Genomic DNA, 64110 nt, shown 5'->3' with positions numbered 1-64110 from the left:
TCATCCAACTAGCTCGCAATGGACCAGGAGGTGTCATATTATGTTCCTTCTTAAACATGCAGTAAATCATGGTATGAAGATCCATCTTAAGATTGCAATCTTAGTGAGTTACCACGAAAGGATATTCCTGATGCATTATGAAGGTTAACCACCAATTATTCTACCTGAGGAGGCACATCAGTTACCTTTAACTAACAACAATGTAGAAAAAAATCCATGAGAATCTCATTTTTCAGCAAGTGGTTCTCTTAACCTGTATGGTAAGCACCATCTCATAATAATATCATCACATGTTTCCACCTATTACCGATGAAATCTCTTCTGAAAGTGATGTTGTAAACTATAAATAATGACATGCATGTCCTCCACAAGAATTTCTTCAAGTCTTCTAGAGCTCCATCTTCCCCACCATTAGTCAACACACTACACCATTGTGAACACATCAAGCAATGGTATAAACACTATACACAAAATGGAATGAGAAACGCATCTTAATAGTGAAAAGCCATAGAGAAATATGAAACATATGGGAAAAAATTTAGCACAAGAAAGTCACCATTAGCTCTAGCTACATGGGGAAAACATTCTCAGCACTGCTAGATGTCTAAATGTTGCTCTGAACCTAGCGACTTCCTTGCAAAAATTCATCATCTTTTTAAACCACAGAAAAGACACCTCCTTAACCTGTGAATTCCACAGTATTGATAATATTTTGTCATGACATCTTCACAAAAACCATATCCATTGCTGGAAGCTACACAGACTCTCCCTGTATCCACGGGCATTAGTACAGGTGGCTCTATTGTTTAAATCCGTTCATGTCAAACTATAGATCGATCTACTAAAGCCGACCCACAAAGCAGAAACCTTTTCCCCAACCACTAGTTATCACTCACTAAATCTAGTACCAGCATACTCTATGGCCAAATCAAGTTTTCGATGTGAAAGAAAATAAAAAAACAAATATCAATCCACTTCTTCTCGTGCAATCTCATCGAAGAATCCATTTATACCTCTAGTGTACTTCTAGAGATTGATGAAATTGATCTTTAGTTGTCCGAAAAACAGCATTTTAATGGAAAAAGGACATAAGTTTCTAATCTTCACCTTGACTCTTAGGTACTGCCGTTGTGAGAGGCCTTCCTTCCTCGTTCCCATCGACTTGGGCATTGTTCCGTGGGATTTTGGGCCGCAGAAATCCGTGTTCCCCAAGAGAAGGGTCCTCTGCAAAGAAAGTAGCGCTTTGAAGCACGGAAACGATACCGGAAAAAAATTGCGCATTCACCAACTAAATCAAACAAAAGAGAAATCAATTGCCAGATAATCTAGAGAGTACCAAGGATCGACGGTCTCGAAGGTTGATCCAGTAGTTCTCTTCTGGACTCCGCCATGGCTGCCGTTTCTGATCTTTCTTTTTGTAATTCTAGAATAAAAGCAACAGATATAAATATACAAATGTGTTCCATGACTTCTCAATTTGGGTTCACAAAAGGAACCGGTAAAAAATCTGTTATTCCACAGAATTAACACATCATCCACAGGATTCTGGCGCCATGTACACTTGATTCTAGCTTCATTGCATGCAAATCTGTTAAGGAATCAAACCTGAGATTCTGTTAAGGAATCATCCACAGAGTCGGGACTCACCGGAGTCGGGAGTCGGGAGGCGGCGCTCGGAGGAGGAGGCGCTCGGAGGAGGCCCTCGGAGAGGCGGAATGGACCCCAAAAAAACCCTCGCTATACTTTCAACTTATACCACCGCTCCATTTCGGGTCCAGGTCGAGCCGAGACCAGGTCCGGCTCACTAAACCCGAAATAAACCCAAAAAAAATAATAGATCGGGTCGGATCGGGTCCAGATTCAGTAAACCCAGATCCGACTTAAAAAATAGTTTGGATCCAATTTTAGGATCCGATCTGGACCCACGGGTCCTAAAATTCGAGTCGGGTCAGATCTATGCGGGTCGGGTCCGGTCGGGGTCGCGAGTCGACCCGACCCATTTGTAGCCTTATTAGGAGTCTGATCGGATCGGGTTTACTGGAGTTAATGGCCGGTTAGATTATAGGGATTGAGCGGAATCCCAGTTTTTTATAAGATGTTCCGACCTACTCAGCAACCGGGCTCCAGGCTGGTAAAAGCTGGTGAGGGTTTAGGTTATTAGCCTGCGAGCACACCAAGTTGCTCTCGTTATTTTACCTCTTCCTCTCTTCCAGAATTAATTCTAATCAATCCATAGCCATTCCAATACCCTGAATGGCCCTTCTTCCGCCGGCCTGTGAGGGTGCTCAAAGTGAGATTTGACTGTTAAATTTTGAGTTAATATCTATTTATGGTCTCCTCTGCAGACTATAGCAATTTAAGTATTGTCATGGTTTCGCCACCAGTATTAACAAGATCAACTTATGATGTTGGAAGTGATCCTTGATTTGATCAATCTGGCTTCACCTACGTTGTTTTGTTTGAGATGATACTTAGGTCATAAAAAATAGATATATAAATTTTCGATCAGAGTAACTAAATTTTTGAATTATTTTTTGATGAAATGAGCAAAAAAGGTGCAAAATCTACATAAATTAAGTAGCTTCAATAATCAAAAAAGAGTAATTAATTCGTTGGCACTTTTAACATTTTTTTCAATGCTGAGCTGTGATTTTCCCATGGTCAGCACCACGCATCTAAGAAGTAATTGATTTCTCTTTTTTTTTTTTTTTTCTGAAAAAAAGGGGAAGGGGGGAGGAAGGGACAAGCCCACCCCCGCGTAGCAGCCTCTAATGGGCCCTGCTCCGTCAGGAGAATGTTCGATGCGGGCAGAAATGGCCATGTATTAGACACCCCTACCGGTTTTACTCATATCCTCCCCACCCGTGGGCCCAGCTCAGCTATCCCCTCTGGGCTCTGGCTCGAGTCCCACGTGTGAGTACGTCACACGTGGTACCACCCTGGCTACTAGAGGTTCAAGAAGCGTTCATATGCCTCATGTCCAAGCACTGGCCGAAGCCACATTTTAATCAATGCCGCAGCGACTCGAACTTGAGATCATAAAGATAGAAATTTCGTTCAGTACCACTAGGCTACCACCTTGGTGGCAATTTTTTTTTTGGCAATTTTTTTTTTTCTTTTTGTCTAGATATTGTTGTCTTCTTTCGGTCGCGACGGATCGTTAGCCGCGAGCGCACCATCGCACTTTTATTTCACTCTCTACTTTTTTAGAATAATCCAACCCAAAGCCCTTCCACTACCCTGAATACCCTTCTCCCGCCGGCTGCGATGGCTCTCAAATGACCAAGATGTTGGGTTTAGCTGGCCAAGTTCTCGATGTGGTAGGAATAAGTTGGTGTGAAAAAGAGGAGGGAAACTTTACCAAAAAAAAAAAAAAAAAAAAAAGGAGGAAAAAGAGGAAACAAGAGAAAAGAAAAGGGAGAAAATTAAGTAATTAACAGCCTCTTCTCTCTATGTTTATGCATTAAGTGGGCTTCTTCGAGAAAAGAGACGGTGCTTCAAGATAGGGCACATGGTGCACCAATGGCCCTTCCCCTAATTATCTTAAAGTAAACTTCAATGATAGTGTGTCGGCGGATGATGTATCAGGAGGTGTTGGTTTTATGATTAGAGACTATCTGGGCAGATTAGTCGCAACAGGTGGGCGTCGCATGCCAGGTCTCACGGTTGTTGGGGCGGAGCTTCGGGCGGCCTACGAGGGGTTGTCTTATGCAATGCAGGTTCTTCGTGCTGAGCAACGTGCAACTTGAGGGAAATTCTTCCTTGGTGCTTGATTGGATTCGGACCGTGGACAAGTATGGGGACGGTCACCCACTCATCCTGGATATCAGGAAGTTGGTTCACGAGATGTGTAATTCTCAGATTGTACATATGTTCCGAGAGGCAAACAGGGCTGCAGACTGGGCTGCCTCTTTTGTAGCTAGGCATTCTGAAGAGTTTCTTTGGACGTCTGCAGCAGACATTTTTACTCTCTTGTATTCTTTACTTTCTTATGACTTGGCTGGATATACTCACGTTAGAGTAATTTAAAATACTGTTTTTCAAAAAAAAAAAAAGAAAAAAAAAAAAAAGAAAGGGCCTCTCTAAATAACGTACTCTAGCGACCTTGCTAGAGGGTCTTTGTCCGCTTCCAAAGGAGGGTGAACACGGAGAGGATTGGTAGGGAAGCTGGATAGGTGATATCACGTGCGCCCACGTGTTAGGGGTTTCGGAATTAAATTTTTGATTATGAAATTTTCTAGATGTCGTCTGATGTAGATAAGAAGTTAAAACCTTTTAAAGTTCAAGGATGAATGAAGATGGTAAGATCATTGTATTTAGTTGCACAATGATGATCTTATAGGACAATGAGCTTAATCATCCTATTTCTCAAATCATCCAGGCTCCAGCCTAATAATGAGATATCCAACGTTAGGGTCAGATATTCAAAATTATTTTAAGATTGTAATCTTTGACAAAAATTTGGATGCAAAAAATTTATGAAGCCGCTATTATGATGCAATGCTTTCTGAGCTGCCTATCAATGGCTACTACTTGCTCGAGCTCCCCTTCTATGGTCCTATATTTTAATTTAAAAACTCCTCGACAACATTCTTGGTATCGACATTATATTGTATTTTAATTATTGAAATACAAGATGTATGCAAGTTCTCCAGGAAAGAGCATTTGATAGATTACTGTGATCCCATTTGTCGAGATAATATGAGATTATTTATACTTGTAATTTTAGTTTATATAGTCCTTCATAATCACCGTAGGGTTCTTTTTTTTTTCTTTCTCTTTTTATTTTTTTGCTAGACCAAAAAGGGGAGGGGAGGAGGAAGGGACAAGCTCACCCCCGCATAGCAACCCCTATTGGGACCCCATCCCGCCAGGAGAATATTCGATGCGAGCAGAAATGACCGGCCGGTTTTACTCATATCCTTTCCATCCGTATGCCGGCTTGGTTATCCCTTTGGGCTCCGACACGAACCCTCCATATGAGTACGTCATATCTGGCACCGACGAAGGCTACCAGCCGACCAGTAGCGCTTCCAGACCCATGTCAATGCATGGAATATTCGGTCTCCAAATTTAATCGATGCCCGTGCATTTCAAACCTGCAACCATTTTGTTGGAAAGAAACGTTCCATTCCAACTAAGCGACCACCTTGGTAGCACCGTAGGGTTGGTTGAAACCAAAGAATAGTCCGGCAGTGAGCTACGGCAAGAATGTTTGCTTGACAAGTAGAGTTGGGCAACGGGCCGTGCCGGGCCGGCCCGGCCCAGGCCCCCCGGGCCCAAAGACTAAACGGGCCGTGCCTGGCACGGCCCGCTTACGAAGCGGGCCGTGCCTGGCACGGCCCGTCCCAGAACGGAACTGCAGCCCGGCCCGGCCCCAGGCCCCTCTATTGGTGGGCCGGGCCGGGCACGGCACGACACGGGCCGTGCCAGGCACGGCCCGTAACGGGCGCAACGGGCGGCCCGCAACGGCTCCGAATGGGCCGTGCCGGCACGGCCCGTAACGGCTCCAGACGGGCCGTCTGGAGAGGGGGAGGAAAATAGCCGTTTCCAACGGCTATTTTCGGGAAAAAGACGCTTTTACCCCTCCCAATAGTCCAATAACGGCTGAATTGAGGGGTATTTTGGGGAAAAAAATTTTGGGCTTCTATAAATAGCCCATTCCTCCCTCATTCTCACCACACCAAACCTCTCATTCTCTCCTTCTCTACTGCTATTATTTCTCTCTTCTAAAGTGCTCTTCTAGCAATTTAATTTTTAGTTTGTTCAAGTGCTACACAAGAGGAGGTTCCTGTTGAGAAGAGAAGGTCGCTTCTGTTGAGAGCACAAGAGGAAGCTCGGAATCTCGGCTCTGCCTCTGCCCTCCGACCCTCTACTCAATTCCTCCTTGCGGTTAGTTTTTATTTTTTGAATTAATCATAGATATGTCATCTTTTGAGGAAAGTCAGTTTGGCATTCCTGTTTCTGAGGGAGAAGAAACTAATCCCCAACCCCCTGTTCCTAGTTCCTCTAGAACTGGTGAACCGAGTGAAGGTCAAACCTCTTCTCGTAAGAGGACTAGTACTGTATGGAATGAATTTGATAGAGTTATGGTTGAGGGAGTCTGGAAAGCTAGATGTAAAAAATGTGCCAAACTTTATAGTTGTAGTAGTAGTGGGGGAACAGGGCATTTAAAAAGACATCAAGAGAGTCATAGGATGCATGATTCTCATGCTCAAACTCAAAGTAGCCTTAATATACAAGGGGGATTACTTGTAGGTAATTTTGCATATAATCATGAAAATCAAAGAAAAGCACTTGTAAAATGGATAGTTAAGGATGAATTACCTTTTAGTTTATGTGAATCTTTTAATTTTGAAGAATATGTTCAATTAAACCTACAACCTGCTTACAAAAGAACTAGTAGGCGTACATTTAGAAGAGTAGCTATGACCAATTTTTTAGCAATGAAACAAAATTTAATTGAAACACTTTCTACTTTAAATGTAAAAATTTCATTAACTTCTGATATTTGGTCAGCATCTGTAGGTAGTAATTGTTTTATTGCCATTACTGCTCATTATATTGATAATGATTGGCAATTAAATAAACGTATTCTTGCTTTTCGTGCTTTTGATTTTCCACATTCTGGGCAACAAATTTCAAATATAATTTATCAAACTGCATGTTCATATAATATTAATGAAAAAATTATGTCTATTACTTTTGATAATGCATCTAATAATAATTCTGCTGTTGTATTATTAAAAGACTCATTGCATCCCATATTAGATGGAAATTTACTGCATATTAGATGTGCATGTCATATCTTAAATCTTTCTGTTCAAGCTGGCATGGGCATGATTCAAGATGTGATTTCAAAAATTAGAAATGCAGTTTCTTTTATTCATGCTTCTAGATCAAGACTTCAAGAATTTAAGGAATTATGCATAAATCATGGTAAACGTTTTAAAAAATTTAAACTTGATGTAATTACTCGTTGGAACTCCACATATAGCATGATACATGATGCATACCCATATAAAAATTTATTAAGTGCATATATTAATGATCGTGGATTAGGATTTACATTGACTGAAACTGATTGGAATAAAGGAAAAATTTTGGAAGATTTTTTGCTTAGTTTTTATAATGCTACCAATGTTCTTTCTGGTATTTATTACCCTACTTCATGTTCATTTTTACAACAAGCATATATAATTAGTCAAAAATTTGCAGAACATAGATATGATGATGTTTTAATGCCTATTATTGAATTAATGGAATCTAAATGGAATGAGTATTGGGACAGGATATGTCCTATGCATAACTTAGCTGCTGTATTTGATCCTAGAGTTAAATTAAATGGCGTGCTAATTTTACTTGATGCATACTCTGAAAATATGAATCAAGATGCTGAATCTGCTAAAGATGAGGTAAGACAACTTCTTTATGATATTTATGCTATATATGATGAAAAAATTCGTGGATCTAGAACACAAAATACAAACCTCTATTCCTCCTTTTAGTAGTTCTCGTTCGTCATCTATTTTTTCATTCATTGCACAGAGAAGACACACACATGCTTCAAGTTCCTCTTCATCTTCTTCATCTTTAAGTAGTGAACTAGAATTTTATTTACGAAATGATCTTCATTCTGCATATGATGAAAATCAAATAGAGAATCTAGATGTATTATCTTGGTGGAAGAGTGTTAGAAATCAATATCCTGTTATGTCTGCAATTGCACGCGATATTTAGCTGTGCCGATGTCCACGGTAGCATCGGAATCCGCTTTTAGTGCAGGTCGGCGTGTTCTTGACGAAAAGAGAAGTAGGATGACGGGCGAAACGGTGGAGATGCTTCTCTGCTTCAAGGATTGGCTGGATGCTGAGGCAAGACTTCAAGATAAAGGTGGACATAATACAACATCCTCTGATGATGATGATACAAACACTACTGAAGACTGAAGACTGAAGACTGAAGACTGAAGAGTGAATACTGATTCACTGAATCACTGATGATTAGTAAGATTTCTTAATTTTTTATAATTGTACATTTTTATTGTATTCTGGAGGTCAGACCAAGGTCCAAACCTCGGCCCTTTCTTAGTTTTTTATTGTATTCTAGAGGTCAGACCAAGGTCCAAACCTCCCTTCATGTACCATTTTGATTTAAATTAATAAACTGGTAGGGGTCTATGCCAAACCCCCCACCATTAAGGTGGCTTTATATTCATAAATCAAGATTTCTTAGTGTTCAATATTTATTAATTTATTAAAAAAATTTATGAAGCATTAATTTTTATCGGGCCGAGCCGGGCCCAGGCCCGGACCGTGCCAGGCTCGCGTGCCAGCCCGGCCCAGGCCCTTATGGGCCGTGCCGTGCTGGCCCGCGGGCCGTGCCGTGCTTGGCCCGCGGGCCTAGACCGGGCCGTGCCGGCCCCGGCCCGAAGCGGGCCGTGCCTGGCACGGCCCGCTGGCCAGGACCCTCTAGCCCAGCACGGCCCGGCACTGTAGCTTGCGGGCCGTGCCAGGCACGGCCCGCTTCGTGCCGTGCCGTGGGCGGCCCGGCCCAGTGCCCATCTCTAGTCACAAGCGGACGTCGCATGTTTCGATTCACGCTTCTCGGCATGCTGCAAGGTCGACGTTCAAACACTCCACCGTTGGAGTTATGAGTTGCCGACAGCTACCAAAATCTTGTCTGCTTCGGAAGGAGAAACAAAAAAGATGACAGCTATCAAAGTCTCGCCTGGTAAAAATAACGAAAAAATAAAAAATAATTTTTATTTGGTTAAAATTTCCAAAATAAAAAATAGTATTTTTATAGAAATAAAATTTTTATATTTTATAAAAATATAGGCATAAAAAAGTTATTTTTTATTGATTAAAATCAGATTTTTTTTAAAATACTCTTAAATCGTTAAAAATTTATAAAAAACCTCTTTTTCTTTATTAATAGTATAATATATATTTTATGTAATTTTTTTCAAAAAATATAAGTGCTCAAACAAATATAAGTTATTTTAAAATATATCAACTTTTTTATGAACCAAATATACGAAAATTATTTTAATAAAAATAATATTATTAACAATTATTTTTTAAAAAATATTTTTTTTTCATCTAAACTGTCCTAAGAATGCAAATGGAATTATTGGCCGATGGTTTTCGAAAAGTTTAACACAATCGTCCAGATTTGCTTTTATCTCTTGGGAGCTTCCACCCCTGGCCACATTAAGGTGAACTTCGACGGAAGCCTGCCCTCTGGGGGCGAGAGTGCGGGAGTGGCATTTGTGATTAGAGACTATTGTTTCAGACTACTTGCTGCGGAAAGATGTCATTTCTTCGAGGATTCAATGTTTGGGACGAAGCTCAGGGCTGCATGGAAGGAGCTCGTATACGCGAGACATGTACTTGATGCCAGTTGCATCTAAGGCTGCAAATGGGTCGAGTCAACCCGAGATCCGACCCGGTCCGACCCGCGTAGATCCAATCCGATCCGAATTTTAGGACCTGCGGGTCCGGGTCGGGTTCTAAAATTGGATCCGAATTATTTTTTGGGTCGGATCTGGGTTTACCGAATGGGTCCGATTCGAAAAGAGAGAAAAGAAAAAAAAGCAAAAGAGAGTTTTTTTTTTATGTGGTTCGTGATACTATTGGTCCGTCACGATTCTCTCTCGATTTATTACACTTTTAACACCTCTGTGTCTCGTAGCTGGTTTTTTTTTTTTTTTTTTCATCTGTTTTTTGGTTTTTGTTTTTTTTAACTTTTGCAGGGAGGAAGTGAGGGAACACGGAACTGAATCTGGGTCATGTGCCAGCTTTCTAGAATGGAATTGGATTTTGGAGGAAGGTCTGGGATTTTATTTGTCCTCGTGAGAGGGGATCTGGGAGACGCCAAGTTCCGTCCAAGCAGTCATGTAGACAAAAAATTGTGTGATATGAAATTTAGCTTGTAGGCCGACTTAGTTAGAAAGTCATGGGTCAGTTCTGACTGGAGGTCAATTGCAAGTCTTTCAAGTCATGGGTCACCCAGCACCTTACAATTATGATATGACCAAATTAGATTTGCCCAAACTCTTTTCCAAAAGCACAAAAAAAAATAGACCCGATTCGAATCTGAACCCATCCCGACTCGGACCTGAACCCAACTCGGACCCGACCCGATCCGATCTTCAACCGGGTCGGGCCTCGATTCAAAGTTATGATCCGAACAAAAAATCAGGTCGGATCGAGGTCACCCAGGACCCGATCCGATCCGACTTATTTGCACCCCTAGCTGCATCATACTGGAGGAAGACTCAATAGTGTTGATTGAGTGCTTACGGGAGGAGGGGCAGAGGAAGGTTGAGCACCTGCTCCTAGGAGATATATGACGCATGTTGCAGAAGAACCAAGCTATAGATTGGATCGCCTCATTTGTTGTTCATCGCACTGGAGATATTTTGTGGACCCAGCAGCCTTTTATTCCTTCTGATTTATGTAGTCTTCTTGATAGTGATGCAGTTGGCTATACTCATGCTAGAACCGTATGAGCAACCGATGTACCAAAAAAAAAAGGTTTAACACAGTCGGCTTTCTTTTTATGTAAAAAATAAGGCACACTTTTTTCTTTTTTTTGGCAAAGGGGGGAGGGGGGTGAGGAGAATCTCATCGTGTAGCAATTCTCACTGGGCCTCCTTCTGCTGGAGAGTGTTCAGTGTAGGTAGAAGCTTTTTTACTCATATTCTTCCTATTTATAACCAAATAGTGATTCTACCGGGTAAATCAGGCAGAAAGTATTCGGTCTCCGTATTTAATCGATGTTCATGTATTTCGAACTTGAGATATTTTGATGGAATCAAAGCTCCGTTCTCTGCTACAATATCGGTGGCGACGAGGTGCACTTTTGAACCTTAATTTGTATCAGTTGATGGTCGATCACGTGCACCCCACAGGCATCATCCTATCCAGTGGAAAGGACAGCAGGAATACGCCGCCACGTGCATGCACAGCCTTTTTCTCCACCACGCACGAGTCGTGCTCTGGTGGAGGTCCCTCGGAGGAAGTGCCATCCAGATCCTTCCAGGCTTCTCCAGCGACGCCAGCTGGCTGTGGACTGTAATGCCACACTCGACTCCACCCGTAACCCCAACCCACCCTCTCTCTCTCTCTCTCTCTCTCTCTCTCTCTGAAGCTAAAGCGAACGGAAAGGCACTAGAACAGAGGGCGGTACATAGAGAAACGGAAGGGGAAGGGTGTCGTATCCACCGTTGGATCACCCACCGCACATTTGAGCCTCTCTCTCTCTCTCTCTCTCTCTCTCTCTCTGTGTGAAGCTAAAGCGAACGGAAAGGCACTAGAACAGAGGGCGGTACATAGAGAAACGGAAGGGGAAGGGTGTCGTATCCACCGTTGGATCACCCACCGCACATCTCTCAAAACGTGCACGCATCTCAAAAACAGTGACGATCCGACGATGGATTCGCGGGAAGGATGCAACCCATCCCACAGAGAAACGTTTGGGGGCGGATTACCATCGCGGTAATAAAAGCCAAGGCGGACGCTCTCGCAGAGCCATTGAATGGCAGCGGTTTAAAGGCCAAACGCGTGACCCCACACGGTGTCGCTCGGCGCGCAGCGCATTCCCCGTCCATACTCCATAATCCCATACCAAGACCTACCGCACCATGGTCCTATTTATACCATAAAAATATGGCTCCCACAATAATAAAAATATGGCTTCCATAGCAGACACTGCGATGGATAATAATGAAAATTAAATAATCATTTACGTGTTTGTCTGCAAGAGTAATTCGAAGCATCATTCAACAGGGGGGTAAAAAACAAAAAAAAGAGGAGTAGCTTATGTTTTTTATAATTTTCAAGGTCCGGGTACCATGGCCATATACGCGTGATGTTAAACCGATGCAACCACCGTAATAATTGAACCCCGGTTCGACACTTCCACCCGAACGTCTCTTTCATCTCGCTTCAGATGCCAGCCCACAGGTTATCGCTCTCCTACTCCAGTCTCTCGCCAAACCCCTCCTATAAATACCCACCCAAAACTCCCATTTCTCCTTGTCACCTCAAGTTCCTTCATACGCAGTCTTCACAACCTTAGCAAGCATCATGAAGCCCCTCTTCACCACCTTGGCCCTTTTACTGATCCTCTTGGCCTCTTCCTATCTTGAAGCCACCATAGCCGGCTCACGTAATAAACACACACTAATCTCAGATGTATTCCCTTTTTCTCTCTTAATTTTTTTCTTTAGTTGTACTGATGAGAGTGCTTTTTTTTCCTGGTGCTAGCCTTTTGCGATTCCAAGTGCAAGGTTAGGTGCTCCAAGGCGAGCTTTCAGGACCGCTGCCTCAAGTACTGTGGGGTGTGCTGCGAGGAGTGCCACTGCGTGCCTTCGGGGACTTATGGCAACAAGGATGAGTGCCCTTGTTATAGGGACAAGTACACTGGCTTTGGCAAGAGAAGGAGGCCAAAGTGCCCTTGAGCCTCGACCGAAGGCCTGAATATCCTTTATATATCTCCTAAATTTCGTCCACTCTCGGCAGTGGTCGCTAGTGGGTTATCAACTTATCATGTTATGGTGTGTGTCTGTAAAAGTTGATATGGAGTGGGATATATAAAGGAAGTGGACTTTTCAGTACCATCTATATTTCATAGTACAGATGTGAGAGTGGTGACGGGTGTTTGGAGAAAACCATATATACCTCTGTGTTTCTTATATTTGTTCTCTGTGATCGCATTGAAAGTTTTGTCATCTTTTTCCAACTTTAGATTTTGATGGGTTTCTATCATTTACAGCCGCAATGACCAAAACTACTCCTATCTATAGTGTGTCAATTTTGCTCTAAAACGGAGAAGTATCGCCAACAGTGCACATTCCAATTTTTTATTTCCTTCAGGAGTAATTAGCCTTTCTGTATTAAATGCCAATCCAAGTGCATGATGTTGAGTGCACGGACTGGTTCCGAGGATAACATAAATTTCTGCACATTAATTTCCTTTATATTGTATGCAAATTATGTGTCTAATTGAGCACTCGGCTTCTACTTGATGCTGATATCTAATTTATTCGTGTCACATTTACATGATCAAAATAGTTGTGCTTTTAGTGGGAGAAAGTTAGAGCATATTTAAATATACTGTTATTGAAGTAAATTATAATTATATAAGTAATATTTTGACTGTATTAACTAACAAATTTAAAACTAAAGCAGTGTTGTATCTTTAATCAAGTGATATATATGGAAGAATAAATGTTCCGGTCATGGACATTTTCTAATTTATGCAGGTGTCCGTAGGTCATAATATTGTGGTTGCTTGGTTCCACTTACTCCTATGATTGTTCCCTTTAAAACGCCAGCCTCGGATCCCTGTTGCTTTTGTGCTTTTAGGAATGTGAAATTGGTTTATTTGTTTGAAGATTCTCCTTTCAGCTACGTCCGCTGAAAATCCTATGATTGTTCGCTTTAAAACGCCAGCCTCGGATTCCGGTTGCTTTTGGTGCCTCGGCGACCAGTTGCTTTTGTGCTTTTAGGAATGTGAAATTGGTTTATTTGTTTTAAGATTCTCCTTTCAGCTATTCTGTCCAGCTACATCCGCTAAAAATTGGTTATATTTTTTCGTGACGGTTCTTTGCATTTCTTTTATTTTTCATCTTTTTTATTTTTAATTATATTTTTTTTAGTTTTGGGGGTTTTTTTTTCAGTCTGTCAAGAGACCTCACTCTCCAGCTTTTTCTTGGAAGGATCTTTTCTTTTATTTCGGCTTTTTTACGTGGCAACAGCCTGTGTGGCACCAATCGTCTGTCACTTTTGCCAATATGGCACCCGTCGACCGTCGTCGTTTTTACTGGCACCCGTCGTCGTTTTTACTGTCGCCTCATCCTGAAAATAGTGGGAGTTGTAGAATGATAGATTATTTTTTTTGGTCAAAGTGAATGACAGATTATTCACGGTCCACAGCTTGTAAGGAAAAAAAAAAGCTATGCGGTGCCTTTACTTTTATCCAAGCTGTTAATTGTCTAATGTCATGCTGAAGTGGCACCTCATGAATGGTAATATGACTCACATAATTTACCAACAAACCAAATTTTTAACCGTCCAAAGCGTTTAAGTAAATTTTTATTATCTATGACTATGCAAAATAGATACATGCCTCATTAATCAAAACAACAAGACAAAAAGTTAATGCTTATTGACATATTGATCTAGACTGCTAAAGAATGTAAATTGCCACAGTTTTGTAAGGTGCATTGGTTTATTCATGTTTCCCTAGTGCATACATCCTAATTGGTCTCAGTGACTTGGATTCCTCTCTCATCAGGAATGGGTCAAGAGATGAATTTAAAGAGGGAGAGAATAATAATTTAATCAAATAATAATGTAATCATGGACACTATAAAAATTTAATCAAATAGAGTTACAGAATTTTTTGAGTAATTTTACAATGGGCTTTGGGCACCATACCTAGTGATTGTCTTTCTTTCTTTCTTTTTTTTCCAAAAAAAACAGAAAGAATGCCCATCGTACAGGTTCTAATACTTTGGACATGCACCACCCAAAACTCAAAACTAAAACATATGGTTGCTAAATCGAGGGGACTTCTCCCCTATGCAGTCTCAACTCCAGAAGCAACATTGTTATGTGAGACTAAAAGCCAATATATTATCTTGTTCAATTGATAATGTGGACGGGTTCTAGTGAAAAAATTCAACAAGTAGACTCACCTTTGGATTTTTTTTTTTAGAATGACTTTTGAACTACTCCATTTTCATTATTCAATCCACTCTTTTCTCTATTTGAATCAAAACCGATGCACCCATCTCACATGGAGATTAGATTTGAACTAAGCTCATCTTATTAGTATTATTTCTAAATTTAGTTAATATCGTTTCTAAGATTACTTTTTATAGAATACTGACTTATAATAAATAATAATATAATTAAATTTTGATTAAAAAAATTAACTATAATTAAATTATATGAGATTAAGAGATAAGTTTTAGTAACATGGAAATAAGCTAAATAGTTTAGAGAAATTGTTTACATTGGTGATTAGAAATCAAGTTAAATAATTTAGAGCAATTAATAGAACGTCCTAATTTGACAAGCAATGGTGTGTGGAGGTGATATAAGAATGGTGGTAACATGACATCTTGGATTTGCTTTGAACTAAAATAAGTTAGAAACCTAGAATAATTATATATGCTATCATAATCTCATATACTTAACCCAAGCTAATTTTGAAATGAGACTCTTCCATTTATACAAGTTATAAATATTTGTAAGCTTTTCTCCTTGTGGTTCCATTATAATCCCAATTTTATATTATAATTATAGTATATTATGATGCACTAAATAGTTAAGAAGAAAAGTGTCAAGAAAAAATCAACTCAACTAGTACCGCCCTACAAACTAATACACAAAATCTCTGGGGAAACATTGTCATTATTCTATGTTCATTAATAATTTGTTATAAATATGAAATTTTTTAGGATAATAGGATGAAGATGTTCATACCTTGAATTGGTTTCCTCCAATATTTTATCAACTTTAGATACATTTAACATTCTTAAACAGAAGAAATATGATAAGGAAGCAGGCTAAATACAAGACCGTAAACCTATAGCTTTTAATAAACAGTAATATTATGTTTTACAAAGATAATCGCATGAAATATAAACATATCATTTCTTTTACATGTCCTTTCTCCATTTATTCTTCTATTAACTTAAAAATAATTACAAAATTTGGTATGTTCGAGATCAGTTATAAATCATGACAAGTCATTCTTGTGGCATTTACTTTATCAAATGTAAATATTTGGTAGCTTCACTAAGGTGATAGTTATGATACCTAACTAATACAATGCAATTGGGTGACATGTAGGAAGTCAAGAACCAAAAATGATGTTGAGACAATTAATGTACTATTTTGTTGTTGAAATCACCTTGCTCAATTAATTACCTCGTATGTATGGTCAAGGAAATGGTGACATGTTCGTACGATATGTATCACAAGCCATGTCACATCTTTGGCCTAATCGAGCCAATTTTCCACCAAATGAAGATCAACTGATCTTAGACCTTGCTAACAAGGGAAGAAGAGCACATAACTAACTTGCTCTATTTGCCCTGTGGAAACCTAATATTGCAATTCACAGCATCTCGGTAATTTGCGTCCAAAATCCCAACTCTGCCCCTAATGGTTTCTCCCAAATCATGATCCACAGTTGTTTTGGAAAGGTTTTGCAAAAGATGCAAAGTGTTAATTGAAAAAGGACTTATAAGAATAGGGATATTATCAAGAACTTGCATTACAACTCCACCTTTTGTGTAAGGCAAGCAGAGAGTGGCATTGGAGAGTAGAGCCCTAGCAGAGTGATTAGAATTTAGAAAGCATAGCGTATCCCATTCCTCTGGGGCTAGGAGGGTATAAAGTAAGGTGGTAGTAAGGTCTAAAGATCATCTAGATTTGTTTGGGGATATACTGCTCAATAATCGAACAACATCTAGGGTGTATTTGGTTCGTATGGTTCGTAACAAGAATCGGAATTGGGATGGATTAAATCAAAATGGCTATATTTCCTTATGTGTTTGGTTCGTGAATGGATTTGGAATCAAAATTGGAATGGAATTTGAATATTAGAAGAGAATCCGGATTGGATTTTGGAGGATTGGGGTGTTTCATTTCCATTAGAATCGAAATGAGGATGAGACTCCCATCCAAACGGTTTGCATGGGGGTCACCTATTTCCATTTTTATTCCATAGGCCAACTCTCCTCAACCAAACATACCTCGAGTTGCTAAGCAAGGAGGCATGGGGTATAACTACTAGGATAGGTACATATATCAAACTTTTCAGAATATAATCCATCGACAGGTGAGTGGAAGTGAGAGGCAACAATTGATGAATATATTAAAAAAAATGCAGTGACAAATTAAGTATCCTTGCATCAGTCTCATTTTAATTATCAGCCAACTGATATAGAGGTTGTTCTGTATCAACTTCATATACCTAATGAAGATGGGTGGAGCTTCAGCTCTTCCTTTTCTGGAAAAAGAAAAATCCAACAACCAGTTAACAAGGAGCATAATCCACCATCAGAAATTTGACCTAATTAAGCTAGTTTTGCCAACAGATGAAGATCCAACTAACCTTAGACCTGGATAACAAAGGAAGAGCACTGTTAGATGCAGCACTCAAGAATCAAACCCAAAGCATATGGTTGCTAAGCAGATGGATATGGGAAGTGACTATTGCATCAGGCTTGAGTTCTTGACATGCTCTAATATTATTGAACTCATGTTTATATTCATTAGGTTCTACTTTTGATGCTATTGCTCTCAGGTTCGCATATGCAGTGAGAGGCTACAATTCCTTTATGAACATGTCAACAAATGCAATGGCAGGTTAATTGTCCTTGCACAAGTCTCTGTGTATTTCTCAGTCCTATGATATAGAGGCTATTCTGTAATTGACTTCATTTACATAATGAAAAAAGATGGGTAGGGCCTTGGCTCTTGCTTTTTCTCCCCCAAAAAAATGCATCAAATGGTTAACAATGGACATTCCACTGTCACAACTTTGGCCTAATTAAGCCAGTTTTGCCAACAGATGAAGTTCCAACTGACCATGGACCTGGCTAACAAGGGAAGAATGCTGCTAGCTTGCTACATTTTCCCCCTCATAAGAAGGGTGTAAACATAGTATTTGAAGCAATTCACAGCATCTTCGCGTTAAATCTATGTCCAAAATGCTGACACTGTCATTAGTAGTTCCTTCCAAACCATGATTTAAAGCTGCTTCAGAAAAGTTCTGCGAAAAGTTAAACATTTTCTGTGAGAGAAAGGACTATGAGGATAGGGGTCACAGTGAAGAACTTGCATTCACCACACCTTTGTGCATAGCCAGCCAATTTTTGGCATCACAACATAGAGCCCAGAAGATTGGTTAAATAACCAATTTTTTGTTGCTTACCATTAAAATTTTCTTTAGGGCTGTGAACTTGAACAAAGTATAACATGCCCCATTAAAAGTGGGGCTGAAAGGATCTAAAGATCATCTAGATATGTTTAGCGATGCATCGCTCAAAAATTGAATCCAAAATGTCTAGTTGCTAAGCAGAGGGGGTAATTACTAGGATGATCACATTTCTCTATCTGTTCTAGTACTATCGAACTCGAACTTAGTAGAATATAATACATTAGCCGGTTAATAAGGAATGGAGATCTTGGTTACTCTATTGTAATTTCTCCTTGTTATCACAACCATCAAGTCCTATTCGACCAGATAAGGAGATAATTGGGGTTGGGGAGTGAGCAACCTCTTCCTCTTACAGGAGAGCCCCTTAATTAAGCCTAATGGGGCATATATAGTCTCCATTTTCACTATCATGATTATAAAGGGGACCTCGTAGTCCATTTGGAAGGCCAACTCTTTTTTGTCTAAACAAAATTATTGAAGTCTGATTTTTGGGATTGTACGTCGGCTAAGAAAACATTTGACTTAATTAAACACTATTTTTATAGCAACTATCTGGTTTTAATAAATGTTTGTGTAGATTTTGACGTGAACAAATGATTGATATGCTTGCACATAGTAGCTTGTATATCAAAAGTTAATAAAAGATCATTAACCTCTTATTAGTTCTTCTCTATCTTTCATGAGATATAGATGGTCCATGGTAGCAAAATTTTCTTAACACTACAATGGCTCGGAACTTGGCCTGAAGTTAACTTGAATTTAACTGAAAGTTAAAACTTGCAGTGTCTTCCCTCTTGTTATGAACTGTCGGCGTCTATGGAGATTCAAATGTTCACAATCTTATTGCACCATCTTGAATTAAGATCAATGTAATATCTTTCCATATACCAATTAGCCTTACTAGGTTTTATCCCAAGTCCCCTCTCACTAAAGTTTCCATGAGCGAAACATAATTTGCACCAGTTTTTAGAGGATTGCCATGAAGTTGCTGTCATCTATCTTGCCGGGCAAATTATTGAATGGTACTAATGATCATGGTGATAGCATCTTTTTGTTCATGCAACCGGATCATAAATGTGCAACCGAGTGAACATGTACACACACACACATATATGTGTGTATGTATATTTTTTGCCTTTTTAAAGATAAAAGACATACCTAAAAATCCATGCAAACACCTTCAGATGTTTAGCCAATATAACCAATATAAATTAAGGTAAATCTTTTCCTATATACCAATTAGCTTTCAAATATTGGTATTATTTTAAACTATCCATTTTTTTTGACTACTTGATGCATTGAGTATGGATTTCAAAAATACATGATTTTTGGTGTGTAAGCAAATTATATTAGATCAAATCTAATGGCTTGAATCTTTGATGTAGGATCCCCATAATTTAATCAAGACTTGTCTGGATTTGAGTGAAAATCCGTTCAAGTATAGTCAAGTCAATTTCTCTCTATGTATAACATATTATACATCAAAATGATTTCCATATAAATTTATCCTATTTCCGACTCTGAAAACAAAGCTAGCATAATGATCAAGTGCTGCACCTTTGAACCCTGTTAAGCTCCCTTCACAACAAAGAAATTGCAGTAGCATTTGGCAATTCATAAAGAAATATGCTTGGTCACTTTATTTTCTTGTAAATTTCCTCATTGTCAATACTGTCGATACAAAAGGTTGCACCTCAATCTGAAATGAAAAGCTTCTACATGATTTAGAAGACCACAAGAAAAGGTTGGAGGGTGAGGCGTTCTTGAAACCTGCTGCCGACTTTAGAAAGGAGAGATGATACTAATGCCAAAAAGCCAAAGGCATTTATACCTAGTATTGGAATTTCCACAACATCGATGCTGAATTCTTCCCTCAGTGCACAGTGAGTCAACTGATATCATGCCTCTCCCCCACTTGAGGCAAGGGTGGTAATGCCGAACCCTTTAACCCATTTAAATTACTTCAAAACGTTGTAGATTGGATTAAATTATTTATTTAATAAAATGCTTAAATTTAAATATAGATTTTTGATCCGTTCAATAAATAAGATGGATTTAAGTTGATAGATTTTTGATCTATCTTATATCTGATCTGATCTATATTTGATCCAATCCGAACCGATTGCCACTCCTGTCTTGAAGGACTAACTCAAAGTGTCTCATGCCGCATTCATCTTGGGCTTCAAAGACTTGTTCCGCACATGTGATCTCATGTTTGGTCGAAGGAGATGGAGTATTTGTTGTATGATTATGACCTCACCAAGTGATCTAGAAAGAAGGATGATAAGGATGCTATGTTTATAGACAGGCCCTAGGACCGACTTTTACCTCAAATTTCATACTAGGTTAAGGACACCCGGTCCGAGCTTGACCCGAGTTTGGATAATACTATCTTAGATTCCCTCGATATGTGGAGATTGTGGTGTGGACAAGACGGTGGACCATGCTTTGTTCTAATGCACATAGACCAAGGTGACCTAGCAACTGGTAGGGATTCTGCGGAAGGTTCGAGGCCGGAAGAATTAGTTTTTACAGACCATGCGCCAGATGTTCGGAGTCCCCATTGCTCCACCATGAGGCGGCTCGAGTAATCTGCACATCCTACCAGATTTGGCTAGCTAGGAACACTCGAACCTTTGGCGAACACAATATATCGCCGAGACTTGTGGTGGAGAGTGTCCGTGTGTAGGCAGCAGAGATCAGTCACATCATATCTGTCGAAGGGCCCTTGACAGCTCGGGACATCTGGGGTTCCCATTTTGCTTCGGCAGCATCTCGTACGGTGTTTTTCACCTGAGAGCCCCCACTTCCGAGTATCTTCGAGGTTAATTTCAATGGGTTTGTCTTGGACGGAGATACGAGGGGCAGTGCAGGTTTTATTATTCGGGACCCGTCTACTAGAGTCGTAGCTGCAAGGGCAGTCAACTCTTCGACATATCGGTTTTGGGTGCAGAGTTGAGGGCCGCTTGGATGGGTCTTCATCACGCCTAGTGTGTTTTACAGGCAAGTTCCATCGTCCTGGAGTAAGACTCAGCCACGGTCATCAGTTAGATCTAAGGGGGTCCAAGGGGCAACGGTTGCGTCCACCCTTTACTTCGAGATATCTGGGCAATGATGAGGGATAGAGAGGCTTTTCAGGCCAAGCATATCTTCTGTGAAACTAATGGGGCTGCGGACTAGGCGGCTGCTTATGTAGCCAGTCACTCGGATAGTACTCTGTGGGCTGGAGATAAGGAGTTGCCTCTGGTATTTTGAGGTATTTTGGTTTTTAATTTTATTAGGTGCATCTATATTCGCCTGCTATGATCCACCGTCTTAACCAAAAATAAATAAATAAAATAAATGGCGAGTTACCACAGGGTTAAAATAAATACATAAAAAAAGATTTATTTTAAAAGAAATTAGAGCTAGTACATGCTCAGGAGCTTTTCTCACAGTAGTTCAGCTAACAGAGGTGAAAAGCCTGCATATGGTATGACGGCAAAATCAGACGGATGTGATGCTTCGCCCGCTAAAGATGGGCGGCAGATCTGTGTTCGCATAGAACTTGTAAGCGGGAGCCCGGAGTGCCAGATTTTACCAAGAGCGTTCCAGGCCCTTCGCGCGAAAGACCTAATCCGGAGTGCAGCGCACGTGTTCGCATAAGGGTCCCGGGCTAAACCCTTCCGATGCTTCGCCCCCGCTCTGGAAAACGCTGGGTCGGTCGGTGATTGAGAGAGAGAGAGAGAGAGAGCGGCCTTCCTTCTTTCATCGATCCCTCGAGACGGGTGCTGCGAGAACGACGGCGATGGAGAACGGCGGTCCGGTTACTGACATCCGATCGGCGGCGGAGGTGGTCTCGGCCGAGAACGAGGCGTCGGTGGCGCCTCTCCACCAGGTCGAATCCCTGTGCATGCGTTGCGGCGAGAATGTAATGCTTTCTCAATCCTTTTCAATTCCCTCTCTTTTCTTTCTTTCTTCCCCTAGTTTACTGGAAAGAAAAAAACAAGGGATTTTTCGATCCCCATCTCCATATTTTGAACTTTGGTCTGATATGCTTCGTTTTATTCTTCGTCTCTTGGTACAGGGCATAACCAGGCTCCTTCTAACGCGAATTCCTCACTTCAGGGAGGTAGGATTTGTACTTCTTTTTGAAATAATCATTTTTTCCCAAAGATTTTTATGTATTAAACAAAGATTTCTATCTGTTATTTGATTCTTTAAATTATCCAGATTGTGTTGATGGCGTTTGAATGCCCGCATTGCAACGAAAGGTATTAATGTTCTCTTTGATAGTCCAAAGTTGAGGAAAGTGTAGGAATAAGAATAAATTTAATGCATTTTGGGATGAAATCTTTTTGTCATCTTTTCTTTTTCTTTTTCTATTTTTGATGTTTTGTTTGTGTTGTTAGGAACAATGAAGTCCAGTTTGCTGGTCAGCTGCAGCCCCGAGGATGTTGCTACCAGTTGGAGGTTCCATTGGGGAGTAGTGAGGTCTGTTCTCATTATACAAGCCCAGTTTCGGAGCAAGCTCTAATTTTTTTCCCTCTATTTACCTCAGTATTAGTTTTTTCCATATCGTTTTTCCATTACTTATCATTATATAGATTGTGTGCAATATACTTAAGAAAATTTTTGAGGTGTCAGTAACAGCACTCTAAAAGTTATCACCTTTATCTCACCTTATCTCCTTTGCATCATCTTAATTTTATCTAACGGTCAAGGACCCTATTGGTTAGGAATACCGAACTGAGTCTGATCTTTCTGCCTGTTGTTGGATAAGCTCTGCAATTGTAAACTATAACAATAAAAGTACAAGTAGATTGGGAGCCTGCCCGGAGTGGTAACTTTTCCACCATGCAACTGATTTCAGGGCTTGTTGTGTAGTAGTTGTTTCATGGGCTCTACTTTAGGCCTTAGTTTTTTCTTCTAAAAAAAATTTGCACGGTTTACAATGTGTGAAATTCTATCATTGGGTCCTATGAATATTTAAAAGAAGAGAATATTTAACTTTATTATTGATTTGTACAAAATTTATTGATCAACATGTGGGTGTGCATTTCCCTACATATAGGGTCAGTAATGATTAGCTCTCTTGCGCAACTGTTGCTAATAAAATTGTGATTGAATAAGTTCCTTGCAATTGGTCTAGGCCTTTTTAAAAAAAAACAATATGACATTTTACACCTGGCTATTACACTACCAAAGTGCACTTGGTACCTCTTAATTTGCTGTTTCACAACCTTTTTTTTATTGCCATTTGAATTTGCATCTGATATGATGCACTTCCAATGCACTATTCTATTTTCCTATAGTTTAGATTTATAGGATGTTTCTGGGATCCTATTTTAAATCGCCCAACTTTATCTGCGAGCTGCTTTGGGTCAGCACCTTTTTGAAGCATCACAACTATGTAATGCTGTCAAGCTTTTCTTTGAACGACTTCACGGTCTTCATGTGTTCTTCTCTATTCTTTTAATTTTGAAGGGAGATAGTTTGTCTATTATATGCATGGCTAACTTCCAAAATTATTTTGTTCTCTTTTTTATTTTAAAATGACTCATCTGCCTTTGTTGAGTCATAAGCAATTAGGAAGTAAAGTATCACTTCATTCTCTCTCATTCTCAGCTCCAAAACCTTGTGCTCTGGGCAACTTACTGTAACCACTGCCACACTTTCTAGGGATTTATCCATACCTTTATTGGGGAATAAGCACTGTAAAGATTAGCTGCCTTAAGTAATCTTGTCTCAAATTTAGATACTATTACTTTTGTTTGTGTCGGAAATTGCATTGAAAAATCTTATGAAAATATGCATGCATTTAATGACTTGCACACTTCTGTACATTGTTGTGTATCCATCTGCCATTTATGCTTCCTATTGGTGCTGGATTGCATATTAATTTCTCAAATGGAATTTTGCCTGTATCTAGTCCTGTTACACACTCCAGTTGATAAATTGTAGTTAATTGTGAGCCTTTTCAAATCCATCGATGCCATAAAGTACAAATTTGATTGGCACAGGTAGTATCACTGTCTGCTGCATAAAGACACTAACCATGCTATAAATATTACTGGGTATTCTGAAAGGTTAAAATGTTTTGTCGATTGAGGAACTTACAAGACATCTTTCTGCAGGTACTTAATCGACAAGTGGTGAAATCTGATTCTGCAACTATTAAGGTACATTTTTGACACTTAGTCACCATACTGAAGCTGGTCCAGTGGATTAAGTTTGGAGGCTACTGAAATGTCTCTGGTTGCAATTGTTAGTGCCTTAGAGAGTGCAGTCTGTCCTTCGCTAGGAATTCATACAGTCTGTTGTTGCTATAGCATTATCGCCCTAAATACATGTTGCTTTTACATAAAGTGGAATTTAAATGTTATGATATGCATTTAGGTTTATATAGTTGTGCCAATCTTTAGACCTATTTAAAAGTTAATTTATTACCTGCCTTCATTTTTCCTGGTTTCTTAATTTTGAAAACTTTCATGCACATAAGTTTATGTAATAGACTTTTCATGACACTTCTCTGTTGTTTATTTTGCAGATTCCAGAATTGGATTTTGAGATTCCTCCAGAAGCTCAACGTGGAACACTTTCTACGGTAACTTCTTTTCCTTTATGTTAGCAGTTTCGTAACATAGTTGTGCTCATTCCTTTTCTTCAAGTATTCTTTTGACAGTCCTCTACATAACATGTTTGATGAACATGGTCGATTGAGTTTGACATTTCTGACGTTTTCAGCCATTTTGCTTTCACCTAGTCATGCTTAAATATATTATATGGTTATTGGTACAATTAGTGAACCATGCAATATCAAAAATGAAAGGTGAAATCAAAGTTGTATGCAGTTTATAGAATTATATGTTGGGGTAAAGATAACCAAGAGTTGCTAGGAAAATTTGTATGTTTCACTGTTCTTACAAATTTTGTGCTTCTTGTAACTGAGGGTTGACATTGTAATGGAACAATGTTTTTGATTGTACCTTAAACCTGTGTTTAGTACTCGAGGAATTATGGGATTCCATTATGTAGTTAGCAGATCCTTTGTTATTCAGTGATCCCTATGGTGTTGTGTCTTGTTGTCATGCTCTTTGGAACTAGAATGTTTGGTCTTTATATGGTTTGGAACTTCAAAAATCAAAATCTTCGATTGTTATTTGATTGAAGAATTAATTATCTTCAACCATTGCTTTTCTTTGGTTTTTTCCTTTTCATTTCTAGGTTTGAGTTTGTCCTTTCCTGGATCTCTGTTTCTTCACTATTGTAATCCTCAGACATCACTTGGTTTTCTTGATGAATATGCTACGTGTGCTTCAAATTCTTCTCTTTGATCATACTATATGATTTCTGTATCATGCATTTTGAGAAATGCTATTTGATTATGACATCTGTGAAATATGGCCTGTGTATCAATATAATACCTATGTGGAAGAAACCCAATCAAAGAACTTCATTGTGAAAACAGTTTGGTTTTCTAAAAGATGGATGGCTGGTAAATCAGAAGAGGGCTCTCATGCAGTATTACTGTGGTTCTGTTCATATGCTGCCTGATTGGGTATGAGAGGCCAATTTTTGAATTCAGTGGAGTATTAGTAGGTTGCATTGTTATCTGGGTGATTATGTCTAAACTTTGAGTGATAGTTTTAGTTATGATCACTTTATCCAATGTCTTGGAGGTCAAAGTCTGGTAAGAAATATAAGAAGGCTTGAAGTAATTTCATTTTAAAAATCAGATAATATATTTCTTAAATTTTGAAGTCACTTAATCTGAAAGCTTACATCCCGTCTGTTAAATGTTATGCATCTACTTATTGAGTGCTGATTTTCTATGCAGTCACGAAGTTGCGGGATTTGATCTAACCTATCCAAAAACTGATCTCTATAAACCATAATCGATATATTTGGAGTTCATCCTTGTATTTATGAAATAAGGGTGTCCTTGAGGCTCCCGCAAATGTGGGGTTTGGGGAGGATTAGATGTATGGAGCCTTAGCATTGACATTCAGGTCAAAGTAGAGCAACCTTACCATTGCGCCTCCATCTTTATGTTTGTCATTTCAATATTTTAGAGTCCTCAAATATGAGATGCGGTCAGTCTACATATTCTATGGGCAATTATGAGTCCATGATGGTTGGTAAAAAAAAGTATAACCTACTGCATTATTTCTCCAACATGTTGCTCCATTTTATCTCCCTTTACCCATATCACCATGTTTGTGACTTCAGTGATTATCAATCATAAACCCTTGTTACCCTCATTCTTAAATTTGAGCCAATCATAATTAGAGGTTATATGGATAATAACCTTATGACACTAAATATATGTTATTTCTTCTAAATTAACCGATAGCTGCTGCTGTATAGGTTATGAAAAGGATTTCGAAAGATCTATTGAGTTGTAAGATTGAAGACATGCAACATTTTGTAATGGATTTTGATTTAGTGTCTAAAATCAATGTCAAGAAACCTGAAGAGGAATGACCTTATTTGACATCAGATAGAAAAAATGGGTGAATTCTTAGTGATGTTCTTATTTATATATTAGTTAAGAATGACTTGATTAGAGCTTAAATCAAATGATATCTCAAAGATGAATAATAACATTATGACACTAAATATATGTTATTCTTCTAAATTAACCGATAGCTGCTACTTTATAGGTTATGAAAAGGATTTTGAAAGATCTACTGAGTTGCAAGATTGAAGACATGCAACATTTTGTAAGGGATTTTGATTTAGTGTCTAAAATCAATGCATGAAACCTGAAGAGGAATGACCTTATTTGACATCAGAAAGAAAATTTGGGTGAATTCTTAGTGATGTTCTTATTTATATATTAGTTGAGAATGACTTTATTAGAGCTTAAATCAAATGATATCTCAAAGATGCGAAGGGAGAAAGTGAACCTTGAAGGAGTATTGTGGAACTGGGGGATGGAAACTCCTACGTAGAATGCACATAGTAACTTGAACTGCCATTATGATTTCTCGATTGTTGCTACCAAAAGTTTGACCTGTGTAACCTGAGATGCAAGGTGAGTTGTTTACATTCTAACACTGTACAAGCAAGAAAGTTGCCAGTTCTCCAATTCCCATAACAGCCCTTATTAGATTTCCCCTTTAATGTCCCTGCTTTTAACCTTGGCATGCTCTTTCTAATCATAGGTCTTTTATTAAGATTCCTCGCCAATCTTCCTGCCCAGCAATGCTAATCTCTCCTAAAAAATCTCTCTCCTGAAAAATCTTTAGCTTTAACATTCAACAACCCACAATAAACACTTTTTTTTCAAAAATTAATTATTAATTCTTTTTGTAAAATTAGAATTTAGTTAAATTGTCCTATATCCGAAATCTTTAACGGCCATGTGCATTATAAGCAGTATATACATGTTTCCCTTGGTCCCTATGTAGGGGAAGAACTTGTTACTACAATAAAATTAAGATTATGTTGAGTCAATAATTGGAAAGATTTAGGCATCACCAAGACCGTTGTATTAGGAACGACTTTGATGTTGCTCCCATCTTCTCAAGCTTAAGCTTTTGACTGGTACTTTCAGACTATATGTTCTTTCCGTAATAATAGGATGAAATATGTTATATATTTTGTGTAGAGTGAATTTTTAAGTAGCAATCTTCAAACTAGGTTATCCTACCATATTTTATTTATAATATTTACGACATCATGTTTTGACTAGTGGGATACGAAGTTCCTATGGCCTTGCCTTACAGGGCACCATATTAGACTATACTGCAGACTAACAAACCTACTTCGCAAAACTAAAATTTTAACGGTACTTTGTCATGTTCCAATTACTGATTGGCAAGGTCTTTTAATATTTCAATTGATTGAACTGGAACGTCTGTATTTTATTTCTGATGACTTGAAGCATACTTGTTTTCTTTCTAAATAACCACCACCATCAATCTACACAAAATTGAGTTGATAATGTTCAAGTTGTAGAATTGTTATCTAAACATTAGCAAAAAACAATTTTCATGAGTATTATTCTTTTTCCCATTTTCTGGAGGATATGGTAGATAATATAAAACTTGGTAGTTTTTAACTATCCAGATATATTGGAAAAAAATTTCACTTTGGCAGATTCTTTTATAACCCAAAGCAAGGATGAGGTATCAAAAATTAAAAAATCCTCTCTCTCTCTCTCTCTCAGTGAGATGGCATAGGGATTTATGTTTGGGATTTGGGACTATAAGAAGAGTGATGCAGGAAAGTTTGGAGGTTCAGAAGGGAGAAATGGACCATACATGTTAAAGCATCTGTACTTTGACTATGTACTACCAGGTGGGTTATACATGCAATAATTGCGATAATTGGTCACTTAGCTTTAGCTAGTAGCTACAAGTTTACTAAAGTGTGTAAAGTAATTTTATGAACAAGCTGCTGGCCTGATATTGTTCAATTATTCTTATGAGGTAGAGGCAAGATTTATAATGATGTTTTTGACCATGCTACAAATGATGTTAACTTATGATCCTGTGGGATTTATCTAATTTTTCTGGGCTTCTAAAGAGTTCTTTAAATGACATGAGTTTTGTAAAATCATAGAAGGTTTCTTTGAGCACAGACTGCTGGCAGAGTGGTATATTGTTATACTTGGCAAATTTTGAGTCAGAATGCTACAATCTGCCACCTGTCTTGTAGTTTACTTGGATGTTGTCCATTAATTTCTGACTTAAAGGAAATGGTGTTTAATGAGAACGGGAAACTTCAAATATAAACTTCCCTTAACATGTAGATCCTTAAATAATCAAATATTACAAAGATGTGGATGGGCCTATTTTGTTGTTTTGGTTATGTAACACTTTTTTGTTTCATTTTCATTTTTGGGTCCTTCTTTACCAGTCTTACCATTGTCAACTACTAGGTGGAAGGGATACTTCTACGAGCCATGGATGAATTACAAGCCCTTCAGGAGGAACGCAAGGTGCATTAAGGAACTCATGATTTTTGTTTGTGGTTAACCTGCTTTGCTTTTATCAAAACATGAAGTCTTTATCATGATTTTGCAGAAGCTGGATCCTGCAACAGCTGAAGCTATAGATCAGTTCTTGATAAAACTGAAATCCCTTGCATCTGGAAATGCAGCTTTTACTTTCATACTTGATGATCCTGCTGGAAACAGTTTTATTGAGAACCCGTAAGAATATTCTTCTGAAATTGCTACCTGAAGCGTAAATTGTATATTTTTTTAATGCTTAATGCGCTTATATTTTCATTCATGATCTAGTAACTTCCATGACATTCATAGGAAGTATCTATTAGATGTTTAGAACTTTATTTGGTTGCTTCTCATTCAACTATACTTTATATGCTTGGGACTTTCTGTAAGCACACAATTTGTGGATTTTAGCATCAACCAATAAGCTGACTCGGTTATGAGAAGTTATTGAGTTTGGGTGAAGAATGGATCCAGTAAGCTTATGAGTTCTGTTTAGTTTTAGCATGACTACGTGAGTGACCTGATCTCTTCTTACCTTTGGTAACCTAATAGAAAAGTTTCATTTTAGGAGTTCTGATGTTGTTTTTGTGGGTGATGTAAAAACATTAGTTTACTGAACCAACTTTATTGTTTATATCATTTTAATGAAAAAACATTGTTGATAAAATCTAAAGATTCATGATTTGGTTCAAATGGCCTTAAATGATTTGGATCTCATGTTTGGATCAGAGTCAGTTAAGAACATAGGATCTAGATCCATATTGTGAATTACACCATCCATTGGATCATAAGATTTGACTTTATGGCTTTTAAATTACTTATCCCTAATAAGTTTTAAGTAGTAAAAATTAGCAAGCTTGTTATTGGATTTTATGGACTTACAGTTAAGAGGCAAGTTTTTCGTATTTTTACAACTTGTTAAAATTTTCTCTTCTAAATTATTGTAATTGAAACTGAATAACCGAAGACGGTTTGTTTCACTAGATTGTCTATATATGGGCTTATGTTGGACTACTTATTTGTATGCCTTTTATCTTTATTTATGTACTATAATTTAGCTCGTATTTTGATTTTTAAACCTCTTTTATATTTTAACAACTTATGAAATATATCAGAGGAAAAGTCTTACAATTTGCAATCTGATCCATGATCTGATCTAATCTGACCTACTCTACGATTTGACTCGATCCTGATCTTAACAAAATTGGGCATAAATGAAAATTCTAAACTTGTGAATAGCCAGTTCTTGTCTGATGGTCCGTCCATACGCTTCATCCTCATTCCAATCTGCTTCGACATTTTTGTTCAATGATATGGTGTTTTCCATCTCCACCCCTCTTCTCCCTAGGAGCAAATACCATCTTGTTCTAGTTGATGGGATTAAGGATTGAATCCAATCACAGTCCCACACAGTATCACCTTATCTAATCCTAACTATCCCAGATCAGATCAAGGCTCTCAAGCTCTGTCTCCATCTCATGTTACCAAATAATGATCATTTGTTACTTGAATAAGGGGATGTCTCTTGGCCTCAGACATCCTGTCGTCCTTATATTTTCTTAAATTCTAATATAGCCTTATTGTTGTAGATAAAAGACAATGATGGATTATGATATTCGTATATCACTGATATGTTATTGTGTGCTAGTGCTTAAAAATGAGTATTATACGTTCATTTAGTTTTGAAAGGTAGTTCGGGCCATGCACGCAATGAGGGGCCACATGCAGCAGATTCTAGAATTGCAGTAATTTCTTGTCATTCATTTGTTTGAACTTTCTGCTGGTGAGGTGCATGGAATATAAGCTATTCTTTATTTAGTGTCCGGCATTTATTAGTACTTCATAATTTCTTGTTCGTTTGTTTGAGTGTTCTGTTGGTGAGGTGCATGGGATATAAGCTATTCCTTATTTAGTCTCTGACATTTAATACTGTTTATTGGATGACCTGTTTGTTTGACTCTGTAGATATCTGTTGCATGGACAGATATGCGCCATCTTCAGATCCATTGTTGTTTACTAGGTTTTATGAAAGGACACGTGAACAACAGGCTGCGTTGGGTTTTCTTGCTGAACCATCTGCAGCTGAAGAGGCTGAAAGACAGGTTAATGGAGATGCATCAACCGAGGAAAATAATCCTGCACTGGATGGAATGGAAAGGGTACCCCATGGATCAGTTGGCGCTGTTGCCGGTCGTCGTGCTATTGCTCAGGGTAACACTGAGGAAGTTGCTGCAGCCTTATGTAGGTATTCAGCACCAGAAGAGGTAAGATTATGCTACTGGATAGATATAGAATTTCTACTTTTTATTCTGTGTCATGTACACCTTTCCTCATTGCCCATTCTGCACAGGTTGACACTTTGCCGTCTACATGTGGAGCTTGTGGAACTGCATGCGTCACTCGCTTTTATGCTACCAGTATCCTATCTTAGCTTCTTTATCATCAGTATTACTATATCTCCAAGTTGCATCTACCTGATTTATCCATGCATTTTGTTCATCAGTAATCAAGCATTGAATACAGTGAACATTAAATACAAATCGCGCACTGCTTACTGCCCTCACTCAAGTGGATTATGAATGAGTTTAGAAGCTATCTCTGAATGTTTAAAGAAAAAAAGAAGGCAAATAAAGAAAGACTAACTGAGCTAAATTGCTTTGTGAATTTCACCTCCTGCATTTAATAATGCATCTTACTGATATAATTTCGATGAGGCTTTGTTCAACTTTAATCACATGAAGAAATTCCGTATTTTCGAGACGTGATTGTTATGGCGACTACGTGTGATCTGTGTGGCTATCGTAGCTCAGAGGTTTGTTATTATCCTAGATCCTGTTGTAACTAGTCCATTCATTGATTTTTTTTTTCACAAGTTTCTTGTGTTATTATGATATCATGTGAGCACAGAATGTGTTGTTGTAATATCACTTACTGTTCTTAAACTTGCATTTCTTTTTTATAAACAGTTGAAACCTGGTGGTGAAATTCCTAAAAAAGGAAAGAAGATCACAGTATATGTGCGGAATGCGCAAGATCTTAGCCGCGACGTGATAAAGGTAGGATTCTTTCTTGCTAGGTTTGGCTTTTGAACATTTTGTCTATCACTTCAAAATTTTATCATTTTAACTGAACCCTGTCTGCTCAGACCAGAATTGCAGTATTGGTAGACCTTTCACTTGGTACAAATTTAACTCGGCATGCTTATTGATTCCTTATTTGGATCATTGGAACAATATCTTGATGATAAAGGAATGGTCTAATTATAATCAGATCGCCTGACTTATAATCATTGAAAACAAGCTAAGTTGCCAAGTGTCATCAAACTTATAGCTCCTTTTAGCATGGAAACTGAACCCTGTTTATTTAAGTCCAGAGCTAATTAAATCTAGAAGTTTTTTCTCCCATTTCGCTTTTTGTGGTTTGGGGTGGGGGGTGGGGGGAGTGCAGATGGGGAAATTCAGGGTAAACTAGCCAGTCTTCAGGGACATTGTCGACACATGTGGTATGACAAGCCAAAGAAAAGTGCCATTAACTATGCTCAACTCCAAATATCTAGAAGTGGATTGGTTAGGATTCTACAGGATCAGCGATTGTTTCAAGATAGATGATGTGGGAGTTACGCTCTATTCAAACAGAAGGTAACTAGAAGTGGTCCATAGCCTGCTTGAGCAGCAAGCTCCCTCCATTCCTTTGCAGCAGCCATTAAGACAGCTGGGAGGAGTATGGATAGCAACTGCATGTTTATTAAGTCCGGGGCTAATTAAATCTAGAAGTTTTTTCTCCCATTTCACTTTTTGTGGTTTGGGGTGGGGGGAGTGCGGACGGGGATATTCGGGGTAAACTAGCCAGTCTGCAGGGGCGTTTGCGACACATTTGGTATGACAAGCAAAAGAAAAGTCCCATTAACTATGCCCAACTCCAAATATCTAGAAGTGGACTGGTTAGGATTCTACAGGATCAGTGACTGTTTCGAGATAGATGATGCGGGTGTTACACTCTATTCAAACGGAAGATAACTAGAACTGGTCCATAGCCTGCTTGAGCAGCAAACTCCCTCCGCTCCTTTGCAGCAGCCATTAAGACAGCATGCAGGAGTATGGATAGCTACTGCAAGTGAACCCAGTTATCATTTGGATGAGTGGAGCAAGATGTTGAGGTGAACAACATGGTTAGATTAGATTTCAGAATATGATAAGGCAAACACTTCAGGTAGGAGCGATTTAACTTACAGTTTAGGTAGAGGGCTTCTTCAATTGCTGTCCGGAATAAATAATCCTTGCTAAATCTGAAAGTCCATACATATCAAAACAGAACAAAATACATGGCTGTACATACGGTCCTTGTTTTGCTCCTTTGCAGTCTATTAACACAACTTTGGCATTTTACATTTTTTAAATGCTTACAATAAACTTTTTCCTGGCTGTGTATTTTCATATATTAAGCAATATGGACATAAATTTAAGAATGGTGAAAATGTTCATATAATGACAGGATTGTCACATCAGAAACAGTTTGGTTATATAGACCATAAATGAATTTAGCAATGGTGAACTAGCAGGATTTAAGATAACGTTTATCTTCATGTATCCATCTTTAGCTCATCCATAAGGACTTCTAATATGACAATAAAACAAACTCCTGGGTTGCTTATCCCAGCTGTGTAAGTTTCTTGCTGTTTTGTTGCTTGCTTGCTTGCTATCCTTAATCCTATCCATGTTGTCCAGGCTTGGTAAGGAGAAAGAGGTGTGCCTTGGGGAGATAAGGTAATACCAACTGAAGTGGTGATTTCAAGAGTTAATTCAAGCAGCAGGATAGGTTAAACATCATGAGAGTAAGCATTAACTGTTCAAGGAAGAATGCTTTAGCAAAAAGCAAGGCCTGTGTAAGTTGTGAATCCATGGGACAAGGTCCATCCTTTGGAATGACAAACATAGCACTTCATTACCTTTTGGAATGACGAACATAAGACTTCAAATCTATTGCACATGTTGATCGACTGGCAGTAGTATAATGAGCATGATTGGGATATGCCTTGGTATTTCATACTGTATACAAGTTACTTGCATCTTGCAGTGATTAAGCTTATATTTGCAGGTCCAAATTATACAGCTATAAAGTGAGAATAATGAGTTTATACTCTACGAAAATTTTTAATGTTTAGTATTCATCAAGATGCATGATCATGGTCTTGCCTTTTTGGTTTAAACATCATTTTTTCTCATAGTGTTGTCAATTAATTCAAATGTATCAATATCTTCAATTTGTCTAGCAAATTTAAATTTATTCTTAACAGCATTTGTGTTGCTCTTTTCCAGTCAGATACTGCAAGTGTAAAGGTTCCTGAACTCGATTTGGAGCTTGGAACTGGCACATTAGGTGGAATTGTTACAACTGTTGAAGGTTTGATTACTAAAATTAGCGAAAGTAAGTTTTATCTTGCAGCTCTTCTTCAAAAGCACATTATACTTTGGTTGTCAATAGATTAATGCCACATATTCTTTTCAAACACTGAATGATAACAATTCTTTATTTCTTATTTAGTGCCTTGGTAGATTTTGTCAATATGGTGTTATCATAAATCTTTTATGTTGATAATTTCATCTTAATAATGTTGGGTGCTATTTATATGTTATCTTTTAATGGTGTTCTTGATGAATTGTTTGGATGTGTTCTATTACTCTGTCATGTAAAACAGTCTCTTCAAGTTATTGTAGAGGTTGATAAATGATTCAAGTGTTGCTTTCAGGTCTTGAGAGAGTACATGGGTTTACATTGGGTGATAGCACGGAGGAGTGGAAAAGGAAAAAGTTTCAGGATTTTAAGTCAAGGCTCATTAAGGTACGGTGGAACCCCTGGTACTATGTGATCTACTGTTATTACTTTTCTTACAAGACCTATGAACTCTTTTCACGATATGCCTTGACAAGATAATAGTATGTCGGGATATATATCTCCACCAAACATTTCTTGTGGAAAATTCTAAAATACTGGCCAACTCTGAGTAAAGTCTGCACATAGCAGTGGCCTGTACATTAGCCTGTGCAAAATGCCTGTACACTGGCAGCACTCTTTCCTGTCAGGTTGAATACAGCAGTGACAAATGGTTGAGCTGCCAAAAAATAGAATTCATGACCAAAGAAATAAACGATAGTACAGGATCTCATTAAAAAATATATTGTTCGTGTTGCTGCCGTCCTCACTCGGAGGCTAATAATGTCTGGCAAATAAATGTGCGCTTTTATGGTAACATATATGAGATCTTTTTGGCTAGATCACATAATAAGATCTGAATCATATGTAAATAAGAGTTTTAGAAGAAAATAAGAAGCGATGCAATCTGAAATAATCATCTAATTAGGGTATAGTAAATTGTGTTCCTAGCATTTATAGAAAGTTATGCTTTCCGTCGTGTCGTCCGGTTCACTTGAAATTTTAACCACCACGAATCTTTGTACGATTTGTCAGAATGGCTTTGTACACTGTTTCATTGTTATATTGGTTGCGACTTGGTAAACCTATTTCTTTTGAAGAAAACAAGATCCACTTTCATATTCTTATGAAGTTTAATGTTTGTTGTCTCACTTTATGCAGCTTCTAAGTTTGGAAGAACCTTGGACTTTGATTATTGATGATGCATTGGCGAGTTCCTTTGTTTCTCCTACCACAGACTCCATAGCAGACGACAAGCAACTCATCTGTAAGTTCTTTTTTTTATATCTCTGTTACTAATTTAAAGGGAAGAAATTAACAAAGGTGGGGGACTCACAGATGAGCTGGTCTCAGAAAGTAGAACCTGACCTTATGGAAGCTACCAAATTTTCTTAGAAGTGGTTTAATTTTCTTTAATATGGTTCCCCACCATGTTAATCTCCATATATGCACTCATTGCCCCATTATACTGGAATTTTTGATAAACATAATACATTTATGACAGCAGTTACTGTTCTCTCAAATTTACTAGTTGAATGAAGGTATACTTAGCGGTTATCTAACATGATCCGCGTTAATCTCAGTTGAAGAGTACGAGAGGAGCTGGGAGCAGAATGAGGAGTTGGGTTTGAATGACATGGATACGTCTTCAGCTGATGATGCTTACAGAACAAACAACAGACAGTGAGAATTTTTTGTGATTAAATTATCTGTTGTATTCTGTGTTTTGCAACTGAAATTAGTCCCTCTATAGGGATGATTACTTGGTTGTTTAATCCAAACTTGATTCATGTACATGGTTATTGTTATCAGTGCTTCTTGTGAAAGTATTGATACGCAATGCTAATGTTGCAATCTTGTTAAAATTTAATATCTTGAGAAAGGAAGACTGATTTCACCACTGGGTGGAAGGTGGTAAACTCCAAGATGCAGGACATTGTTCTTCCAAACAAGGACCGAGCATGTGATCTATGTAACCATTTCAAAGTATCTGAGATCATAGACTTACAGAGATCTACCTCCCAACGATGCACCATAGCTTTAGGCACCTCAAGCATTTGGAGGCATCATCAGAATGGTGTTACATCAACAGGCGCTTTGGTCGCTTTTTAGTACGTTCATTTATATATGCAGTTATATTTAGAGGACATCCATCAGATGCTAGGTGGAAATAATAGAAAAACTATGCCCAGTCAGAATGACAGTTCTATGATTTATTAATAGGTTAGTCTATGTCCAAAAGCTTGGCTGTTTATTGCTTTCAATGACAACATCTATGGAATCCGAACTCATAATAAAACATCGAGCTCACAATCCAAAATTATTAACCTCCCTGAAAACAAAGATCGAATGCCAATGGTGCATTCATCATCATTCCCTTTGTAAATGAAAATATACATATCTTTCCTACATGTATCATTTAGTAGAGTATGATTATAAACATAAACAAATATTCTACCAGAAATCAGCACAAGTGCAGAATCCTTCAGCAAATCGATGAAACCTATTCCTATCCCTTAGAATGATCTCCCTGCTGAAGGCCTTGGAAGCAAGCTTCATAACCGAATGGCAATCGCTGCAAACTCGAAGGTTCTTCACAATCCGAATGGGTGCGGGATGATCGGTCCTGATGAGTCCAAATGCAAGAGCTAGTTTCTCACTGTGAAGCATCAAAGCATTCCTTTTCTCATGCTCCTCAATGTCAAGCAATACCTCTGAAGTATTCACCACATGTCCCATCTCGGCAACCCTCATTCCAATCTCTTCCACCATTGCATGCATCTCTTCGATGTCGGGGTGTGACTTATCCCCAACGATAAATTCATGAATCACGCCATCTAATTCAACAGAGCTGCATCCTGGAGTCTTGCTTATTCCTCTAGCTTTCATCCATGCCCTAATTCTCCCAACATCTCCCCATCTATTATGGTGAGCATAGATGTTTGATAGCAAGACATAGGTAGCATCACTATACGGCTCGATCTCCATTAAACGACCAGCCACATACTCAGCAAGCTCCAGATGACTTGGATTCCTCCTGCAAGCACTCAATAGAGAGCCCCAGAGTGCAGCATCAGGCTTCATTGGCATACTCTCTATCAAATCCAATGCCTCCTTCAACAACCCCACCCTGCTCAACAAATCGACCATGCAACCATAATGCTCCATCTTTGGCGAAACATTAAAACGCTTGCTCATACTGTCAAAGATACGCCGGCCCTCGTCAACCAATCCTGAATGAGTGCAAGCCGACACAGCACCAACAAATGTAACATCATCAGGTGCTACACCCTCAGCAACCATCTTGGAGAACAATGCGAGAGCCTCTTCGCCCTTCCCAAACATGGCAAGTCCTCTAATGATCACGGTCCAAGACATCACATTCCGTTCGGGCATCTCATCAAACACCCTCCTCGCAAGATCGATGCTCCCACACTTCGCATAAGCATCAATCAGCGCCGTGCCAACACACACATTAACCCGGAGATCGTTCTTCAGAGCATACTCGTGCATCCATTTTGCCGAGTCCAGCGCGCCGAGATCCGTGCAAGCGGCTAGAGCACTAACGATTGTGATCTCATCCGCCTTTAATGGAGTCTCCCCATCACCACCTCCCATTCCCAACAGCTCGTAAAATAGCTCTAAGGCCTCCTTCGAGTGGCCACCCTTGACGAGACCCGAAATGACGGCGTTCCAGCAAGCGATGCAGTCTCTGTGGGGACCAACAGCGAACAGCTTGCGTGCGGAGATGACTTCGCCGCAGGAGGCGTAGAGGGAGAGAAGGGCGGTATGAGCGTGGAGGTCGGAGTGGAACCCGAGCTTTAGATGGTGGCCGTGAAGGGCTTTACCGAGGGGGAGGTCGTGGAGTTGGGCGCAGGCTTTGAAGAGAAGGGGGAAGGTATAGGAGTTGGGGGGGAGAGCGGGGCGGGAGGCGAAGAAGAGGAGGGCGAGGTGGGGGGAGGAGGCCTGGAGGTAGCCGTGGATTATGGAGTTGCGGGCGAATAGGCCCGGGAGGGGGCGTGGGCGAAGACGGAGAGGGCGTAGTCCATCACGCCGCGGCAGGAGCAGAAGGCGACGAGCTTGCCGGCGAGGAAGGAGGAGCGGTCGTGCTGGGTTTTTATCATCTGGGCGTGGACTTGGTGGAGGTCTCGGAGGGTGGCGCAGGACTGGAGGAGGGCGAGGGTGGCGGCGCCGCCGTCGGACATTTTGCGGTGGCGAAGAAGGAGCGGTCCAAGCTCTGCATGTTCGTCGATTACAATGCAATATAAAATGTTAATGTTTGAGATTAGATTTAGATGATAATGCTAAGTACCAAGTTAGTATGTTAGTGGGAACCGCATTTTTGAAGGCTGTTGGAGCTGGAAGGTGACAAGATTGCGGTTTTTTTTTCCTCTCTAAAACGGATGATTCATTGGGATACCTTCAAAAAAAAAGCCAAAAAATAGTAAATTTTAGAGCACTTTAGGCAACTCCTTATTTTTAATCCACAAAGCTTTCTGAAATGATCAGCTACATACGAAGTCATCCAATCCACAACCTCATTAGCCTCACTATAAACATGCTTGGCCTGCAAAGCCACACCACCACTAACCATGTTTTTTTGTAAGCTTTGAGTGAGCTTTTGTTGATTGTAAAAGTTTATCAATTAGTAACGATGGATGGCACGTACTAGCAAGGTATCTAATCAATAATATTGATAATATTTCTTTTCTTCTTCCTCTTCTTTCTTTCCCTCCCCCCTTCTTCTTTTCTTCCACTCTCCTCCAATCAATAATATTGATAATGTTTCCCTCTTTCATCTTTCTTCTGTCTCTTTCTTCCTCCCTCTTTTCTTCCTATATTTGAGCCTATTTGCGATGCGCATGTTTTCTATCTTGCAAAATCTCTCCATTTTTTATGTAGTTAAGAGCCCCCTTCTCTTATTGGTCTCCCCTTTCCTTCCTCCATAGCTATGATATTCTTGATGATAATGGTTTCCCCCATCTCCAATGTTTAGTGGCTTCCAATAGCAGGAACTTTTTTTATTGATTGTAGGCAGAAGAGATTTTACTTTGATTTTTCCGAGAAGAGTCATGTGATTTTGAAGTTTAGAATTTGTTTTTTTTGGAATTTTCATTGTATTCTTGGACTCATCCCTAGGGGCTCGTTTGGTTCGCGGAAAGCATTTTCTCTTCTAGGAATATGATTTTTGGGAAACAAATTTCTAGAAAGAGGATGCCTAGAAAAGTACTTTTGGCATGTTTGGTTGACCATGGAAAAATAACAAATTTCCAAAGTGCTTATGTTTGGTTGGCCATCCACTTTTCTGGGAAAGTTATATATAATTCCTATTATGCCCTTAATAAAAATTAGTTCTTTAATGCCTCTTTAATGCTTCTTTAATGCTGAAGGATCTTTTTAGGAAAAAATAAAAATAAAGTGATTCCCGTCTCATGGGAAAGTAACTTTCTCATGTTTCTCATTGAAAAAACTTTCCCATAAGATGTGGGAATCATATTCCCATGAAAATACAACTTTTCCATCTCTCTCCTTTGAAAACTCCAACCAAACGAGAGGCATCTCATTACTTTTCCGTTGACCCCATTTTTCCCCCTTCTTTTTCTGCGAACCAAACGAGCCCTAGATGTAAAGAAAAAGCAGGTGGGGCTGGTCCTTTTCTTTTCTTAAAAGAAATATTTGAAATATAAGAATTCATGCAACCACTTAAGCTGCTCTTGCTATGTTATTTTAAGCTATTTTTAAAAAATGTTTCAACTAGAGCCTATATAAAAATAAAATAATGGAATTGTCATAAAATTCTAGCTTCAGGATTTATATAAAAATATTTTTTTAATTTTTGAATAAACTAATTTTTTTATTTTTTTATATTTGCACCGACCAGAAATATATTTAGATTTCTTATTAGACGGTCCTTGGTCACTAACTTTGTAGATGCTCAATACTGTTTTAATTTTGAATTTGGCGCATTCAAGTAAGTCATTGGGTCAGACTTGAATATAGGATATTTCTCAACTTTAATTAATCATATCTTAATCCTTATGGCTCAGTCTATTTCAATCGATAAAAATAGATATTTTATAGCTTAACGATCAGGTCCTAAAGGACCTGACAACAACTAAACATCCAAAGGGACTATTATTATTTGAGTTCCCGTCCCCTACAAAAATAGTTTGAAGTAAACATTTGAATACATAAGATTGGAATCTGTAATTCATTGAGTTAGATTTGAACCATTCACTGAATATTTATTCTCCATTACAATAAGTAGAACTAAATTTCAAATAATTAAGAATGTTGGCATATAAATATCGATATTTTTGGGATTATAATAAGTTTAATAATTCGTTTATGGGGAAAAAAGTATGATGTTTTTCTGGCAAAATCAGTGATCAGATATGTTTTATACACAAAATTAATAAAATGGAAAACAAAAGCCATACCCGCGAGGTCTTCATCCGCTCCGCCTCCTGACGTTATCCTTGCGTCTTTGCCTAGCCTTCGTTCGCTTCTCATCGCCGGCGCGTCCATAGTCATCTCCTCCGACGCAGAGAGAACAAAAAAAAATGTCGGAAAATCCATTGGAAGCCATCCTAAAAGCCACCGAATCCCTCTCCCGCTGCGTCCAAACCCATCTCTCCCGCCTCTTTCCCGCGCCCCAAGACCACCACCACCACCGCTCGTCCCCGCCTCTACTCTTTGTATCCTCCAAGCCCTCCGCTCTTCCTCAATCCACGGATGCCACTTCTCCCATGAAGGCACTCCCGCTCTCCCCTTCTCACCAACGGACAGCAGAAGAAGTCTTTATGTTTAGTTGTTGGTTTGATTTGCTGATTCTTGTTCGAATTTGTTCAGGAGAAGTCGGCGATTCCATTGACGAAGGAGGAGCTCGGGAGGGCTACCTGGACTCTGCTCCACACCATTGCAGCACAGGTGTTTGATTATTTCCCTTTACAAGGATCAGTTGTTAACTCTGCATGGCTTACTCATATAGATGAAAAATTTGTCACCTGTCCTTTGTATAGTTGTTGGATAGTTCGATAAATAGGCTGCAAAACCTATGTTCGTGTAAAAGGGCTTATTTTTTCAGGCAACCGACATGTAAACTTATCGGACTTTTCCATTGTTTATGTAAAAGATCACTGGACAAGGTGTTCGATGTGAATTTGATGATACCTGGAGCTGTTAGGATCTCCTAGTTCTTTTGATCTTTCATTGCATGTTTTAAATAAGTATTTTCCTGAATGTTTGTGGTCAGTTTGTAAAGTCTTTATTGATTGTTTATTCTTAAGGAGTTATTCAAGCATAAAGAGATAAGGACCTTAAGGCTGACTGGTTAATTGCAAATTATAGGAATTTAGGTTTTGAAAAGATAAAAACAGAAAACGTTCTGCTAGACATTAAGGGGAATAAGTCAATGTTTCGTGCTAGAAACTTCTACATGGATTAAATGTAAGACTTGTTTCCAGAGTCTTCATGCAGCAGTTAGTTGCCCATATTTAGTCTCCTTGGCTAAAATTCATGAAATAACAGAACAAACATGAAGAATATTACCATGTCATTTGCAAACTTGATGATCTTAGACAAGTGCGACCAAATCTTGTGTTTCCATGGTTCAAGTGTCATAATTTATACTTTTTTCATTAGTTTCAAGTTGCTAAGTATTTTATATTGAACAATACGCCCATATACTAGTAGTATTGTCCCAGTACTATTGGTAGCTTTGTCCCATATCTTAATGTTATACGAACTGAGTGTTGTCTTTCATCTAAAAAACTTCATTACGAGGTCTGGAGAGGGTCAGATGTATGCGGCCTTAGCCCTACGTGTGGAGAGTCTGTTTCCATGTTTCGAATTTGTAACCTCCAAGTCATAATGAAGCAACCTCACCATTGCTTTAAGGCTCACCTTCATTGTGAAACTTTTATATGTAAACTTAAAATGCCCTCAAGAACTCTCGGTAAGACCTAGTTAAGTGTGCTCATCAATCTGGTCACAGTAGTATCATGGGCTGATGAAAGGTATTGTGCTTGAAAACAGGTTCACTGAAACTACTTGTCTGAATGCATTAATGCATGTTTCTTGATTACTTATAGGTGCTATATGATCATAGATCTTGATCAATATTGAAATAACTGTAATTTTTTTGTAATCCCCTTCTGGATATGTGCATATAAAGTTTTCAATTTTTATTTATTTCACTTGCTAAGCTGGATCTGTTTCAGGGACCAGACATAATTTTCAGTAAATCTTCTTCCACTTTCCTAGTTAAAACCTATCTTGATTGTGTGAATGGCCCAAAACATAATGCTGGTGTCAATGCCATTGTTTTTTCATGACAAGATGCTGCTTGATTTCCTTCTACCAAATTCTTAAATATTAAAGTGTTATGTCAATTTTCTTTAATGAAAAAAACATTTACATCTGCAACTTGCTGACTTCTTCAATGCCTATCTGACACTGAACTTTTCAGTTTCCAGATCACCCAACAAGACAGCAAAAACGTGATGTAAAAGAACTGGTATGGTATGCTTGTTATGCCCTTCATTATGAAGTTGACATGATTGCATTTAAATGGAAGTCAAGTTTTCTTAAATTAATCATTCCATTTAGTTTCCAAGATCTTGCTCCTTATATCAACTAGCAATGCTTTCAATCCAAACTTTGTTATCAAGTACATATATTCGTTGCAAGACTGGGAAATAGGTGTAGCACTGAGCAGGGTGATTAGATAGAGATGAATTCGCTGTGCCATTAGCATTGCAGCGATGCTGTAGTAGTCTGAACAATTGAAAAATGACTACTTAAGGTTCATGGTCTAGTTCCTAGAAATTGGAGCTGATACAAATTAATTGTTTTCCTGCTTGAGTGCATGTCTATGGAATTTTGGCAATTATGATTGTATAGGCTTTTTAAACCAACTATAGTTCGGTTGGAATTTTTGTTTATCTGGTGTCTCACTTTTTTTTTTCCTTTTTTTTTTCCTCAAGTTTTGAATAAGAAACAGCATTAAGTGTATTATTGTCAAAGTAGTTATGATCTGCTCAAAAATGGTTTTATTACTATTCAGCAGGGTCATCCAGAAATATTCCCTTGCGTTTTACTTAGGATCAATATCCTATGGCACATGTAATCATTAATGCATTACTTAGGATTACTTAAATTCACAGTATCGTTCCACAGGGATTACATTTTGGTACATGCAATATTATCTTGGTGTAGTCATCTCAGTTTTATGGATCTTATAGATCTGTTCACTAAAATGCTTGTTGTCAGATCATGCCTGCCCCTATTTTTATGGATATGAATAGCATGCAGCAAGGTTTTTGCCAGTATACTTTAAAAGGCCTTTCTTGTTTTCTTCCCTTTGCATTATGCATTGGTGCTTTTTATGGTATTCTTCCACGGGGCTTACATCTAAATCCATGAGATATTATCTTGATATAGTCATCTCAGTCTTGTTGATCTGTTTGCTCGACACTGATTGTTACATCATCGCCTCCCTTAATTTATGGATATTTGAGATGAACGGCATGCACCGAGTTATTTGTCATTAGAATCATAGGAATTTTTATTTGTACATGTGAAATATAGATGACGTGGAACTTGTTTCTTTATGTAGATGGTCATATTATCTCGACTTTATCCTTGTAAAGAATGTGCAGATCATTTTAAGGAAATTTTGAAGTAAGTGATACATGCATCCTTTTCTATCCTTCATGCTAGAAGACTGGCCTTGAAAAGCATTATGACTATCAAGAACATTGCTATTTATCTGAACAGTCAGATTAATAGTTAATATGATCAGTTTTTAGTGTGTCACCATTATGAATTATTTGTATACTTGATCTTTTTGGTTTTTGGCAGAAGAAGCTCAAAACCTGCTGAAGCAGAGTCAAAGTCTTGATTTTTTTTTAAAAAAATAAAGAGAAAAAGAAAAGAAATCGATAGTGATACACAATGTTTTCATCTCTGCATAATCAATTTATTTTGATTGTTTCACAGAGCAAACCCTGTACAAGCTGGATCACAAGCTGAATTCTCTCAATGGCTATGCCATGTGCACAACGTTGTTAACCGAAGGTTCCTGGTTAAATCAAACTTTTTTTAATTTTTTTACTGCGAATGTTGTCCTTTTTTCCCTTCTCTACTTCCTGCTAGCAGTTCCGGTAGTTTTTGTGACATGCTCCATTAGTTAAATTGATAGTTTGAGTTTTGCTTCTCTTGACAGCCTTGGAAAATTGACATTTCCCTGCAATAGAGTGAATGCTAGATGGGGAAAATTGGACTGCAAGGATCGCGCATGTGATCTGCAAGGCACTACAGGCTTCAACAACCAACCATGATGACTTCAATTCCTCTTAAGAAGGAAATGCAAAGGGTAAGGGCAATGGTTCCACTTGTGCTTGTTATGCATCCCAGGATGGAAAAGCGTAAGTTAGTTTTACCATTTAATTAGTACATAACCTGAAGAATATGTGTTATTCGGACCTTTCGATTATAATCAGCTGTATTTTGCTCAGAGATTCTAATCAATTGAATGACACTCTTAACATCTAATAGTCATTTTTGAAGAATTCAGTTGGAGTTAGGTGAAGAACTGGTTTTGGGAGTATAATTATGATAAACAAACTGCAATAAATTTTGCTTTTTAAGCTTTCATGTTGTCATTGTTTCTTGTTTATTATCTGGTGATATATAGCAGTTCTCTCGTTATCAGGTCTAGCTTTGCTACCATTGCTGTTGGATCAGCTATCTGCCGCCATTCCAGAGTGATTTGAAAGGTGTTGAACTTCTGTTCTTCCCAAGGTCTGTCCTTTTCATCATGTCCTGGGGTGCCTGCTTTGTAAATCGACATGAATTTCAGGTGATTTATCTGATCATATGGTCAACATTTAGCATTGAGATTTTTTTTCACCCTCTGTAGAAACTTTCCAATTAGACAAGTTGGCTATTTAAGTTTTAATTAATTCTACATTTTATGAACTTCTTTGTTTTTGTGATTGGTTGATTAAGAATCTGTTTGGAAATGTGGCAAGTTAGTTGGAGTTTTATCTGGTTAGAAAACTTTTGGAAATGGATCCTGTTTGAATAATTGTCATCAACCCATCCTGGAAAAACAAAAATAGTTTTAAGAAGCATGGACCAAAATCAATCTAATCAGCTTCTTGAAATCAATCAAAAGTAGCCTAATCTGCTCTGCTATGGTCTTAAAGCTCAAATTCCAGGATAGACCGGCTCTGGATGTTGCCTGATGCTGCTCGACTATGATGTCATAGCCTGGAAGCGGAATTGGACTTGGTTTGGCAGTGGGCATCAAGATATGTGAGATAGGAGAGATCAAGCCATTTCTTTTGGTAATGTCTGATTTATAGATATCTTCCTGATGTGTGCAATATATGCTGCGAATTTCCTGGGAGCTCTAAACATTCTGCTCGCATTGTCTCATATGTCAATGCGCCGAAAGCAACTAGGGACCATCATCTTGGATTCTCAATACTTCCATTGCTCCATCCCCGTATGGGCGGAGAAGCTGTGCTGCCGGGAGCTCCGGGGAAGTTGAAATAGGAGAGTATTCATCTTAGGATGGGCTTACTACTTAGATGCCGTTCTGCACCTGGGTACCCAGCATTTACCATGGGCACAAAAGTGAATTTGAACCCATGTCTCTTGCATGACCACAAAGAGACTTCTAGCAAAATTGCTTGCACTTCTATCGATGCTCCCTTCTGTTTTAGGTCAGCTTGCAGGCGATTGTGTTTTTGAATTGTTCTATGGTTATTAGCTGGCCAATATTGGAATAATTGGGGAAAGGTCATGGTATTGGAACAATGATTTTCCAAGACAATGTATGGACAAGCTATATGGAGACAACTACTTTGCCATCAGAAGAGAATTAGGCCCCATTTGGCAGAGCTGTTGGCAGTAGAATTTTTTGAAGTAGAGCTTTTATAAAAAAAAATTTTCTATTTGGTAACTACATTTTTAAAGTACCGTGAAACTTTAATACGTGTTTGATAAATAAACTAAGAAAATACTTTTGGTATAACAAAATGATCATAAAGAACATTACATAGTACTATACAATAGAGCATAATAAAATATATTATAATATATATTAATACATAAATATATGATATAATATTATATTATTGTAATGTATTATAATATTATTATAATATAGTAATTTATTAATATAATATTTTTAGAAACTAATTTTTGGGTTTTTTGTTTTCTTTATTGGGATTTCTAGAGATTTATGTAATATAGAGGGACATTTTCTATAATTATAATATTTTATTATGAGTATTTTAGTTCAAAAAAAATATATAAATCAAAACAGCTGTCCGATACATGCTAAAAATGCTCTTCCGAAGAAGTTCCATTTTGGAGTTTATCTCAAGAAGAAGTTTTAGCTTTCTAGCAAAGTTAAAATAGATTTTCGATTTTTTTACCAAACATTTCTATTCCATCCAAAAGTACTTTTGAAGGATCAGAAAGTGCTTTCTGGCCCACCAAAAACTTTGCTAAATGGGGTCTTTAAAAGCAGCCTAACTCCCCAGCTATCTGTGTGCTACATTGGGCCATGCAGTGAATGTAGTGGCTCCAGTAACTTGCGACAATTCAACTTGTGCATGGAACCAGTTACATCTACTTTGCTATCATGGTAGTGCAACATTAGATTGTTGGGCAGGATTAGGTGGACTATTTCATGGGTCAATTGATATATTTTATATATTTTTTGCATTAGGTTGATCTTTTAGAGTTATAAATAAACAAAATTTACAAGATTATTAGGTGTCAAGTTGGTGTGATGTCGATAAATAGTACATGCCATGTCAGCTATTCCACAGGACGTTCTCTAAAGGTATCTACCAGGTTTGGTCCAATAGAGGGGGACTTGGATCCGCCAACTCCCCTGAAAACACCCAAAGAAATAGTTTTGGATGGTGATTTTAACATAATTGGATTAGGTGTGGATTGGTTGAGACCGAACCGCTTATAAATTGGTTAGATATGGTTTAGCCGTCAAATGGGTCGCATGGATGGAACGAAAATTTAAAATTGATGTTCAAACTCTTAAAATGGTGGTAATTGTGCATTGGACTATGCTCTAGTGGAGTCATGATAAGAATGAAAAGAAATGCTACATAATTAATGATTAAGAGAAAAAATAGAGGAAGAAGAGGAAGAAAAGTGAAGGAAACAGTATACTAAGTTTTCACATGTCTTTTTTTCCTTTACTTTATTTTTTTTCTCCTTTTTTTCACTTTATTTGAATACCAAATCTAAATACCATATTTTTAGTTATATTAAAAATAATGCATGTGGAGACGGACGTGATTGCTAAAACTTTTTGGATTTGACATTTTTTGATTAGAATCTAGATTATAAGAATATTTAAAAATAATTCATTTATAATTATTTTTTTAATGCATTAAAATTTATTTGTCTCTTGGTTCTTAATTATCTTCCAACTCCTCGGAAAATTTTTGAGTCTAGATATTCTAGAAATTTTTGAATCCTTCCTTTCCTCTTAAATCGAATTTTCTATCACTTGTTAATTAGGAAATTCTCTGCCTCTTTTTCTTATTCTCAAAGTGCAACAATTTCAAAATTTCTTTATTTACAGAAGACTTTCATGTTTTATGAAGACTTCTGAAAGAGAAATTCAATTACGGATTCTATATGAATATTTTAAATTTTAATAAAATAATTTGATTAGGGTTATTTTGAAATTGAAAATTAGAAAATTATAGTTTACGAAATTTATCATTATTGATGAGTAAGATATTGATAAGTTGGATAATAGGTCCATACGGACTAAATGAGTTGGATACTATGGATTATATCTAAAATAGGTTGGGCATGGATTAAAGACTTTTTGACCTGACCTAAATTGAAAAAGGCATTTAATCCTACTTTTGTGGAGCGGAGACTTGTGTATCTACTTTTTGTGTCGAGGCCTAGGTATTTGGGTTGAGCCTATTTACAATTTAAAATAAGTCTGCCCAATGAATTTGGGTTGTTTCTAGTTTAGGGTTAAATTATAAAAGTCTCTTTCAACTACATCTACCCTTCTATTGCGCGATAGTATGATTGAAAGATTGGACCTCTGCAATTCAACCAAGTATTGGAGAGGATCGTCCAAGTAGCCATGTAAGATGCCCCCAAAAATATAAGAGAGAGATATTGCTAAGCTTGAGTGGATCTTTATTCAAATCCGATCATGTTAAATTAGATAATGGAGATTCAATATTAATGATTCGAGTCTTTGAATATGATTTCCTACCTCTGAACCGCTCATACACAAAAAAAAATGATTTGGAGATACTAAAATTGATAGGTTAGAAGTCTCCAAATCATATGAGTTTTCATATATAAGCAGTTAAAGATAGTAGATTACATCCAATGATTTGGATTATTGATGCGTAACCCCCATCATCCAATTAAACCTGACCCAGCTATACTCGAGTTAATCGATCTCCATTTAGATTTGGTCAAGTCTAGATTGAAAAATGAGTTAATGATTTGACCTATTGGATGTGATTTACTATATCTAAACTATTTATACCAAAAATCATTTATTTTGGAGACTCCTAATTAATATATGTATCAAATGGTCAAAAAATGGACCGTCTAAATAATATAAAATTATATATATATTGATCACTGAGTCTCTAAATCATAATTTTTTGGATGCGTATGCAATTCAAAGATAGTACATCATATCTAATGGTACGGATCATCGATATGTGATCTTTATTATCTAATGTAGACTTGATCTCGATGTAGATCCATCTAAGTGTAGCCAAATCCACACACACATATGTATACATATATACACATACTTACGTACATACATACGTATGTGACATTGTCGATCTATGAGCCAATACAATGGCTAGTACTGGATAATCTCCTAACTCTCCAATAGTGCAACCGCACAATGTCCAACTCTACATTAGTGCAGCCATTTCTTTCCTCTCAAGAAATACTCATCATGTCGGTTTACTTCCGGCAAAAATATTGTACAAATGCCTCACTCGGGAGGAATACTTCACCTTATCTACTGCTAGTTTTATATTAGAAACGGCAGTTCGTATCCCATATTCCTATATTCCTAGACACTATGGGATCCAATAATTCCTTTCCCTGAACTTGAAGCGAGCATTCAAGGCAATGAGCAAAAGGCCATCGTGGTCCCAGGCAAAATCATTCCTCCTAGACTCCGTGTCTTTTTCATTGTGGAATGCGTTGTTCACAAACATTCCGTGGACCATCCTAGTCTCAAGTTCCAAGGCTCAATGTTCTCCCTTCTTGATCAAAGTGGTGTAACAAAACTGACCCTCCAAATTTGCTGAAGTAAAAAGGTTCTGCAATTCTAGCATTAGCTCATTTCACTGAGTTAACAAGTGTATTTAAGGGAAGCAGAATTTGTACAGGTCCTTGCAAACCTGACAGGAGATGCTAGCTGCTTGTTGTATCAATGGAGAGTCCAATTCAATGCTGCAATTTAATGTTTAATTGCTATCAAAACTGACCACCTCCAAATCCCTTCAATCCTACTCAAAGACATGGATAATGAATAGATAATAAAAAGTAGTTGGCGGATACGTAAAGCGCTGCTTTTAGATTTCATGCAAAATTTGCGAAATGAGGAGGGCGTTTTCCACTTTCTTCCTGCCAAGGGAAAGTACCTACTCAGGGACCAGTGAAGGTCTGGCAAACTGGACAAAATTAGTTCCAATTAGACTGTAAACTAAATAACTCTAGTACAATTCTATGGAAGTGAACTTTTGACTCTATGATTCAACGCTCTTCATATGCTATGCTTATCTTGAAACATAAGAGGCATTTAAATATTTAGAATATGCCATCTTCTTTTTGAGAAAAAAAAAATATGATAATTATGAAACATAAGATCGATCCAGTTTACGTAATGGTTTTGATGTTTTTCATAAAGTTGTTAAAAAATGTCAACGGCTTTCATGAAACCTCTTCATAACATTTTTCTTGCCATTTTTTAAACAATTTTTTTAGGACTGGACTCACTATACATAGAAAGGTACCATATATTTGTTCTTCCTCCTTTCCATGCATATTGTCTTTGAAGTGAGTCCATAGCTATGTACAAGCAATTATCGATTTAAACTACCAAATCAACCGAGCTGCAATTTCCCTTAGTATGTTATAATAAATGCGTCACACTTGTGATTTTACCAACAAAAAGTAAATTCACATGGTTTTTGTGTTGGTGTTATTATTAGGATACATAATTCTCTTCTGAAGATAAATTTTAAATTGGAAGAATAAGTTATATCATCTTGACAATTGGAACTTATTCGAAACAATGATTTCTAGCCTTCCAAGTACTAGCTTGTGTTTATGAGGAGCATGGTTTTAAAAGGTCAAGTTCATACCCATCCAATTTGGTATACCTATATTTAATACAGTATTGACAACAATTCTACTTGTGCATCTAAAGATGATAAAACATTAGAAAGCTCCATATTATTATTGGATGGGAGCCATGATGAGATTGGTTGAACCGGACACTGTAATAATAGTAACAACTTCAGTTTCTCATTTGCATGTCCTTGACATGCATCACAGAACCTCCTCTATTTGGAGGGCTGGTGTAACTAATGAACTTCTCAAAAATAGAGTCCTGTTTGGCTTGTTCTAAGTTGATAGATTCTGAATTTTCTCCTGTTTTTCTTTGTCCTCTCTCTGTTTTTAAATGTAAAAGAAGGGAGACATATCAACCCAACTCGAGTCTTCTTGTCTGCCTTCTTCGGTTGCTTCTGCTTTTAAATTTTTCAGCATGATTTCATTGCGTTTTTTTGTTGGCCTGCTTGCAAGTTGTGACTTAAACTCATCTAATTAGCTGTTAATTGTCCAAATGAATTACTAATGTGCTATTTTTGTAGAATTCTATGAATTTTTCCCCTGTAGATCGAATTCCAAGCATTTCAATTAAAAATAAACCCTTTTCGACTCCTGCCGATCCGATCAGCTAAAACACTTTCAGTACAGTATTATGATAGAGGAAAAGGCTTCATAAGGTGGTCCAAAGGTAAATGGTGCTGTTGTGGATTTAGACGCCATGGGAGATCATGCAATCATGTGCAGCGAACAGAGTGGTCCCTCTAATCCAAGTTTTGCAAAACAATAACTTCAGTTATGATCCTTTTTTCGCTTCCATTTGTCTTGAGCTGGGTTTAGGTTGTTAAGTGGTAACAAAACAGGCTAACCACTTTGCTTTACTTCTCTCTAGTTTATGATGCTTTCTTTCCTTTAATGCTAATAACCAAAAGCAATTAACAAGGATTCGTTGCGAAGGCACTCTATCCTTGGGGTTAGGATGATAAGGACTTTAGGCATAAAGTAGTTTAGCTGGGCTATAAAGATGATTGCAACATTATAGATGTTCGAGGGAAGTAGTTTGGCAATTCGATCGAAGTGTCAATGCTTGCGTGGAGAGGAATTTTCTACCGGTAATGAAAATGCCACCATCCAGACTTTTTCTGAAAAAAAGAATATATCGATTTTAATGAAATTGTCGATCGCATTGTTCTGATGTCTCTCACCAAGTTAAATTTAATATTCAACATAAAATAATCAATAATGTAGTTAATCATAGTTATGAATTGGATTGAGAAAATGTTTGTTTGTACAGTATTTATTGTTACATTGTGAATAGTCAAAATTATATCACGACGAATTATTCGAGAGATGAACAATAACATCTAGTAAATGCATATCTGATATAAAAATTTAATTTAGTAAAGGGTATTTGAAATTAAATAGGCAGGGGGCACCTGTGTTTGCAGCATGTATCATGGTATACTTTTATTATATCACTAGGGCACCTGTGTAGACCCCCTCCCATCATAAGAAAATGGAAAACATACCTACATGAATGACATCTAACATACCATGTGTAATTGTGTATCATCTAATACTTAATTCAGATAATAGTTGAAATTCTAAGAGATTTAGGGTTTGAAATAAGATATAACATATTTATATATGAGACACCAAACAGACAATATAGTTCAGAGATGTTACAAGAAAAAGACCTATACACCCATGAACACCTGATGTCTCATGATGCGATTATGAATGCTAACACATTTATTTTTTGTATTTATAATTAAGATCTTATGTCCCCTTTTCAAGTGTGAGGTGATAATGGTGGTTGGTTTTTTTTGATTGAAATAATGGTGGTTGGTTGATTAGCCTCAAGTTCTCAAGTCTCAACCACTCACACTAGTTTGTTGCATAAGTTGCAGAAACCCTCTTTTTTTTTTTGGTCAAAAGTTGCAGAAACCCTTTGCTGGTGTGGTGGTTCAACAAAATATCTAAGCAGCAGAATATTAGGTAATATGGAAGTCTAAACAAAGCTACACATCATGTGCTGTGGAACACCTAAACCTGAAAAGTGTTGAGCCAGTACCACTGTCCTTGATAATCCTAGTTCCAAATGCAATTTTATTTCTCGCTAAGTACTTTTATACATACATGCATGCATGCATGCATGCATACATACATACATACATACATATATATATATATATATGTGTGTGTGTGTGTGTGTGTGTGTGTGTGTGTGTGTGTGTGTGTGGTTTTAAAGTAAGTATTTCTGAAGCCACTTTTTCTGTGGATACATCACAAGTTTAATTGACTTGATCTTAAACATAACTAGGGGATAGGAGTTTATTTTTGTAAATAGTAGATAAGTGGGTTTAAATAAAAAGGTAGAGAATTGGTGTTAACATAATGAATCATGATTAATTAAAACATGTTGTACATCCAAGTTGTAGGAAATCTACAAAATTTGGATTGTATAAAATTTGCTGCCATTTGTTTTTCTTTTTTTCCTTTTTCTATTAAAAAAGAGAAGACAAGTTCCGTCCACTAAATTTTTTTAAAAAAATAAAACAATACCAAAGATCTAAACGCAAGTAAGTAAAACAAGATTGAGACAAAATATATGCATGTCGGGTTCATTTAGTAAATAGCACAAACGTTGACGTGGATTATCCTTCAAATGGAGTATCCATCTTAAAACCAAAGGATGCCAATTTGTTCAAACAGTAAAGTTAATTGGATGTAGATCTTAGTGAAGTTGGTTGACATCGATGCTATTATTTTTTTTTAAACAAACAAATCTTTAAGAGCTATTGCAATATGGTTTGGACAAAATGCTAACACAATTTATCTTTCGTTATGCTTTAATTTCAGCCATCAATCAAGACCATGAAGCTGAAGCCTTATAGGTGCAGTCCTCGAAGTGGTGCATTGATATATATATATATATATTGGTCAAAGATAGGAGGGGAGGGGGAGGGACCAGCCCACCTATGTAGCAGCTCTCGCTGAGCTCTCCTTCCATCAGTAAATGTTTGATACAGATCGCAGATTTTTGCGTGCCTTCTTCGACCTGTGGGTTCACCGCCTCAGGTATGTCACCCCAACGCCACCTTGATATAGATGGAAGAAAAGCATATCCGCCAGCGAGCCATTCAGACGTGGGACATTCGGTCTCCTAATTTAATCGACGCCCGTACGTTTCGAATTCGGACAACTCGAGTGGAATTAAATTATTATTTTTTTTTGCTTGGATCTTTTCTTACATCAAATATTAATTTTTTTAAAATTTAAAATGTTATTAAGTTTGTTTGCAAAAGTAATTATACAATTTTGGAAATATTAGGAGGAGGAAAATACTTGGACCAATAGAGACTTTAACCGTACGAATGACAGAGTGATTGGATGTTAGAAGTGGGCCCTGGACGCATCCATTAAGTTTTTTTTTTTTTTTTTTTTTTTTTTTTGTGGTGGGGGTGGGGGGAGGGCAAGGATCTGTTAAGCCGACTTGGTGGATGATTTCGTCAACTAACTACTGTTTGAGAAATGTAAGCTATCCTTGTCGGGATGTCATGTAAGATTTCGTTGTTAACGTCTTCAGCTAGACGCAATGAATAAAATATAAAGATCCGGGTTCCAATCACCTCCCACAGAACTTGAATCTTCTGCTCCTCCCTGATCCTAACGTCGTACCAAAGAAGGAAAAAAAAAAAAAAAACAATAGAAAACCTCATCTAAAAAAACTAGTTAAAAGATATTATTTAATTTTTTTTGATCTTATATAAGTATTCAAGATCTATCCAAAAATAATCGATGTGGAACTAAATATATATTTGCAAGGATCTTCACAGAGTTCAAATCTAATCAAAAGTATTACGGTCGGCCTGTGATTAGCTCTAAAAAATATATGCTGCAGTGTCTCCTAGTTCACATAAGTTATGCACCACATTCACTCTGATACCATTTGTAACAATTAGCACCTCATCCAAAATGACTACTCGGAAGATATTATTTGAGTTTCTTGATCCTATATCAGTACTCAAGATCTACTCAGCAAATAATCGATGCGAGACTAAATATACGCCCGTGCGAGTCCTCACACAACTAATGTGATTTCTACTTTTCTATCGTCGTGACACCAACCGACGGACCAATTAATATTATTTTGACAGACAAGTTATTGAGACATTAATTTTTCCACTAAAAAATTGTCATAGATTTTAGTTCATCAAATATTTTGAGAACATATAACTGCATGTGCAGTCATAAGTAAATAAAATTTATACTTAAATGATCACATTCAAGGTTGAAATTTTGGGTGCAGTATTATAAATAGAAATATCAGGCATGCCATGAAATCAATAATTAGTTTGATATTTTTTTATTATTGACTAATTTGGGGATGCCATATTCAGCATGCAAAAATCCAAAAGAAAAATGAGCGACAAAGAGTACTTTAGCTTGTAATGAAAATTATAGAACATGCCATATTTTTGGATATCATTCTATCATGTAAATCCAGCACGTTTTTTGATGGATCAATGCATAAAGTCAAAATACATATTGATGTCATCTAAGCAATGCTGACAAAATATGCATAGCTTGCAGCATATACATGCCGGTGATCACTTGCTTGCACGTGTATTTTAGGATATCTATCTTAAAAATAATTCCTCTTTTTAATTTTTTTATACTATTGTTGCTAACTTCTATTATTTAAATTCAATTTAATAGTTTAAATTAAAAAAACATATTTGCACTTGGGTATGAACAATAATGAGGATGTGAGTGGGTACATGGATCATTATCTATCTTGTAGCCATTCTAAGATCATATGAGGGTATAATTATTTCTTTTTAAATCATAATAATTATTCAAGTAGCATGGGTCAACCACCACCGGTGAATATTTTGGCATATTTTTACGTCTCACTGTTTATTAAGTTTCACAAATAAAATAAATTGAATTTGCTTTTTTTTTTATGTGTACAAAAAGAACAATAAAACATAACTACAAGATCATCCAAGCCTTAGTGTGAAGGATAAATCTTGTATACAATGTTTGTTTTTGTTTTTAGTTAGCATGCATATTGGTGTTCAAAAATTAGACAAGTCTGTCTTTGAGATTAACTTGTTCAAATTATTTTCATCAAATCATCCTAGCTTGAGAGGTGATTCTTATGATAAACATTCGGAAAAAAAATTAACCCGTTGTCATGAAATTAAATTAACTTCTTTGCCATTGAAAAATATACGATAATACGACGAAGATAGTAGGGCAAACTATCCTATGATTAGTTGTGAAATCTAAGCTATTCATTACGGACAAAAACATTCGTACAAAGGTACAATTTCAAACGTGACAAACATGGCCCCAACAAAGAGATATACGATAATACGACTTAAACTTTGCTCACGGGGTTCATAAAACGTCGTAACTTGAAATGTGACAAGGGATAGGGTGCCTTAAAAAGGAAACAAACCAAGCTGCTCACCCGGCCGGTGACCCTAACCTGAACTAGAAACTTTTCGAATTGCTATACTAAATAAACAATACTTAGCGAACCCAACTTGGACACACCCAACCCACCACCTTGGACAGACATCAGGGCCCACATCGTGGTACCACTCGCGAGTCAAAAGCTAGTAGTTGGGTGCCTTTAGACCTGGTGCGTTCTGGTTTACTTCACCAATATCCATGACCCTTTATAAAAGCGCATCATTTTAGCCGATTACACCTATACATTAAGATTAGGACCGTCTCAATTTCGTCTCCGAAAAAATGAAGGAAAACGACATCAACGCTGAAAAAAATTCCCGTCAACCTTGCCTTCCGCCCCTCCGGCTCCCTTCTCCGCCGCCTAAACCGCTGCCGTTACCTCCTCTTCTCTGTTCCTTCTTTTATTCTCCCACCTCCTTCCTTCCTCCCATCTTCTCTTTTTCTTCTCATTTTCTTTTACTAACTTTGTACTCCCAAAGCTAATCCCACTTCCTTCTCCTTCACTAATTCCATTCTAGTAAATGCGTCACTCTTCTCTCTTCTTCCATCTCAACAAAGCACTCATACTGAGCTAAAAACCAACTCTGAAACCTAAAATCCCATACCGAAAGTAGAAGAAGTATTATTAACCTCTTCTTCTCCTCTCTCCCTCCCTTCCGTGATGCTTCTCACATTTTTTTCTCTTGCTCATCTTTAAAGAGAGAGACGGAGAGACTCAGACCTCGCCAGCGAGATCATGGTGGCGGCCATCCCTCCGCCGGTGGCGGCGGCAACCCCAATCGCCGCAGCCGCCGCCTCCACTGTCCGAGCCCCCAAAACCCCCTCTCCATCCCCCCACCGCCGCCGTCCCCTCGCCCCTTCCGAGAAGGACAATGCCGCCGTCTCCCGGAAGCCCCCCTCCAAAGGGATCTCTTCCCGCTACTTGTCTCTCTCCTCCTTTTCTTCTTCGACTTCGACTTCGACTTCGACTTCACGGCGTTTCCTTTCTCCTCTTCCCACTTCGTCCAGCTCCGGCCCCAAGCGCTCCCACTCCGTCGACCGGAGCCGCCCCAACGCGGGCCCCCACGGCGGCGAAGACATCCCCTCCGCCGCCGCCAGGCCCCTCCGCACCACCACCCGGAGCCTTTCCGTCTCGTTCCAGGGCGAGTCCTTCTCCTTCCAGACCAGCAAGGCCAAGCCCGCTGCCTCCCCTCCCCCCTCTCGGAAGCCCACCCCCGACCGCCGGCGTCCTGTCGGATCTCCGGCGAGGAGCGACCACCTGTCGGAGAACTCGAAACCCTCTAACCACCGCCGCTGGCCGGCGGCGAGATCCCAGCAGCCGAACCTGCTGCTGACGAGAAGCCTGGGCTGCTCGCCTGTGGGCAAGAAAGATCCCGTCTTGGATGCTGTCCGTCTGCTGCGACAGTCAATGGTGCTCGACGAGGCGCTGCGGCAGAACTCCTTCAACGTTGGCGGCAGCGGCAGTCTTTCTGCCTCGTCGGACACTGATAGCGCTTCGTCGGAGAGCAATTCAGGCTCGCAGGAGCTGAGGATTCCTCCACGAAAGCGGCCGGCGCCCCGTGGCATTACCGTTCCAGCGAGATTTTTGCAGGAGACTAATAGCCGGCTGCACCGGTTGCCAGAGCCAGGCACGCCAATATCGTCGGCCAGCTCAAGGACAGCATCCGCTCCTAAGCCTATTACTGTGAAGAAGTCACTGATGAATGGCCCGTCCTCATCTCCTGCTGTTGCTTCTTCCCCTCGCAGCCATGGATCTATTTGGCATCCTTCTCCAAGAAAGCTTTCGGCTACTCTGTCATTGAGGGAAGTGGGTAGTCCTTCACAGGTGAGGAACGGTACAGTTACAAGCTCCTCCTCCCCTGGTGGTCAACTGGGCAAAGCCCCTTCGATCCTCAGCTTCGCAGCTGAAGTGAGCAGAGGGAGAAAGGGGGAGAGCCGAATCGAAGAGGCGCACCTGTTGAGGCTGTGCTATAACCGGCACTTGCAGTGGCGGTATGTCAATGCACAAGCCGATGCTGCCCTGCTGGCACAGGGACTGAATGCCGAGGTAAGGTTGTGGTTCCATGTTTCCGAATCCCTAGCTTCTGACGCTTTGCCAAATTGTGTTTGCCATTCAGCAATAGATACCTTTAAGCAAGTCGGATTTCCTGATTCTGTTACTTTGCATAGTTTGTATAAGTTGCTTTTTTCGCCCATTCCATTTTCATCGCCTTTTCATATGTCAGATCTGAAAAGCATAAGAATTAATATATTCCTCGTAAGACATATTGTTGATTAAGTGTTTTATAGTTTGCTAGATCAAACTTGTAAAGAAATCCAAAGTGTAGGTGATATGGGAGGGTATCAAGGACATCATGATGAATGGAAGTTTCATTACACGTACAAGCTCTAAAGAGCTTGTGCTTTTGCTCTCTCCACGCATCTTCACAACTCCTGATGGATGCTGCGTAGGAGTTTGCCATGAGAAATATGGTTGACCGTAAAAGTTAAAACTTGTTGATTTGAAAAGTAATATAAAAGGGTAATAGTATAACAGTAAGGGATCACCGGACAAAAAATGGGCCAGTGGGTAGCATACAGACAACATGCTCAGATGATGAAGGGCACATGATCATTATAAGGTTCCATAACAGATGCGATACTTAACCGATGGGTGATAACTGTTATGCAGTGATGGTAATCTACATTTTTTATTGTTCTGGGTATAGAAAATGATATTGCGTTGAACAAGAAGAGCAGCGACGCCAAGATCAGCGAACAGAACAAAGCAAGCAAGTTAGCATTCATGAACATACAATTTTGGTACCAAGGCATATTGGCAACCAAGCTAAGTCAGTTTTGAGAGGATTTGCAAGGAGAATTGCCAATAACCATGGAAATTATATGCAATGTCTCAGAACTCATGAAGAGTGTTGTCTAATCTCTGAAGGAAGCATCAAACGTTTAATTCATTGAATTATGACTTCTAACTGGATCATCATTTCTGCTTGTACTAGGTGATGATATGACATGCTTTACATTAGAGTCCTTACTGTTATTTCATAGACCATCCAAAAAATGTATGTACTTTTGTGCATCTTTTGTTATTATGTATGCACTGTGTAATATTGTGTATATACATGCATGCATGCTTATAGAAGTTAAATATCTGTCTCTTTATGCATCATGCATGTGTTTTGTAATGGTTAAATGACTCTATTACCTCATATCTTTCTTGTCATAAAACTAAGAGCCAAGAAGAGTTATTGTTCTTTAAGTAGTGCATTACGTATGTCATTATAATTCCTTTCAAGAATAAAATGTCATTATGATTCCACTTGACTCTTTGATCCATTTAGTTGCACTAGTCAAATTACCAAAGCACTCCTTTTGATTTAGTTGAAAGGTATAATAGGGCATATTTGGTCATTTTAGCATCATGCAATCCTTTCAGTGCATCCAATAGGAGTAGATGCATGCAAAGCATTTCTTCTAAGGTGTTTAGCTGATGCAGAACCAGTTAGAGTTGGCCTGCATTTGCTTGAGAGGACCCTAGGAATAAGAGAGCTTAGGGTTTAATGCAGCTTTATCACTTGCTGTCCAAGGCCTGAGAACAGAGCAAAAGGGAACTAATTTTAGTTTTCTAGGCAAAGGAAGGGTAAAATAACCCTACTGCAGTGTTTTATGAGTGAAGGAAATGGAATATACTAAAATCTAGGGCTTTGGGGCTTAATTGAATAGTTTTCTATAAACTAACAATCAGATTTCGATAAATACAGTGCACAGAGCAAAACAAGCAACCAAAAAATCAAGTTTTGGCAATCACCAACAAGAATGTAACTATGAAACAGTATCTTGACATGTTGAAGGCTGAAATTTGGTTTCAATGCAGTAGTTAAGTACAAATGAAAGGTATCAAAAGTAAACTAAGATCTGATTGTAAACTAGGAAACTATAACAGCAAACAGTGAATAAGACAGAGAGAATAGAGAGTAGATGCAGTAGAGAAAATAGAGAGGAAAAGAAAGAAGAGACTAACGCAAAAGATAGGGGAGAGAAAACAGCTGGCTCGCAGCCTTCTTTTCTTCATGAGACTTTTCAGCGTACATAAACCATTGAGGAGCTTACTCCAGGACCTTATTTAAACCCTTATATGCTTACTCCCATAGCCAACTTTCGGCCTCAAAAGGACTCTTACAGATATGGAATAAATCCCCAAATTTTGACTAGTCAGCCACATAATAGACACAAGTACTTTTGCATGCAATACGGTTCACTGTGAAACTTATTGACTCTCCTAAACTAATATAATCATTGCTTTAAAATGAAACCAAAATGCATCTAATCAACTACTAATCGGCAGCAATTTGTGGCCGTTAGATGAACTTGTAATCATGTTTTGCCTCACAAACATTAATCACAATAGGATAGGATCCCAAAGTCTCAGGTGCACTATTTGTTCCCACAAGCTCAGCCCTTCATTGCTTGGAATAGCGATAAGCTTGTCATTGATGCTTATATTTGCGCCCACTACAGCCTACCTTGATGCACAAGCGATTTTCAATAGCTGCTGTAATGTTTAGCTTATGGTGTTTGCACCAAATTTTTATTAATTCATGATCTTTTATAGAACTTTCTGCATGCTTTGTAAGTCAGCATTTTTCATCCTTGAATCAGCTGATACATTCTTTTCATATTTATCAGAAATATTTGTATAATGCATGGATAACTACCTCAGAACTTCGTGACTCTATCACAACTAAAAGGCTAGAGCTACAAGTATCGACACAGAATTTAAAGCTTACTTCCATTCTCAAGGGACAAGTAAGTCTTTTGTCTTCGCCTATTTTTCTTGTTTGTACATGTGAAATTGCCAATTTTTGTTTCAAACTCCTTTTGATTTCTAATTTCTTGTTGTTAATACCATAGTAATCTTTTGTTCTAAGTAGAGCACATATTTGTAGCAAATAAGTAGGTTGACATGAGGTGTTCACTTATAATTAGGTATATTACCTTTAGAAAGAATCTGTTTGGTTTAAGATTAGAAAGTGGAAAGCTTGTAAATGCCTAGCTGGTTCTGTCCATTTGTTAAACTTTATAAATGTTAAAGAACAAGCCTTCTCTTTATCTATATTAGAGCTAATCCTGGGCCAGGCCTCGGGCCTAAACTCTATTCATTTTTAATTGGGCTTCGGGCTGGGCCTATATAAAATTTAATATTTTCTATGCCCAAGCCTGGCCCATGATCAGCTATGATCTATATGTGATCATCTTTGTCAATCAAAGATATGAACCATGCAAATTAAGATTTTTCCATCATCATCTCTTAACACCAGACCTGTATGATTATGTCTGATAGGTTTGCTAAGAAGAAAAAAATAGTCATGAATTAAAACTAGCAGAAATCATAAACAGAGGAGATAGAGCAGAGGGTGGAGTTTGGCAGGTTGGCAACAGTCAATAAAGCTTTGGCCATCTTTATGTGGAACCTGTGCAGACAAGCTTAGCATTTATAAGCTATTGGCTGACCAACAGTCAATAATCATGAGGATGTGAAAGTGACTTAATTCACATCAAAACCTATTGGCTAACCATGTCTAAGCTTGTAGGAGGCATGGATATAAATAACTTCTTTGTTAGTTGAATTCCTAGAGAAGGACAATAGGCAACACACCCTTTTTGATGAACACAAAGAACGTCAATTTGGTTTGGGGATATATGTAATGTTGACAAAGAATAATTTGAGGGAAAGATACTCAGGTTGGCTGAATTATTTAAATTGTTGCCGTTTAGGGGTGAATGAGAAGAATGCTATAACTGAGATTGGGCCAAGTAAATTTGGTGGATCACATAATTTAAGTGATCTGAATTAGGATAAGTGCATCTGGCCTCTTGCTTGCATGGGAATAAATGCTTTGTTGGAATTCAAACTCAAGACCTCTTGCTGACATATTAGATAATTTAACCAATCAGGTTAATGAAGCCATTACAAAGAAAAATACATGTTTGATACAAGCTGAATCTCTTCAAATCAAAGTCGTCAGCACAAACAATTAAGGACCAAATAATGCATCATATGGAACAATAAAAGTGGATGACACAATTAGACCTCCAAGCCATCAGTAATATAATATTCTGTTTCACTTAGTTTAACAGAATTTGATATTTAACCATATCATATAATTTCCATAGATATTCATCATGCCTGAAAGGAGTAGTTCAGCAGTCATGTATATCCCCATGTTGCCTGCACTTACATGAATTTATTTGTTGCCATAATGTTGACCTCGAAATTCTGGAATACTGTGTAAAATGAACATATTTACTTTACAGGAATATATCATAATATTTAAAATAAAATTTATTGTCTCTACTAAAAGTTTGCTCTTTTGATATCAAATTAGGTCAAAAGATATGAACTTGTAGCAGATTGTCTTATGTTATAGTCCACTTAAATTATACTAAACAGTAGATTGTGATTTTGTTACCTTATACTGCATCTGAGTGAGTCCACATTTGATTAATGTAGATGGCCTATCTACAAGGATGGTCTCTTATAGATGGAGACCATTTGAGTTCTTTATCAGGAGCTATTGAAGCATTGAAGGCTAGCACACTCCGGCTTCCAGTTGTTGGCGGAGCAAAGGTTTGCTACTTCAGGTTTCCGATGACAAATATAAATAGATATATTTGATATCTACTGAAATTTTTGGAGTAATTGAGTTTCTTTCTGCTTAACAGGCAGAATTCCAAGATGTGAAAAATGCTGTTAGTTCAGCAGTTGATGCAATGCAGGCAATAGGAAACTCAATATGCTCCTTGCTGTCTAGGGTAAATACCTTACTTATTAAAAAGTTCAGCTCATTTTTCTCTGGTAATAGTAATATTTGTTCTTTAGTCAACATATACTAAATCTTGATACCCATATAATATTTAGTCTTGCAATTAGAATTTTGTTAAACAATAGATCTGGTTGTCATAAGCTAGATAAGCCATGTGTTTCAGGGAGCTGCAAACTTAATGATGTGTAATCCATGGTGCAGTTGTTTATTTATACCATGAATAGTGAGAGGTGTGTGCTTTATGCATGCTCTTTTGGTATTTGGCCAACATGAAATAAATCTTGATACCCATAAAAATTTCACCTTGCAATTAGAAGTTTGTAAACCATAGAATATGGTTGTCATAAGCTTGATAGACCATGTATTTTAGATAATGATGAGTAATTCATGGTGCAAATGCTTATTTATACCATGAATAATGAGAGATGTATGCTTTACATGTGCTTTTTGGGTATTTAGCCTCATGTATGCATTTGAACGACCATGTTAAAGTAATATGAACAATTAAAGTTTCATTTCTTGTATTTTATCATTTCAAAGTTTATGTAAGAGAAGCATATAAACATATATAACTACATTCAACAGAGCCATGAGATATTCACAGATACTTCCTGTGTTGAAACTTTTGCCTTTGACTATCTTCCCATCCAAATGTACATATGAATGCACCAAAGTTGCAGATGATTTCCATATCAAATCTTCTGAAGGTGAAGTGCCTTGGAACAGTGGTGTTGACACTAACTTATTCTGGTTAAAATCAGCATCTGCCATCTTTTTCAAATTTTGCATGCGTAGTGAATCTAGAAATGCTAAAATGTCATATTTTAGCACTCACTGTCAGAGGACGTGATTGGCCATGGTTTCTTCAAACGTCTCTGCCTATGGACTAGCTGGAAGCTTCAGAGGATGCCTTATATGAAAAGACATCATTGCATTGAAAATATCTCATTTCATCTAGCCAAGGACAGGCATGTCATAGCCCTATTCATTGTCACCTCGACCTTTTATAGTAGTCCAACAATTTTTAGAAATCTCAACTACCTACTCTGAGTAGCACTCCATGCTAGATAT

At 38.1% G+C, this 64110-nt stretch overlaps 4 protein-coding genes and 1 long non-coding RNA gene across 5 annotated transcripts in view; 4 read left to right on the top strand and 1 right to left on the bottom strand.

Moving 5' to 3' along the window:
* Positions 1 to 11944: 11944 nt before the first annotated feature.
* On the top strand, positions 11945 to 12750 carry LOC103698124. The gene is made up of 2 exons (XR_001878981.3): positions 11945 to 12177; positions 12276 to 12750. It is a non-coding gene; the product is annotated as an uncharacterized LOC103698124 (long non-coding RNA).
* An 8887-nt stretch (positions 12751 to 21637) lies between these two features.
* On the top strand, positions 21638 to 36210 carry LOC103709174 (zinc finger protein ZPR1-like). Its single transcript, XM_039114365.1, has 16 exons — positions 21638 to 21880; positions 22037 to 22081; positions 22183 to 22223; positions 22362 to 22443; positions 24087 to 24131; positions 24500 to 24556; positions 28841 to 28900; positions 28986 to 29113; positions 30900 to 31179; positions 31266 to 31332; positions 31657 to 31727; positions 31882 to 31971; positions 34231 to 34339; positions 34662 to 34753; positions 35507 to 35612; positions 35929 to 36210. The coding sequence occupies exons 1-16, from the start codon at positions 21758 to 21760 to the stop codon at positions 36030 to 36032; spliced, it is 1500 nt and encodes a 499-aa protein (XP_038970293.1). The 5' UTR covers positions 21638 to 21757; the 3' UTR covers positions 36033 to 36210.
* Positions 36211 to 36799: 589 nt separating this feature from the next.
* LOC103709126 (putative pentatricopeptide repeat-containing protein At5g40405) lies at positions 36800 to 38550 on the bottom strand. Its single transcript, XM_017843342.2, has 2 exons — positions 38353 to 38550; positions 36800 to 38311 (listed from the first exon to the last, which is right to left on the bottom strand). The coding sequence occupies exons 1-2, from the start codon at positions 38548 to 38550 to the stop codon at positions 36800 to 36802; spliced, it is 1710 nt and encodes a 569-aa protein (XP_017698831.2).
* A 2220-nt stretch (positions 38551 to 40770) lies between these two features.
* Positions 40771 to 45380, top strand: LOC120104046 (FAD-linked sulfhydryl oxidase ERV1-like). Its single transcript, XM_039114364.1, has 7 exons — positions 40771 to 41100; positions 41198 to 41275; positions 42816 to 42863; positions 43965 to 44029; positions 44348 to 44425; positions 44574 to 44723; positions 45063 to 45380. Exons 1-6 carry the CDS (start codon positions 40909 to 40911, stop codon positions 44686 to 44688), a joined length of 576 nt encoding a protein of 191 aa, XP_038970292.1. The 5' UTR covers positions 40771 to 40908; the 3' UTR covers positions 44689 to 44723; positions 45063 to 45380.
* Positions 45381 to 56485: 11105 nt separating this feature from the next.
* LOC103709127 (QWRF motif-containing protein 2-like) overlaps positions 56486 to 64110 on the top strand; it is a 9371-nt gene continuing 1746 nt past the window's right edge. Inside the window, exons 1-4 of the mRNA XM_008794333.4 lie at positions 56486 to 58265; positions 60902 to 61021; positions 62727 to 62843; positions 62939 to 63028. Of these exons, the coding sequence (XP_008792555.2) occupies positions 56955 to 58265; positions 60902 to 61021; positions 62727 to 62843; positions 62939 to 63028 (1638 nt within the window). The 5' untranslated portion in view covers positions 56486 to 56954. The remainder of the gene's footprint in view (positions 58266 to 60901; positions 61022 to 62726; positions 62844 to 62938; positions 63029 to 64110) is intronic.

Source organism: Phoenix dactylifera, chromosome 16 (assembly GCF_009389715.1).
Source record: "Phoenix dactylifera cultivar Barhee BC4 chromosome 16, palm_55x_up_171113_PBpolish2nd_filt_p, whole genome shotgun sequence".
Lineage (NCBI taxonomy): Eukaryota > Viridiplantae > Streptophyta > Magnoliopsida > Arecales > Arecaceae > Phoenix > Phoenix dactylifera.
This window is presented reverse-complemented; position numbering and strand designations above follow the sequence as displayed.

Coding starts and splice junctions, on each gene's coding strand:
- LOC103709174 (XM_039114365.1), top strand. CDS start 21,758: ATGGAGAACGGCGGTCCGGTTACTGACATCCGATCGGCGGCGGAGGTG. Junction 29,114..30,899: donor AACAGTTTTATTGAGAACCC/GTAAGAATATTC, acceptor TTGCATGGACAG/ATATGCGCCATCTTCAGATC. Junction 31,972..34,230: donor TTAGCCGCGACGTGATAAAG/GTAGGATTCTTT, acceptor GCTCTTTTCCAG/TCAGATACTGCAAGTGTAAA.
- LOC120104046 (XM_039114364.1), top strand. CDS start 40,909: ATGTCGGAAAATCCATTGGAAGCCATCCTAAAAGCCACCGAATCCCTC. Junction 42,864..43,964: donor AACGTGATGTAAAAGAACTG/GTATGGTATGCT, acceptor TTCTTTATGTAG/ATGGTCATATTATCTCGACT. Junction 44,426..44,573: donor CACAACGTTGTTAACCGAAG/GTTCCTGGTTAA, acceptor TTCTCTTGACAG/CCTTGGAAAATTGACATTTC.
- LOC103709126 (XM_017843342.2), bottom strand. CDS start 38,550: ATGTCCGACGGCGGCGCCGCCACCCTCGCCCTCCTCCAGTCCTGCGCC. Junction 38,312..38,352: donor TCGCCCACGCCCCCTCCCGG/GCCTATTCGCCC, acceptor GGCTACCTCCAG/GCCTCCTCCCCCCACCTCGC.